Source organism: Felis catus, chromosome B3 (assembly GCF_018350175.1).
Source record: "Felis catus isolate Fca126 chromosome B3, F.catus_Fca126_mat1.0, whole genome shotgun sequence".
Taxonomy (NCBI): domain Eukaryota; kingdom Metazoa; phylum Chordata; class Mammalia; order Carnivora; family Felidae; genus Felis; species Felis catus.
In genome coordinates this window covers 148,116,352-148,168,130 of record NC_058373.1, presented here as the reverse complement: position 1 = coordinate 148,168,130, position 51,779 = coordinate 148,116,352, and the positions used below count along the sequence as shown (strand labels likewise).

At 41.6% G+C, this 51,779-nt stretch overlaps 1 pseudogene and 2 gene segments (V, D, J or C); all 3 read left to right on the top strand.

The window, feature by feature from the left end:
- Positions 1 to 15,148: 15,148 nt before the first annotated feature.
- On the top strand, positions 15,149 to 15,679 carry LOC123386226. The segment is given in 2 exon segments: positions 15,149 to 15,265; positions 15,351 to 15,679. Coding segments are annotated over 2 exon segments (360 nt in total).
- An 11,261-nt stretch (positions 15,680 to 26,940) lies between these two features.
- LOC123386275 lies at positions 26,941 to 27,675 on the top strand. The segment is given in 2 exon segments: positions 26,941 to 27,062; positions 27,164 to 27,675. Coding segments are annotated over 2 exon segments (558 nt in total).
- Positions 27,676 to 41,376: 13,701 nt separating this feature from the next.
- Positions 41,377 to 41,971, top strand: LOC123386304 (annotated as a pseudogene).
- Positions 41,972 to 51,779: the final 9,808 nt, after the last annotated feature.

Genomic DNA, 51,779 nt, shown 5'->3' with positions numbered 1-51,779 from the left:
CATTAATTAGATAAGCAAAGTGTGCTTACCTAGTGTGTCCCATAAGGAATGTTTCCTAATATACAAGACAAGGTGAAATGAGTGCCCCCTAAGATAGTACATGCTATAACTAGATAAGAGAAAACGAGTGCCCCATAAAGATTAACATTAACTACTAGGTGAGATATATGATTGCCCACTACATAAAAATTTACTGGGTAAGTGGGAATGTATCCCGAGATTTACATTAACTACATAAGGGAAACTGAGTTCCCCCTCGATTTGCATTAAATAGATATTCACAGTGAGCTCCCCTAAAATTTATTTCAACTAAATCAGTTGCAGTGCCCCCTAGATTTATATTAACTTGTTGCACTAGATCAATATTAACTAAATAAGTGAAATTTAGTGTTCCCACTAGACTTACGTTAACTACATAAGGGAACTGAGTGTCCCCTAGATTAAAATTAAATCGAAAAGCAAAGTGAGTGCCCCCTAGGGTCTATATTAACTAGTTACGGGTGATGAGTGCTCCCTAGATTATTCGTTAAACTAGATAAGGGAAGTTAGTGAGTGCTCCTTTAAAGGGGATACACATTAACCACACAAGCAAAGCATTGCCTGCTGTTTTCAGCAAAGCCAGAAAGCAGTGTTCTGCTTTGCGATGTGTTCCCTGTAATGTCCTACACCAGGACATACATATTTGATTTCCCACATGTCTGACTTACTTCACTTATGCTGATGCCCTCAGGATCCACCCATGTTGTCACAAAGGGCAAATTTTCTTTCTTTCTTATGGACAAATCATAGAATTCCACTATACATACAGGCTACACTTCTTCTTTACCCATTCTTCTGTCTGCGGACACATAGGGTGTTTTGGTTCTTGTAAATAATGCTACAATGCACAAGGATGGGGGGAATGAAGATATCATTTAAAGTCAGAGTTTTCACTTTCTTTGGAAAGTTGGACTTCCACAGACTCCAGTCCATGTGTGATCAACTAAGACTGTTTCCCAGAACCTCGGAGACCACAGACAAGAAAGGTGGAACAGGTTCAGGGGTCACTATAGATTCCATAGCCACACTCAGGTATGTTCACCTATGCATGTGTAGGGAAGACTCTTCAGGGGTCCATTGGCATATGGAGCTGGATCCCACAGGGCCCAAAAATGCACATTTGTTTGTGGATGGATGCCAAGTTTTGGATGGATGTGAGAGACAACACAGGGACATCTTAGGCTGCTAGGAGGCTGACATTAGCCCTCTACTACACTTCCAATTCTTTTGTGAGATGCAAAAGACAAAAGCATCAAGTGTGACTATAAATCAATGTTCATGGGTACACAATACATACAGATGTGACCTGTGACATCAGTAGAGTGGGGGAGTGGTGTGGGAGCTGTTAAAGTGTACTTGTCCATGGGATTGAATTTAAGTAGTTATCAGTTGACAATGGACTGTTATGGCTTTAGAGTCTTTTGTGTAAGGGCATGGTAAACCCAAAGGATCTATCTAAAGAATGTGCACAAAAGGAACAAAGAAGCAAATGAAAATGTGTCACTGCAAAATATCAACTAAGCACAAAGGAAGCCATTCATATGGGAAATGGAGTACAAAAGCTGTGAGATGTAGAAGGAAGGAAAACACAGATCTTATGTTATGTTCCAATCACAATGATGAAAAGTGTTCACCGTTCTTGTTCACCGTTTTGTTTTGTTTTGTTTTGTTTTGTTTTGTTTTACATCCCAAATTGCTCATGATCTATCCCCTGGCCATAATGTCTTTATTTTTCTTCAAAAATGCCACGATCTCTACTTAGCACCAGTGTCCTAACACCTGTTGTTATGACTGTTGTTTCTATGAGTGTACAGAATCACATGAAATTATTCCCACCAACACAGACACATGCACACTTGTATGAATGAAATCTTCTCTGTGCATAAACATCTTTAGGGTTAATATCACATATTGTATGATTTGCAGTCATGTCCATGCATAGTTAAATTATTACCAGCCAAATGTGTATAGGAATGTCTTCTAGGAATCCCTTATTTTTTGGCCCCAGATTTATTGAGATATAATTGACATATAACATTATGTACGTTTAAGGTGTACAATGTGATGCCTTGATACATGTATATAATGCGAAATGTTTACAAAGTTAAAGTTAGTATATTCTTCAGCTAATTATGGTAAGAACATAAAGCAACTTTCAATAAACAATATGTATCTTAATTATTGTCATCATAACTATACATTAGACCCCTGGAAGCTTTTTGTCTATCTTCTAACTGGAAGTTTGGACCACACTGAGCAATGCCCCCCCCCCCATTTTCTCTGCCCCTCAGTCCCTGGACCCCACCATTGCACACATCTGTTTTCTTCTTGTGAAATTGATGTGTCTAGACTCCACATGTAAGTGTTGATCATACAGAATGTGTCTTTCTCGGACTAATTTAACTTAGCATAATGTCTTCAAGCTTCATCCATGTAGTCACAAATGGAACGATTAACTTTTATAAGGATGAAACCTATCATCTATCTATCTATCTATCTATCTATCTATCTATCTATCTATCTACCTACCTACCTATCTATCTATCTCTGTATCCATCCATCTATCTATCTAATCTCACATCTTCTTTATCTATTAATCCCTTTGATGAGCAGTTAGGTCTTTTCAGTGTCTCAGCTATGGAGAATAATACTGCAATGAACATGGGGTGCACATATCTCTGATGTAGTGACTTCATCCCCCTATATATCACTCAGAAATGGGATCGCTGGGCACAACCATACTTTTGTTTCTAATTTTTTGAGAATTCTCCACACTGCTTTCAGTAGTAACCTCACCAGTTTACATTCCTAGGGACAGTGTACCAGTTTTGCTTATTTCCACATGCTCACAAGCATTTGTTATCTCTTGTCTGATGGTAACAGCCATAATAACAGGTGTGAAGTGTTATGGGATTGTGGCTTTGATTTGCATGTCTCTGGTGATGAGTGATGTTGAGCATCTTTTAATGCACTTGCTGGACGTTTGTACATGGACTTTGGAAACATGCCCTTTCAAGTCCTCTACTCCCCAATTTTTTTTAATTCGGTTGCTTGTTTTATAATATTCAGCAAAATAAGCTTTTTTTAAATTTTGGATATATGAACCTCATATCACACGTTTTACAATGTTTTTCCATCCCTGTAAAATGTCTTTTCCTTTGGTGAATGTTTCTTTTCCTAAGCAGAAGATTTTTAGTTTGATGTGTTCTCACTCACTGATTTTTGTCTTCATTGAATGTGCATTTGGAGTCATATCTAAAACATCATTTCCAAGGCCAAGGTCAAGGAGATTTTTGCCCATGTAGTTTTTTAGGTGTGTTATGGTATCCCTATCTGGGTTTTGTGTAAAAGGAAGGCGGGCATTTTAAAACTAGTGGGGACATTCACTCTTCCTCTCAAGTTGGGCACCAGCAGACAGCCCCTTTGTGTCTCCAGCTCAGGAGAGAAACCCACATGCATAGGAGGAGGCTGCCAGAAGCTGGGAAAGAATCACAATAAAGGATTAGAGGGAAAAAATACTGGGACTCACACATGGTCAGCAGTACTTTCTGTTCTCACCACTGGCATAAGAAAATACTAAAATACAACCTTGTACTTCACCAATCATGACACAGAATACTGGGAAATATTCCCTAAGTAAACTCAGAGGAAATTTCAAAGCAACAACCAAAAGGATCAAATGGCCTGCAAACTAATAGCCAACCAGAATAAGACATGTAAAATTACAAAGCAATGTTTTTTCAACACGTACACAGGTAAAATTGATGTCTACCTCCACATCCCAAGGAAGTAGGAAGCAGTGGTCTCCAAAATGAGGAAAAGTAGTCATCCACAGAAAGTGAACCAGCAGTGCCACAGGACATGGAAGTGGTAGAGAAGTTCAGGGTGTTAAAAATTGTATATTCTGTATTCAAGTAGCTACAGGAAAGATGGAATGTGTTGAATAGAGCCATGTCTCTGGGTCCAAGTCCCTACTATGTCTATATGAGCATGCTTGGACAGGGCCTGCCTGCCTCTGCCACATGTGCTCAAGCTAGACTGATGTGCAGGGTCACCCAATGCCACACACTGTGACTGTTACCTAACCCCACAGGTGGCCCCAAGGTGTAAGGTGCTGCCTGCCCAGCACAGCCCTCTGTTCTCACAGATGGTCTAGATCTGGCTTTGCTGAGGATCCTCCATTTATCCATTCTCACTGGCAGATGTCCCTGAGCAGAGGCATGAGGCTGGCAGAGGGCCAGGTCACCCTAAGTGCGTCCCTCTTGCTGTTTGCATTCTGGGCAGGGCCGGCTCCTGTCCAATGTTCTCAAGATCATCCCCCATGGTGCCACATCTCCTCTGAGGTGGTATTTCCCAAGAACGATCTAAACCACAGCAAGGGCGTTCAGATGACTCGCTGGCTGTCCGATAGCCTGAGTTTGGGGGGCAGAGACAAAACTTCATTTTTACTTTCAATTTCTATTAAAAATATTCCTATTTGGGGAGAGAGCGGAAGATGGAGGCTTAGGAGAACACCTTATCATGCTGATCGCTTAGATTCCACCCACATCTGCCTAAATAACCCAGAAAACTTCCAGAAGACTAGCAGAATGGACTCTCTGGAGCCAGCACACACAAGAAGCCTACGGAAGAGAGTAGGAAGGGCAGAGAGGCGGTGCATGCTATACGGACAGTCGGGAGGGAGCCAGGGTGGTGGAGGGGGAGACCGCCCCCGAAGGCACAGCCCCCAAAGTCTGGCTTGCAAAAGCGGAGGGGCCAAACTCTGTGAGTTCTGACAGCCAGCGGGGCTTAACATCTGGGATGCTAAAAGTCAACAGCTCTGCTCTCAGAGAGCGGGAAGAGTAAGAGGACACCTGGAGGCAGAGTTGATGAGTCCCGGAAGACAGAGCTCAGCTCGGCAGGAACAAAGGCAGTGGCCAGAGCCATCTCCCTCTCCCATCCCCCAGCCAAAATCCCAAAGGGAACCAGTTTCTGTCACCAAACTTGCTTGCATCACGCAAAAATCCAACACTGTGCTTCTGTGGATCCATCCTTCCGACGGGTCTGCCTCCCTCCTGGTGCTTCAGGGCCCCTACCACAGGGGACCACTGATGGCAAAGCGAGCTAAGCCTACCCATCCCGCCACTGTGAACCTTGTGGATCCACCCTGGTTGATATGCCAGATCCTATCGAAGCAGCACCCCAAGCCTGGAAGTGTGCAAGCAGCACAGACAGGGGCCACACCACTCCACAGTGAATCTTGCCCCTGGGAGAGGGTAAGATAAGGTACACACCAGTGTGACTGTGGCCCCAGCAGTGGGCTGGGGGCAGACATTGGGTCTGACTGCAGCCCCGCCCACCAACCCAAGTTACACCAGACAGCACAGGGGAAGTGCCATGCAGTTTGGAGCCACCACAGGGACTACCGAAAATGATGAAATGGAAGAACTCGCCTCAAAAGAAACTCCAGGAAGTAGCGACACCTAACGAATTGATCAAAAACAATTTAAGCACTATAACACAACAAGAATTTAGAATAATAGTCATAAAAGTAATCACTGGGCTTGAAAAAGGCACAGAAGAAAGCAGAGAATCTATTACTACAGAGATCAAGGGACTAAGAAATAGTCATGAGGAGGTAAAAATTACTATCAATGAGGTGCAAAATAAAATGGAGTTGGCCGTAGCACGGACTGAAGAGGCAGGGGAGAGAATTGGTGAATTAGAGGATAAAAATTATGGAAAAAGAAGAAGCTGAGAACAAGAGAGATAAAAAAAAATCCAGGAGTATGAGGGGAGAATTAGAGAACTAAGTGATGCAATCAAATGGAACAATATCTGTCCCATAGGAATTCCAGAAGAGGAAGAGAGAGAGAGAAGGGGCTGAAGGTGTACTTGAACAAATCATAGCTGAGAACTTCCCTGATCTGGGGAAGGAAAAAGGCATTGAAATCCAAGAGGCACAGAGAACTCCCTTCAGATGTAACTTGAATCGATCTTCTGCACGATATATCATAATGACACTGGCAAAATACAAGGATAAAAAGAAAATTCTGAAAGCAGCTAGAGATAAACATGCTCTAACTTACAAATTGAGATCCATAAGAGTAGTGGCAGACACATCTACTGAAACTTGGCAGGCCAGAGAGGAATGGCAGGAAATCTTCAATGTGAGGACCAGAAATGCAGCCAAGAATCCTTTATCCAGCAAGTCCGTCATTCAGGATAGGAAACATAAAGGTCTTCCCAAACAAACAAAAATGGAAGGAATTCATCACCACTAAACCAGCCCTACAAGAGATCCTAAGGGGGATTCTGTAAGTGAAATGTTGCAAGGACCACAAAGTACCAGAGACATCACTACAAGCATGAAACCTACAGATATCACAATGACTGTAAACCCATAACTTTCGATAAGACTGAATGTAAATGGACTAAGTGCTCCAACCAAAAGACATAGGGTATCAGAATGGATAAAAAAACAAGACCCATCTATTTGCTGTCTACAAGAGACTCATTTGAGACCTGAGGACACCTTCAGATTCAAATTGTGGGGATGGATAGCTATCATACTACTGGAAGTCAAAAGAAAGCTGGAGTAGCCGTACATATATCAGACAAACTAGACGTTAAATTAAAGGCTGTAACAAGAGGTGAAGAAGGGCATTATATAATCATTACAGGGTCTATCCATCAGGAAAAACTAACAATTATAAATGTCTATGCACCTAATATGATAGCACCCAAATATATAAAATCATTACAAACATAAGCAACCTTATTGACAAGAATGTGATCACTGCAGGGGACTTTAACACCCCACATACAACAATGGATAGATCATCTAGACACAGAATCAATAAAGAAACAAGGGCTCAGAATGATACATTGGATCAGATGGACTTAAGAGATATATTTAGAACTCTGCATCCCAAAGCAACAGAATATACTTTATTCTCGAGTGAACATGGAACATTCTCCAAGATAGATCACATACTGGGTCATAAAACAGCCCTTCATAAGTACAAAAGAAGTCAGATCATACCATGCACAGTTTCAGACCAAATGCTATGAAACTTGAAATCAACCACAGGAAAAAGTCTGGAACAGTTCCAAAAGCATGGAGGTTAAAGAACACCCTACTAAAGAATGAATGGGTCACCCACGAAATTAGAGAAGAAATTAAAAAATATATGGAAACAAATGAAAATGAAAATACAACACTCCAGGGGGGCCTAGGTGGCTCAGTCGGTTGAGATTCCAACTTCGGCTCAGGTCACAATTTCCCAGCTTGTGAGTCTGAGCCCCACGTCCGGGTCTGTGTTGACAGCTCAGAGTCTGGAGCCTGCTTTAGATTCTGTGCCTCCCTCTCTCTCTGCCCCCTAACCCACTCGCATTCTGCCTCTTTCTCTCTCAAAAATAAATAAACATTAACAAAAAAAAGAAAATACAACAATCCAAATGCTTTGGGATGCAGCAAAGGCAGTCCTGAGAGGAAAATACATTGTAATCCAAGCCCATCTCAGAAACAAGAAAAATCCCAAATACAAAATCTAACAGCACACCTAAAGGAAATAGAAGCAGAACAGCAAAGACACCCTAAATCCAGCAGAAGAAGAGAAATAATAAAAATCAGAGCAGAAATAAATAAAATAGAATCTAAAAAACTGAAGAGCAGATCAATGAAACCAAGAGTTGTTTTTTTGACAAAATAAACAAAATTGATGAACTCTAGCCAGGCTTCTCAAAAAGAAAAGGGAGATGACCCAAATAGATAAAATCATGAAGGAAAATGGAATTATTACAACCAAACCCTTAGAAATACAAGCAATTATCAGGGAATACTATGAAAAATTATATGCCAACAAACTGGACAACTTGGAAGAAATGGAAAAATTCCTAAGCACCCACACACGGCCAAAACTCAAACAGGAAGAAATAGAAAATTTGAACAGACCCATAACCAGCGAAGAAATTGAATCAGTCATTAAAAATCTCCCAACAAACAAGAGTCCAGGACAAGATGGCTTCCCTGGGGAATTCTACCAGATATTTAAAGCAGAGGTAATACCTCTAGTTCTCAAGCTGTTCCAAAAAATATAGAAAGGGAAGGAAAACTTCCAGACTCATTCTATGAAGAGAGCATTACTTTGATTTTTAACCAGACAAGACCCTACAACAAAGACAACTACAGCCCAATATCCCTGATGAATATGGATGCAAATATTCTCAATAAGATACTAACAAATCGAATTCAACAGCATATAAAAAGAATTATTCACCATGATCAACGGGTTCATTCCTGGGCTGCAGGCCTTGTTCAACATTCACAAATCAATCAGTGTGATACATCACATTGATAAAAGATAAGAACCATATGATCTTGTCAATTGATGCAGAGAAAGCATTTGACAAAATTCAGCATCCTTTCTTAATAAAAACCCTCAAGACACTAAGGATAGAAGGAACACACTTGAACATGATAAAAGCCATTTATGAAAAGCCCACAGCTAATATCATCCTCGATGGGGAAAAATTGAGATATTTGCACCTGAGATCAGGAATACGACAGGGATGTCCACTCTGACTGCTGTTGTTTAACATAGTGTTGGAAGTTCTAGCATCAGCAATCAGACAACAAAAGGAAATCAAAGGTATCAAAATTGTCAAAGATGAAGTCAGCTTTCACTTTTTGCAGATGACATGATACTACACATGGAAAACCCAATAGACTCCACCAAAAGTCTGATAGAACTGATACATGAAATCAGAAAAGTCGCAAGATACAAAAGCAATGTACAGAAATCACTTACATTCTTATACACTAAAAATGAAGCAACAGGAAGACCAATGAAGAAACTGATCCCATTCACAATTGCACCAAGATTCATAAAATACCTAAGAATAAACCTAACCAAAGATGTAAAAGATCTGTATGCTGAAAACTATAGAAAGCTTATGAAGGAAACTGAAGAAGATGCAAACAAATGAAGAAACATTCCATGCTCATGGATTGGAAGAAGAAATATTGTTAAAATGTCAATACTACCCAAATCAATCTACACAATCGAAATTGCAATCCCAATCAAAATTGCACCAGCATTCTTCTCGAAGCTAGAGCAAGCAATACTAAAACATGTATGGAACCACAAAAGACCCAGAATAGACAAATATTGAAGAAGAGGACCAAAGCGGGAGGCATCCCAATCCCAGACTTTAGCCTCTAGTACAACGCTGTCATCATCAAGACAGCATGGTATTGGCACAAAAACAGACACATAGACCAATGGAATAGAATAGAGACTCCAGAATTGGACCCACAAATGTACGGCCAACAAATCTTTGACAAAGCAGGAAAGAATATCCAATGGAAAAAAGATAGTCTCTTTAACAAATGGTGCTGGGAGAACTGGACAGCAACATGCAGAAGAATTAATCTAGACCGCTTTCTTACACAATTCACAAAAATATACTCAAAACGGATAAAGGACCTGAATGTGAGACAGGAAACCACCAAAACCCTAGAGGAGAGAGCAGGAAATAACCTCTCTGACTTTAGCCACAGCAAATTCTTACTTGACACATCTCCAGAGGCAAGGGAATTAAGAACAAAAATGAACTATTGGGACTTCATGAAGATAAAAAGCTGCACTGCAAAGGAAACAATCAGCCAAATTAAAAGGCAGCCAACAGAATGGGAAAAGATATTTGCAAATGACATATCAGACAAAGGGCTAGTATCCAAAATCTATAAAGAACTCATCAAACTCCACACCTGATAAACAAATAATAGAGTGACGAAATGGGCAGAAGACATGAATAGACACTTCTGTAAGAAGACATCCAATTGGCCAACAGGCACATGAGAAGATGCTCAACGTCGCACCTCATCAGGGAAATACAAATGAAAACTACACTGAGATACCACCTCACGCCAGTCAGAGTGGCTAAAATGAACAAATCAGGAGACTATACATGCTGGAGAGGATGTGAAGAAACGGGAGCCCTCTTGCACTGTTGGTGGGAATGCAAACTGGTGCAGCCATTCTCGAAAATAGTGTGGATGTTCCTAAAAAATTAAAAATAGGTCTACCCTATGACCCAGCAATAGCACTGCTAGGAATTTATCCAAAGGATACAGGAGTGCTGATGCATAGGGGCACTTGTACCCCAATGTTTATAGCAACACTTTGAACAATAGTCAAATTATGGAAAGAGTCTAAATGTCCATCAACTAATGAATGGATAAAGAAATTGTGGTATCTATTCAAAATGGAATACTACCTGGCATTGAGAAAGAATGAAATGTGGCCTTTTATAGCAACATGGATGGATCTGGAGAGTGTTGTGATGAGTGAAATTAGTCATATGGAGAAAGACAGATACCGTATGTTTTCACTCTTATTTGGATCCTGAGAAACTTGACAGAAGACCATGGGGAAGGGGAAGGAAAAAAAAGTTAGAGAGGGAGGGAGTCAAACCATCACAGACTCTTAAAAACTGAATAAACTGAGGGTTGATGGGGGGTGGGAGGGAGGGGAGGGTGGGTGATGGGTATTGAGGAGGGCACCTGTTGGGATGAGCATTGGGTGTTGTATAAAAACCTATTTGACAATAAATTTCATATTTACAAAATAATCTTATTTAATTGTCATTACTATTTTTTTTTTAATTTTATGTAAATTTTTTCAAATTCCATTTTATTTCCATCATTTTACTTTCGTCTACTACAGTATATTTTTTCATTTTTTTCAAATTATCAAATGATTTTTTTTTTTTTATCTTTATCTTTATTCTCTTTTTCATTTCTTTACTTTTTTCTAAAATACAGAACAAAAAACTCATATTTATTTTTAATTTTTATTAAAAATATTTTTCTTTAATCTTTTCTACTATATTCTTTACTTTTGTGTATATTATTTTCAATTTCTATTTTACTCCCATCTACCCAATTTACTCTACTTCAGTGTATTCATTTTTTCAAATTCTCAAATGACATACTTTGCCCCCTGTTTTTCCCCTAATCTGTCAAACCACTTTCAACACCCTAAAAAATCACACCTGGGATGTAGCATTAACTATTAGATTTGTGTGTGTGTATGTTTAATTTTTAATTTTAATATTTTTGAAATTTTATTGTTTTATTTCAATATTTCTACTTCATTAATTCCTTTTCTCTCTTCAAAATGACAAAACGGAGGAATTCACCCCCAAAAGAAAGACCATGAAGAAACGACAGCCAGGGATTTAACCAACACAGGTACAAGCAAGATGTCTGAACCAGAATTTAGAATCACAATAATAAGAATACTAGCTGGAGTCAAAAATAGATTAGAATCCCTTTCTGAAGAGATAAGAGAAGTAAAAAAAAAATAGCCAGAATGAAATTAAGAATGTTATACCTGAACTGCAATCACGGATGGATGCAGCTGTGGTAAGGATGGATGAGACAGAACAGAGAAGCAGCAATATAGAGGACAAACTTATAGAAAATAATGAAGCAGAAAAAAAGAGGGAGATTAAGGCAAAAGAGCATGATTTAAGAATTAGAGGAATCAGTGACTCATTAAAAAGGAACATCAGAATCATAGGGGTCCCAGAGGAGGAAGAAAGAGAAATAGGGGTAGAAGGGTTATGTGAGCCGATCATAGCAGAAAACTTTCCTAACCTGGGGAAAGACACAGACATCAAAATCCAGAAAGCACAGAGGACCCCCATTAGATTAAACAAAAACTGGCCAGCAACAAGGCATACCATAGTCAAATTCACAAAATACTCAGGCAAGGAGAGAATCATGAAAGCAGCAAGGAAAAAAAGTCCCTAACATACAAGGGAAGACAGATCAGGTTTGCAGCAGACCTATCCACAGAATCTTGGCAGGCCAGAAAGGAGTGGCGGAGTCTATTCAGTGTGCTGAATCAGAAAAGTATGCAGACAAGAATTCTTTATCCAAGAAGGCTGTCATTCAAAATAGAAGGAGAGATCAAAGTTTCCCAGACAAACAAAAATCAAAAGAGTTTTTGACCACTAAACCAGCCCTGCAAAAAATTTTAAGGGGGACTCTCTGAGGGGACAAAACATGAAAAAAAATATACATATATATACACACACATATGTATATGTATATGTATATGTATATGTATATGTATATGTATATGTATATGTATATGTATATCAAAAGCAAGAAAGATTAGAAAGGACCAGAGAACACCATCAGAAACTCCAGCTCTACAAGCATCATCATGGCAATAAACTCATATCTTTCAGTACCCACTCTAAACCTCAGTGGACTCAATGCCCCAATCAAAAGACATAGGGTAATGGAATGGGTAAGAAAACAAGATCCATCTATATGCTGTTCACAAGAGACCCACTTTAGACCTAAAGACACCTTCATATTGAACATAAGGGGATGGAGAACCATCTATCATGCGAATGATCAACAAAAGAAAGCCCGAGTAGCCATACTTATATCAGACAATCTAGACTTAAAAATACTGTATCAAGAGATGCAAAAGGGCATTATATCATGACCAAGGGGTCTATAGACGAAGAATATCCAATAATTGTAAACATTTATGCGCCAAATGGGAGAGCACACAAATATATAAATCAATTAATCACAAACATAAAGAAACTCACCGATAGTAATACCATAATATTAGGAGACTTCAACACCCCACTCACAGCAATGGACAGATCATCTCAACAAAAAATCGACAAGGAAAGAATGGCTTTGAATGACACACTGGACCAGATGGACTTAACAGATATATTCAGAATATTTCATCCTAAAGCATCAGAATATGCATTCTTCTCCAGTGCACATGGAACGTTCTCCAGAATAGACCATATACTGGGATACAAATCAGCCCTAAGTAAGTACAAAAAGATCGAGATCATACCATGCATATTTTCAGACCACAATGCCATGAATTCAAAATCAACCACAAGAAAAAATTCGAAAGGTAAAAAAATACTTGGAGACGAAAGAGGATCCTACTAAAGAATGAATGGGCTAACCAAGCATTTAAGAGGAAGTTAAAAAGTATATGGAAGTCAATTAAAATGATAACGACACAACCCAAAATTCTGGGATGCAGCAAAGGTGGTCATAAGATGAAAGTATATAGCATTCCAGGCCTTCCTAAAGAAGGAAGAAAGATCTCAGGTACACAACCTAACCTTACACATTAAGGAGCTGGAAAAAGAACAGCAAATAGAACCCAAAACCAGCAGAAGACAGGAAATAATAAAGATTACAAAAGAAATTAGTGCTATCGAAACCAAAATAAACAGTAGACCAAATCAATGAAACCGGAAGCAGGTTCTTTGAAAAAATGAACAAAATTGATAAACCGCTAGCCAGTTTGATCAAAAAGAAAAAGGAAAGGATGCAAATAACTAAAATCAAGAATTACAGAAGAAAGATCACAACCAACACAACAGAAATAAAAACAATAATAAGAGAGTATTATGAGAAATTATATGCCAATAAAATGGTCAATCTGGAAGAAATGGGAAAATTCCTAGAAACATATACACTACCAAACTGAAACAGGAAGAACTATAAAAATTTCAACAGACTGATAACCAGTAAGGAAATAGTATTAGTAATCAAAAATCTGTCAAAAACAAGAGTCCAGGGCCAGATGGCTTTCCAGGGGATTCTACCAAACATTTAAGGAAGAGTTAACACCTCTTCTCTTGAAGCTGTTCCAAAATATAGAAATGGAAGGAAAACTTCCAGACTCTTTCTCAAGCCAGAATTACCTTGATTCCAAAAGGAGACAGAGACCACACTAAAAAGGAGAACTATAGACCAATTTCCCTGATGAACATGGATGCAAAAATCCTCAACAAGATATTAGCCTACCAGATCCTACAATACATTAAAAAAAATATTTCACCACGACCAAGTAGGATTTATACCTGGGATGCAGGGCTGGTTCAATATCTGCAAAACAACGTGATTCATCACATCAATAAAAGAAAGGACAAGAACCATATGATCCTCTCCATAGATGCAGAGAAAGCATTCGACAAAATACGGCATCATTTCTTGATAAAAACCCTCAAGAAAGTAGGGATAGAAGGAGCATACCTCGAGATCATAAAAGCCATATATGAAAGACCCAATGCTAATATCATCCTCAATGGGGAAAAACTGAGAGCTTCAATGGGCTTAGTGTTACTACAATAATGAAGAACTAAGATTTCTCTGCCCAGCATTCTGGGGCCTAAATTCCTTTTTCTGGTGCTAAGGACAGTTTTCTCCTCCTGGTACAAAAAGGGTGTATTTCACATTGGAGATTTATATTCTGTTTAGGGAACAAATGATGGTCAGTGCATCTCTGCACTGGCTGTTTCTCAAGCATGTTTCATTCCAGCGGCATATTTGGGGTGGCATATTCTGCTCCCCTCCACCATGTAATGCTGGAGTAGAGACACTGGAATAAACGTCCTGTGAGTCTTGACAGGAACCTCCCTGCAGGGCCGGGCCTAGACTGCAGGGAGCTTTCAGTACTACCCAGCACCAGGCTGCTACACCAGGTGAGTAGGTGCACAAGGGGTGGGGAAGGCTTTCCTGTCAGAAGCCAGTGTTTCCTTTTCCAGACAGCAATCTAAAATATCAGTAGATGAGGGATGCTAAAGGGTGTTTAAATATCCTGTTCCATCAGAGCATTTAATGAACTCAGGCAGTGAGAAGACACTTGAAGACGCTGCTAGTCCAGGGCTTTTAGATATCTTCATCTAAGAGATGGAAGCCAGGATGCATTTATTACCCCATTGTGTGCAGCAGTTTGGAGACAAGCTTATCCAGGAATAAGACGTTCAGATATCAGAGCCAACAACAGCTTCAGGTGGTCTCTGCCTCATTCAACACTGGTCCACAATGGGGAGAATTTTCTGTAAGGTCTTATCACTCAGTGGCAGGAGCTCAGTCTGCACACAGTTCAGGAACCTGGCCAAGGACCCATGTCCTCAAACAAGGATTAGACTGGTGCTCTCTGAGTCGCAATGTACACGGTCTCTGGGACCATCTCCAGATGGTTCTGGTCCTGTGTATGAAATCCTCTGTCTCATAACTATGCAAATAGTCCTAAGAGCACTAGGTTAAGTACGGGTGTGTCTGTGCCCTGAGAGCATCACCGTACAACGCCATCCTCTACCGGAGACCCTGAGACACATCCCCTCACAATGGACTGGAGCTGGAGAATCCTCTACCTGGTGGCAGTGGCGACAGGTAAGGGTCACCCAAGTCCCTGAACACAGGAGAGGACCGGGACCAGTCAACATAGATTTCATCCACTCTTGTCCCCTCTCTACAGGTGTGCACTCCCAGGTTTTGCTGGTGCAGTCTGGGGCTGAAGTGAGGACGCCTGGGGCATCAGTGAAGATCTTCTGCAAAGCATCTGGATACGGCTTCACTGATTACTATATGCACTGGGTGCGACAGTCTCCTGCACAAGGGCTTGAGTGGATGGGAAGCATTGACCCTGAAGATGGTGCTACAAGCTACGCACAGAAGTTCCAGGGCAGACTCACTCTGACGGCAGACACATCCACAAACACAGCCTACATGGAGCTAAGCAGTCTGAGGTCTGCAGACACGGCCATGTATTACTGTGCAAGGACACAGTGAGGGGTTGTCAGTGTGAGCCCAGACACAAGCCGCCCCATAGAAGAAGATCAGGACCACCAGGGGGTGCACACTATGCACCATTCTGTTTGTGTTCCCAGAAGCAGGTGCAGGCAGGGGTTGCTGGAAGGTTTTGTGCCATGGCCTGGGGCTTCCTCTCCATACAGCAATTTTCCCCAGGAAGCCTCTCTGGACACATGATTCTGTGCTTACCTACTTGGGTCTGGTTTACAAAGTTTGTTTTACCAGGAAAACTATAATTACATGAACCAGAGATAGAGTCTCTTACAATTGCTTACCCTTGTACTAAATATCAATGGTTTACACGTATCCTGATGCACATCAACTGAACATTTACAGGAGTCCCAGGTGCGTTCACTTTGCATCTAGGACCACAGGATCCAATAGCTCCTCATTATCCTCACCCTGCTCTTGTCCCAGTCAAACACCATGACACCTCATTCATGTCACTTTGCTTCTCAGAACTTTATATGTGTTACAGTTTTCTTCAAATACTTGAAACTACAAGAGAAAAAGCATCTACATGTATTAGGATAATCCTGAGGAACAGAACACATTGGCTTACATGACTAAATAGACTGAGAAGTCCCATGATATACTATCACATGCTGGATACCCAGTAAAGTCAGTGGTGTAATTCTCATCTGATTCCAAACTAGTGTCAAGTCTGAGAATGTGGGGACCTGATGGTTTAACTTTCACTCCAAGGGCAAGAGGAAGCCAATGTTACAGCTCAAGCAGGCACACAAGAAGTAAAAATGAGAGAATTTGCTTCACTTTTATTTTTATTCTATTCATAACCTTAATGGATTGGGTGATGCCCACTTCCCAAGACACCAAAACGCAAGAACACAGTGCACACAGCACTCACCACAAACCCTTCCTGAAGTGCCAGTCTCCATACAGCATATGAACTCTTCTAAATGTAGCCATTACTCTCAGAAGCAGGAGACATAACAGGTTTTCTAAAACACAGAAGAAGACAGAGACCTAGACAATATGAGAATATGGCGGAATTCATCCCCAAAGAGAGAACAAGAAAGGATCATATCCAGGGATCTAATCAAAACAGATATAAGGAATATGCCTAAAACAGAACTTAAAACAACAATAGTAAGGATAATGGATGGGCTTGAGAACATCATAGAAGACATCAAGGATATGCATACCAGAGAGATTAAAGGCATAAAAACTGGTCAACGGTGAAATTTAAAAATGCTAAGAAAGAGACATGATGCTTACTGCACATAATATAGAGATAAAGGAAAAATCCTAAAAGCAGCAAGAGAATGAGAAAATAATAGGCAGGCAAGAATACTTTATCCAGAAAGTTTGTCATTGAGAAGAAGGAAAGATAAAGAGCTTCCCAGACAAACAAAATCTAAAGGTGTCTGTGACCCCTAACCCAACCCTGCAAGAAATACTAAAGGGGACTCTTTGAGTGCGAAAGAAAGACCAAAAGCAACAAACACTAGAAAGGAACAGAGAAAATCTCCAGAAAAAAATTACTTTACAGAAACATTGTGATAACACAATTACACTAATATCATATCTTTCAGTAATCACTGTGAATGTAAATGAACTAAAAAGTCCAGTCAAAAGACACAGGGTATCAGAATGGATTAAAAAAACAAGATCCATGTATATTCTGCCTTAAAAGACTCCTTTGAGACCTAGAGATACCTGTTGATTGAAAGTGAGGGGTTGCAGAACAATGTATCATGCTACTGGACATAAAAAGAAAGCTGTAGTACCATATTCATATCAGGCAACCTAGATTTAAAATACAAAGACGGTAAAAAGAGATGAAGAAGGGCATTATATCCTAAAGTGGTCTATCCAACAAGAAGCACTAACAACTGTAAATATTTATGACCACAAATTGGGGCACTGAAATATGTAAAGCAATTAATGACATAAAAAAAACTCATTGATAATAATACACTAGTAGTAGGGGACTTTCACACCCCACTTACAACAATGAAAAAGATCATGTGAGAAGAAAATCAAGAAGGAAAAAATGGCTTTCAATGACATACATGCAGATGGACTTAACAGATATATTCAAAACATTCCATCCTAAAGCAGCAGGATACATTCTTGTCGAGTGCACATGGAACATTCTCCAGAATAGATCACACACTGGGTCATAAATCAGCCCCTACAAGTACAAAAAGATTGAGACTATGGCATGCATAGTTTCAGATCAGAACACTATGAAACTTGGAGTCAACCACAGGGAAAAATTTGGAAACACCAGTAATAGTTGGAGTAAAAGACCATTGTACTGAAGAATAAAGGGGTTAACCAGGAAACTAAAGAAGAAATAAAAATACATGGAAGCAAATGAAAATGTTAGCGTTGACAGCCCAAATCCTGTGGGATGCAGCAAAAGCAGATTTAAGATGGAAGTATATAGCAGTACAGGCCTAACACAATAAAAATAAAATTTTAAACACACAACCACTTTACACCTAAAGAAGCTAGAAAAGGAAGAGCAAAGGAAGCCTAAAGTCAGACGAGGAGGGTAAACAATCATAGAGAACCTATAAATGGCATAGAAAGAAACAAAAACAGAACAGATCAACAAAACTTTTAGGTTGCTTTCTGAAAGAATGAATAAAATTGAAGTTCCTGGACCAGATTATTCAAACAGAAAAGAAAAAGGACACAAAGAGACAAAATCATGAATTTCATGGGACAGATCACAACCAACACCAGAAATACAATCAATTATAAGAGAATATTATGAAAAACTATATACCAACCAATTAGACCATCTTGAAGAAATGAATAAATTCCCAGAAACATGTAAACTACCATTTTTCAACAGGAAGAATTAGAAAAGGAGAATTACAGACCAATTGCCCAGGTGAACACGGATGCAAAAATTATCAACAACATACTTAGAAATTGAATCCAACAGTACATTAAAAGAATCATTTACCAGGATGAAGTCGGATTTATTCCTGGGGTGCAAGGATGGATCAATATTAACAATCAATCAAAGTTATACACCATATCAATAATAGGATAAGACCCAAATGATCCTTTCAATAAATGCAGGGAAGCATTTGATAAACTACACTATCTTTTCTTGATAAAAACCATCAAGCAAGTAAAGATAGATGGAAAATTCTTCAACAACATGAAGGCCATATACAAAACACGCACTGTTAACATCATCCTCAATGGGGAAACACTGAGTGCTCTCCACATATGGTCAGGAACATGACAGGGATATCCACTGTCACTACTTTTGTTCAACGTAGTACTAGAAGGCTTAGCCTCTGCAATCAAACAATGAAAAGAAATAAAACGCATAGACATTTGAAAGGAATAAGTCAAACTTTCACTCTTTGCAGACTACATGATACTCTATGTGGAAAATCCAAAAGGTTCCACCAAAAGACTTCTAGGACGGAGACAAAACTCAGAAAATTTGTAGGAATCAAAGACAACATCAAGTTATTGGCACTATATACATACACCAAAAATGAAGCAGAAAAGAGAGGCTTTAAGGAATCAGTCCCATTTACAACTGCACCAAAAATCATAACATACCTAGGAATAAACCTAACCAAAGATGTTAGAGATCTGTATGCTAAAAACTATAGAAAGCATATGAAGCAAATTACACAAGACACAAAGGAAGAGCATTCCATGGTCATGGATTTGGAACCAAATATTGTTAAAATATCAATACTACCCAAAGCAATCTACACATTCAATGTGATCCTTACCAAAATAACACCAACATTCTTCACAAAAAAGAACAAAGAATTTTAACATTTGTATAAAACCAGAAAACACCGAATAGGCAGAGTAATGTTGAAAGAGAAATCCAAAGCTGGAGGCATCACAATTCTAGAGTTCAAGTTGTAATATGAAGCTGTAATCATTGAGAAAGCATGGTACTGGCGCAAAAATAGACACATACATGAATGGGACAGAATAGAGAACCAGATTTGCTGAACAGTCTGTTCAGCAAATGGTGCTGGGAAAACTGGATAGTAACATGAGGAAGACTGAATCTGGAACACTTTCCTACAGCAAACACAAAAATATATTCAAAATGGATGAAAAACCTAAATGTAAGACCAAAAAGCATCAACATCTATAAGAGAAAACAGGCAGAAACCTCTTTGACCTCGATCTCGGCAACTTCTTAATATACATGCCTCTAGAGGCAAGGAAAACAAAAGCAAAAAAATGAACTATTGGGACCTCATCCAGATAAAAAGCTTCTGCACACTGAAGGAAACAATCAACAACACTAAGTGGCAACTGACAGAGGAGTGAAGATATTTGAAAATGACATACGTGGTAAGAGTTAGTATCCAAAATCTATAAGAACTTAACAAACACAGAAGAACAAATATCCAGTGAATGGTCAAAAGACATGAGCAGACACTTTTCCAAAGAAAACATCTGGATGGCTAAGAGACACATGAAAGATGCTCAACATCACTCATCATTGGGGAAAAACAATTCAAAATCATGATAAGATACCACCTCACACCTGTCAGAATGGCTAAAATGAACAATTCAGGAAACAACAGATTTGGCAAGGATGTGGAGACAGAGGAACCTTCCTATACTCTTGGTGGGAATGCAAAGTGGTGTGAACACACTGGAGAAGAGTTTAAAAAGTTAAAATAGAATTACCTTATGTCCCACCAATTTCTCTACAAAGTATTTACACAAAGGACACAGAAATTCCGATTCAAATAGCTAAACAGGTGATGGAGATTATGTAGGTCACTAGTTGTGATGCGCACTGGGTGTTAATGTATGTGATGAATCACTAAATTTTATTCCCAAAACTAAAACTACACTACATGTTAACTAACAAAGATGTAAATAAATAAAATCTTCAGACATTAAAAAACAGGGGAAAAAAAGGAAGGGGACAAATTTTGTTACAAATGGTCATAACCAATGGGATCTAGGGCAGTGAGTCTAACTACTTGCATTTACCCATTTTATCCCTAACTGGTAGTGGACATTAATTAACAAACATACTCATGATTCCCAATGTTGGTGCCACATTGGTGCCAAATGTTGGTGCGTTGGAATTCAAACCCCAGCTGCCCTTCCCAGCTCCTCTGTGACCACATCTCATGGGCAGTCTGTCTAGACAGCTGGCATCTATGTATTGCCTGTGTGTAGACGTCCTTTCTCCTGGACCAGGCTCATTCACCCAGGTCTGCTGGGTACTCAGAAAGCACAGACTAGTGTCAGCTGGCATTCCTTGTACTTCCCATTCCTCACTAGGGAACAAGTTCAGCCTTGAGGATGCATGTTTACCATGTGCTGTTCCACTGGTCTACACCACCTGACACCACCCATGTATTCCAGTACTTGCTTCTGAAGGGAATTTCCAAACAAATGACAATTTCACTAGTGATTTACACCAAAAAATAATTGGATCCAAGCGAGGGCACAATATTGGATTTTAGCTGCATGTTAAGGGGAACTTTGCTTTCATTCTTAGAAGACAGAGAAGAGGTTTACACCAGAGACAAGGTCACAAGGATGGATCCTCCCAGAACCAGCAGTGGACCATCGCCTTACTGAGAGAGGGTACATTTCACATAAAATAGAAGCTGTGAATGTATAACATCTGGAGGGAGTGACCTCAGAGGGTGGAGGGGCCACAGGGTGGCCAGAACATCTCTTTACCCTCAGGTGAGGGACCTCCGGAATCATGTCACTTGTCCACAATACAGTAAGCTTAGGGTGGCTATGGTTCTGTTCTTACATCCCAGAGCCCAGTTTGTACGGCTGCCCCCGACCTCCACTGGCTAGTGTCCAACATCCTCCAATCAAGGCTGCAGAAAACAGGACGCATGTCAGCCCCAGAGGTCCTCTCTCAATGGCAATGACTCCTTTATGTGTCTTTCCTTGTTGTTATCTGTCTTTTTTCATGTTTCTTTCCTTACCGTTTCTCTTCACCTCAGAGCATTTTGGGGATTCCATGCATATCCCCCTGGGTTCAGTTAGACACTCAGACCCAGAGGGAGACATGGATTTCATGCAAGAAAGTGTCTGTGCCTGGTGATGAGGAGTTTCATCCCACAATTCTCAAGGTATTCCCTCCCACAGATGTGCTGTCTTCAGGACCCACTCATCTTCGGTTCCGAGACAGACATTTGGTGACTGCCCATCTGTGTCCTGCACTCCATTCCCAGACTCATGCACATGGCAGTAATATCAATGTATCAAAATTAATCTCATGTGACAAGTCCCTTTGGCCACATAAGTTATTCTACACAGGTTCAAGAATGACATAGATGACCACAGTCCACACTGATGTCAGGGAAAGTTCACCTCCATCCCACATGACACTCACATTACCACACCCCCAAATCCTCCAACATGTCAAACCATTAAATGTTAAGTCAAGCCCAAAACGTACCTAAATTTCACTACCTCTAAAACCCAAATCTAACCATGTAGCTTGGGTAGGGTGAGACTGTGGTACCTTCCATCCTGGGGTGAAACTCTCTCCATCAGCCGACCTGCATTTATAGAAAACCATTCATGTTCTACTGAATGCTTCTGCATAGTAACCATAACATAACAGGTACTGACATTCCTATGCCAGAAGAAATACAGTGTAATTGAGAAGTGCATCACCAACAAGAAACAATTTGATTATCAATCTGGGGACACCCGTTAGGTTCAAAGACAGAATGCTCTGAATCTCAGACTCCAACTTGTCTCTGGGATTGACACTTCTTTTTTTCTTAAAGGTGGTACATGTCTGAAGCTGAGCACATTTATCCCAGTTTCATGAAAGTAGAATTTCTGAGCCCAAAAATCTTCTTTTGTTCTCTCGATTATCAAATGAAAAGTTCTTCTGACTCTTGCCAGCTGATAAGGATAATTATTCAAGATTGTTGCTCACCAATGATTAAAGGAAATATAACTGTATATTTATAGGCAAGAAGCAGAGTGAAGGGTTCAAAGATGGAAAATATGTAGGAGAAGACATCCTGTGAACAGAAGGGTCTGCAGTGCTCATGATGGAAGGGTCTCACCCTTGCATGTTGCATAAATGGGGAGGGGAATAAAGGAGTCACTGTATCTCTGCAGGGGTCTGTGAAACAACAGGAGCACGGGGACCACCGGGGGCAATCACAACCACCAGGGGGAACTCAGAGACCAGGGAGCTCATGATCCAGGACAAGAGATTGGTTGACGACTGGTCCCCTCTCAATGGCTTTCAGATCCAGGCTCTGCACACTTATTCTGACATGAACACAGCAAAGAGTTTGTAAAAGCTGTGGAATCACACAAGGGTCCTCCCTGTTTAAATAAACCATGATAATGGGAATACACAAATTTTCCCAGGGTCAGACACTGGGATAAATACATCTTTGATCATTCTCATATTAACAAGAGTTTAGAAGAATAATGATCTCCATTTCATAGATGAAGAAATATTTTTAATTAACATCATCCTTCCTGATCTCAGGTGTTTTGCCTTCAACATATTTTAATAAAATTCAACCATTTTAACATTACTGAGGCTTTCTTTTTTTAATGTTTATTTATTTTTAAGAGAGAGAGAGACAGACTACGAGTAGGCAAGGGGAAGAGAGAGAGAGGAGACACAGTATCAGAATATGAAGCAGTCTCCAGGCTCTCAGCTGTCAGCACAGAGCACGACACAAGGCTCAGACTCATAAACTGTGAGACCATGACCTGAGTCAAAATCGGACACTTAACCAACTGAGCCACCCAGGGGCTCCATATGGAGGGTTTCCATTGATGTCCACATAGAGTTCATGGGTAAATGACCCCTTGTGTTTGTAGAAAACCCCTGGCATCTCCATCAGCTCTGTGAGTCTCTGTCGAGGCTTCTCACTCTCTCCAATTTGTGACACAATAGACCTGGCTTCCATCCATCACTCTCCTGGGACTTCTAGAAGTTCAGGAACCTGCAAACCTCACTGGGATGTCCAGCCTTGTCCTGCATCGGTTCAGGAGGCAGGTGGGCCCCCTGATGGGGAGCACAGGTTCAGATACTGGGACTACTCTCACCTCATACGTGATCTTGGACACTCACACACTCTGTCTCTGCTGCAGTGTACCTGTCAACCTGTACAATGGTGGTATACTGATTCTTACGTCAAGTGTTTGGGTGCATATGTGAAAATAAGGACTATCATGGGTACTTATAATCACTGCAGCAAAATCACAAATTAATAAATCACAATGTTCTGAAAGATATTGTGACACCAAACACTGACCCATCCCTGACACCTGCCAAGGGTCACTGGCTTCTTGAGGATTCTATTGGAAATTTTACTATATTGTCAAAGGACATCTGTATGCTGATTAAACCCTCCATCCCTGAAACTGTAGCTGGGAGAAGAGCCCCAGCCCCTAAGTGTTCACATTCAGTGATCAGAACAGAACACAGACATCTCACCATGGATTTTGGGCTCACTTTGGTTTTCCTTGGTTCTATTTTAAACAGTAATTCATGATGAACAAGAAACACTGACTATGTTAGTGGATATGAGTGAAAGAAACAGTGGATGTGTGACATTTTCCTGACTTCTATCTGTAGATGTCTTGTGTGACGTACAGCTGATGGAGTCTGGGGGAGACCTGAGAAGCCTGGCAGGGGAGGGGGTCCCTGAGACACTCCTGTGCAGTCTCTGGATTCACCTTCAGTAGCTAATTGATGAGGTGGGTCTGCCAGACTCCAGGGAAGGGGCTGAAAGGGGGCCTACATATCTGTATGGTATAAGATAAGGACCAAATGTCCTTATTTTACTCACTGGAATTCAAAACCATTTGTGAAAGAGGCCATTTTTTCCCTAATTTTAATTCTATGAAATCTCATGGAGGATTTGCTGACTGCATGCAGACACATTTCACTCTGGTCTCTCTAATCTGCTCCACTGGTCTGTGTGTCTGACTCTGTGCCAGCAGCACACTGTTATAGACAATGTACCTCTGCAATATACTTAGAAAGGAGGATGTGTGCTGTCTCCAGGTTTGTTCTTCTTTCTCAGGATTGTTTTTTCACTTCTGTGTGCTTTGTGGTACCATATAAATAAGAATTTCCCAGATACATTCATTGGCATTTTTATTAACTCAACTAATATTAGAAATTATTAGAACGGATAAAAGGAATAAAAAGTGTAATAATACAAAAAATTAACAAATTGAAATGGATATCTGGAAAGCTAAATGCAATTGAAAAAGCATCTCTACTAGGAAAATAGGTAAAACTCAAACAGATACAATCAGAATTAAGGAGGGGACATAACTGATACCAAAGAAGTGAAAAACAATAACAGAAAATGCCTAGATAATTATAGACCCATTATTAGATAACAAAGGGCAACTAGGCAATTTCCAGAGACAAACAATCCACAAGACTGTACATGAAGAAATAGAAAATTAACAGAATGAAAACAAATAAAATTCAATCTATAATCTAATCATACACCGCCCCAAAAGAAAAAAGTCAGCTTAGTAATACAGGGCTTTATCTATGAATTATATCAAAATATTAAAGAGACTTAATGACAATACCTCTCAGACTCTTACCAAAAACTGAAAAGAAAGGAATATGCCCCAATTCATCTACAAGACGAACCTTACTATGCTGCAAAATCGAAAGACACCATAAGAAGAGGAACTAAAGGCCAATATCTCAGATGGACATACATGCAAAACTCCTAGCATAGTGAATGCAAGAGTACAATGAAAGGGTCATATGTGACAATGCAGTCACATCTATTGATCACCTATATCATCATCTATTGATACATATAAAACTAGACAAAATTCAACAAATTGTCATTAGTAAAAAATCTCAGCAACTGAGGGAAAGAAAGAAATAACCTCCACAAAATCGTGGCCATAGACGAAAAGCCCACACCTTACAGCATATTTAACAGTGAAAAACTGAAGCTTTTCCTGTCATGTTAGGAGCTGGGCAAGGATGCTCATTCCCTACATAGGTATTCCACATGGTAACACGAAGACCAGTAAAATATGGCACCCAATGTATGTCATCTTGTCACATTGCTTATTTAGAGGAAAGTCATTTGAGTAACAGCTAGTCTAAGGAAACTGTGACCCTCCTTTGTCCCCCTGAGAGCAGGAAATAAATCTCTCCTGGGAAACTTCTTCCCCTCTACCAGAATGGAAGAACCATCCTTAGCACCAGAAATGGGAACGTAGCACCAAGAAGGCTGTGCAAACAAGCCTGGTTAGTTCCTCACTAATTGACTTGCCCAAACCCAAATCTCTGTCTTGTTAACTCTTCGCAAATCCATTGTTTTTATTCTAAAACGCACAAGTGCTTTCTTCATTCTCTGGGTGTCATATTATTAGGAAGCTTGTCCACATGCAAAATGAAATTTATTCTCTTCTGTAGATCTGTCTTATGTCAATTGAATCCTTAGACCAGACAAAGAACACAGAAGCAAAGAAGGAAAAAGCTTTCTGCTCCTACAAGTTGCAGATGTACCCATAAAAATTAGGTAAGAAAATGAAATAAAGACATGTAAATCAGTAAGAAGAAAATTATTTGTTTGAGAATCACACGAACTTGCAAATAGTGAAACCTTAGAAACTCCACAAAAAAAGTATTAGAACTAATAAACTCACGAAAAGTTCAGGGTACAAATCAACATACAAAAATATGTTGTATTTCCATACACCAAAAACATAGTATATGAAAAAACTAACAAAAACACACAATTGAAAATGGCACAAAATGGAGCACCTGTGTGGCTCAATCCGTTAAGTGCCTACTGTTGATTTTGGCTCAGGTCATGATCTCATGATTCCTGAGTTTAATTCTAAGGCAGGGTCTGCAATGATTGTGCAGAGCCTGCTTGGGATTCTCTGTCCCCTTCTCTCTCTCTGATCTCTCTCTCCTTCTCTCTGTCACACGAAAATAAACACATATTAAAATTATATGGCACAAAATAAAGTATTTAGGATTAAATTTCACTAAAAAGTAAAATAGCATACCAAACATGACCTGCTGGGAGAAAGACATGTAAAATGGCAAACACAGATGAAAACATAACTGTGTTCACAGATTAGAATTATTTACACTGTCACAGTCCCTTCTGCAAGAAGTGATCTAGAAGTGCCTCTCAAACACTGGTTTTAAATTTGAAACAAATCTAAGTCTGTAGCCTGACATATTGTCAGAGGATATGCAAATAGGGCCCTCCCTGTCCTGATTAAACCAGTCCAGCTCCAACCCTGCAGCTGGGTAGGAGCCCCAGCCCCAGGAGTCCCAGGTGTTCCCATTCTGTGATCAGCACAGAACATAGACACCTCACCATGGAGTTTGTGCTGGGCTGGGTTCTCCTGGTTGCTCTTTTAAAAGGTAATTCATGGTGAACGAGAGACACTGAGTATGTGAGTGGACATGACTGAGAAAGAGTGGATGTGTGACAGATTCCTGACCAAGATGTCTTGTGTCTACAGGTGTCCAGTGTGACGTGCAGCTGGTGGAGTCTGGGGGAGACCTGGTGAAGCCTGGGGGGTCCCTGAGACTCACATGTGTGGCCTCTGGATTCACCTTCAGTATCTATTGGATGCACTGGGTTCGCCAGGCTCCAGGGAAGGGGCTGCAGTGGGTCGCAAATATTTATACTGATGGAAGTAGCACAAACTATGCAGACTCCGTGAAGGGCCGATTAACCATCTCCAGAGACAACTCCAAGAACACGCTGTATCTGCAGATGAACAACCTGAGGACCGAGGACACGGCCACATATTACTGTGCAAGAGACACGGTGAGAGGACTTCACTGGGCGCCCACACACAAACTTCCCTGCAGGAGGGGATCCCCACCTCCAGGGGGCGCACACTATGCACAATTCTGGTTTGTGTTCCAGGAGCAGGTGCAGATGGAGGTTACAGGCAGGTTTCCTGTCAGGGTCTGGGGCTTCGGTGGAGAAGGAGGGCAGAGTCCCATAGGGAGAATTGTGGTCTGAGAATCCCCTGGGAGACATGGGGAGAGACAGTTCCCTTCTCGGGGTGCCTTTTGTAAAGGGTGCATTTCCTCTCATGGGGCAGGAGAGCTGACAGTCACCATTGCACTGCCATGGTCATTAGCATAGGAGCCTCTGCTGAGAGCAGCTAACTGAATGCTGCCTTCATGTTCTTCCTCACCATGAACTCCAAGCCCCCAGTGTTCATGCAACTGCCCTCCTGGGATAAGCAGCTCCAGCCACAGCACAGTGAGACACTCTCACACAGGATCAGTGGGGTCCCAGTCATATTGAGTTCATATACTTTGGAGTTTTCAAACCTAGCTAGAGCTCCTGAGATAAAACATAAGAGCCCTGTGCCACCAGTGGGCCAATGGTTTGGACACAGACAGGGTGAAGGCAGGGTTCTGATGGAAGCCTGGGACCAACAGGTACAGATTGTTCTCTCTGTGGGAGGGCTTCCTGAACAGGGGAGGCTGGGAACTCCAACTCAAGGGACGAGACAGGGAGCTGATGCCAATATTTCCTCCCACCAATCAGCATGGACAGAATTCAGTGAGCAGCACAGAACCTCCCAGTAGAAGCTGAGCCACTGACACCAAGCTATACCCCCCCCTTGCCTTCCTCAGGTGCTTCCTTACTAGAGAAAGAGGGCCTGGAAACCAGATCAGCACTGCACCCCTCCCTCAAAAGACGACATATACCCCCAAAGGCACCATGTCTACTGACCATATAGTGAGGCATAGCTTCACCTCTAGGGGAAATAGGAATTAGCCTCTTTTACAGGCAGAACAAACTCACCTTGTTAAAACTCACAACACTGTGGACAATGTCTAAACACTCATCACTGTAGACAAGGAGAAACTCTGCAGAGGACTTAGCTGAGGGACAGAGCAGCCAATACACGACAGCACAGTGCACACAGAATATGCAACAAATGCTTCCTAAAGTGTCAAGCCCTCAACAGCAATTGAACACTTCTCAATAAAGACACTACTCTAGAAGCAGAAAACAAAACAGGATTTTCTAAAACACTTAAGAAAGCAGAGCCATAGACATACACCATGATGGAGGAATTCATCCCAAAAGAAAAAACGATAAAAGGTCATTGCCAGGGATATTATTAAAGCACATATAACTGATATGCCTCAAACAGAATTTCTAAAAACTCTCACAAGGAAATAGAATTTTTAAAAACTATCATAAGGATACTTTCTGTGCTCGAGGAAAGCATAGGAGACATGAAGGAAACCCTTACTGCAGATAGAAATGACCTAAAACCCAGTCATGCTGAAATTTTAATAGCTATAACCAAGATGTGAAACTGATTGTATATAATGACCTTAAGTCTTAAAGCAGATGAATGAGCAAGTGACATAGAAGATAAAATTATGGGGGAAATGAAGCAGAAAGGAAGAGGAAATTTAAAATATTGCATCACAAACATATACTTAGGGATCTCAGCAATTCCATAATGTGTAATAAAATTCTTTTCAAAGGAGTCCCAGAAGAAGGAGAGGGAGAAAACAAGGGAAGAAGAGTTATCTGAGTGAATTACCATGGGAAATTCCCAAAATGGGGAAGGAAACAGACATACACATCTAGGAGGTACAGAGAATGCCATTATTTTTAAAAAACAGGCCAACACTGAGACATATCAGAGAGAAATTGGCAAAATACACAGAAAAAGGAAAACCCTATAAGCACCAAGACAAAAGAGGTCACTAACTAAACAGGGAAGATAAAAGGAAAGATTATGGCAGATGTATCCACAGAAACCTTCAGGCAAGAAGGGAGTAACATGATATCCACAACATGCTCAGTTGAAAATTATGCAGCCAAGAATACTTTTTCCAGAAAGGGTCATTCGGATACAAGAATAGATAGAATTTCCCAGAAAAGCAAAAACGAAAGGAGTTCATGGCCTCTAAACAAGCGCCCTGCAAGAATTATTAAAGGGGACACTTTGAGTGGAAAAGGAAGACTAAAAGAAACAAAGACTAGAAATAAGCAGAGAAAATCTCCAGAAACAGGGACTTTAGAGATAACACAATGGCAAAAGTTTATATCTATCAATAATCACTGTGAATGTAAAAGGGAAAAATGGTCCAATCAAAAGACATAGGATATAAGAATGGATTAAAAAAATACAAGACCTTCTGTACACTACCTACAATAGACTCATTTTCAACCTAAAGCAACTTTAGATGGAAAGTGAGGGGAGGGAGAACAATTTATCAGGCTAATGGACATCAAAAGAAAGGTGTAGTACCAGACTCATATCACACTAACTAGATTTTAAACCAAAGTCTGTTACAAGAGATGAGGAAGTCAGTACATCATCATGAAGGGGTCTATCCAACAAGAAGATATAAAGCTTTAAATATTTATACACCAAAAGTGGAAGCACTGATATATACATAAATCAATTAATAAGAAACATCAAAAAACTTATTGATAATAATACAAGAATAATAATAGAGAACTTCAACACTCCACTTGCAGCAATGGACACACCACCTAAGCCAAAATTAATAAGGAAACAATGGCTTAGAAAGGCACACCAGACCAAATGGACTTAACAGATATATTCAGAACATTCCACCCTAAAGCAACAGAATACTCATTCTTTTTGACTGCACATGCAACATTCTCCACAACAGATCACATAGTATGTATAAATCAGCTCACTACAAGTTCAAAAAGACTGAGATCATACATGCACATTTTCATACCGAACACTATGAAACGTGAAGTCAATCACAAGAAAAACTTTGGCAACACCACTAATACATAAGGTTATAGAACATTGTGGTAAAGAATGAATGAGATTTTCAGGAAGTTAAAGAAGCAATAAAAAATACATAGATGCAAATTAAAATGAAAACATGCCAGTGCCCCATCTGGATGCAGCAAAAGTGGTTGGAAGAGGGAAATATATAGCAATACAGGCCAAACTCAAGAAAGAAGAAAAATCTCAAACACACAACCACTTCACAACTAAAGAAGCTAGAAAATGAACAGCAAATGAACCCTAAAGCCAGCAGAAGGTAAATAAAAAACATTAGAGCACACAAATGATAAAGAAACAAACAAAACATTAGACAGATCATTGAAAATATAAGTTGGTTTTTGGAATCACAAATAAAAATGATAAACCCAAGGCCAGAATTATGAAAAACAAAAGAGAAAGGACTAAGTCAATATAACCACAAATTTAAGACGAGAGATCACAACTAATAGCACAGAAATACAATCAGAAGAAAATATTTTGGAAATTTATATTCCAACAAACTGGTCAACCTGGAAGAACTGGATAAATTCCTACAGTAATGGAAACTACAGTAACTGAAATAGGAAGAAATAGAAAACCTGAACTGACTGATAATGAACAAAGCAATTGATCCATAATCAAAACTCTACTGAAACACAAAAGACCAGGGCCTGATGGCTTCACAGGTGAATTCTACCTGATATTTAAAGAAAAGTGTAAATAATCTATTTAAGTAGCATAGAATATTCTAGTCTTCCCAAACTGTTCCAAATAATAGAAATGGAAAGAAAACTTCCAAACTCATTCTATAAGAACAGTATGACCATGGTTCCAAATCAAACAAAACCCCACTAAAAAGGAGACTTAAAAGCCACTAGCCCTAATGAGCATGGATGCAACAATTATCAAGAAAATAATTGCAACTTGAATCCAAAAATACGTTGAAACTATCATTTACCACGATCAGGTGGGATTCATTCCTTGGTTGTGAGGGTGGTTCAATATTCACAAATGACTCAATGTCATACAACACATCGATGAGATAAAGGATAAAAACTATATGATCCTCTCAATAGATGTAAAAAAAAAAGCATTTGACAAAGTACAGCAATCTTTCTTAATAAAAACCCTCAACAAGGCATAGAGGAAACATACCTTAACATCATAAAGACCATATATGAAAACCCCACAGGTACTATCCACAGTAGGGAAAAAACCTTTTCCTCTACTGTCAGAAACACAAGAGGGATGCCCACTCCCATCATTCTACTTAACATAGCACTGGAAGTCTTATCCTCACAAACAGACAACAAAAAGCAATAAAGGCATTCAAATTGGCAAGAAAGAAGTCAAACGTTCACTCTTCACAATGACATGACACTCTATATAGAAAACCCAAGAATCCACCAAAATATTGCAAGCACTGATACACAAATTCAGCAAAGTAACAAGATACAAAATCAACATGCAAAAATCTATTGCATTTGTATATAGTAATAATGTAGAAACAGAAAGACAAATCCAAAAAAATTCCATCCCCTTTACAATTGCACCAAAAATAATAGGATAACTAAAGGGTTAAAAGATCTACACTCTGAAAAATACAAACGCGATGAAAGAACTGAGGATGACACAAAGAAATGGAAACACAGTCAACGTTCAGGATTGAAGGTGCAAGTATTGTTGACATGTCTATGCTACACAAAGAAACAGGAGACTTTATGATTGCCGACTTCATGCTATATTACAAACAGTAGTCATCAAGACAGTATGCTACAAGCACAAAAGAGACACACAGATCAATTGAACAGACTAGTAAGCCCAGATATGGACTCACACATGTATGGTCACCTCATCTTGGATGAAGTAGGAAAGACTATGTAATGGAAAAAAAAAAAAAAAGACAGTCTTCTCAATGAAGGGTGTTGGGAAAACTGGACCAGAACATGTGGAAGAATGAAACCGAGCCACTTTCTTACACCATACACAAAAATAAATTCAAAATGGGGGAAAGACCTAAATGTGAGACAGGAGACCATCAAATTCCTAGAGGAGAACTCAGGCAGCAACTTCTTTGACATTGGACATCACAACTTCTTACTGGACGTGTCTCAGAAGGCAAAGGAAACAATAGCAAACATTAACAACTGGGGCCTCATCAAAATAAAAAGCTTCTGCACAACTAAAGAAACAATCAACTACACTAAAAGGCAACCTACAGAATTGAAAAAGGTATTTGCAAATGATATATCTCATAAAGCCTTACTATCCAAAATCTATAGAGAACATGTCAAACTCAACACCCAAAATACAAAAAATCCAGTGAAGAAATGGGCAGCAGACATGACTAGACGCTTTTCCAAACAAAGCATCCAGATGGCTAATGAAAAATACTCATCATCACTCAACATCAGGGAAATACAAATCAAAACTGTAATGAGATAGGACCTCACAACTCTCAGAATGGCTAAAATTAACAACTCAGGAAACAACAGATATTGATGAGGATGAGGAGAAAAGGGAACCCTTTTATACTCTTGTTGGGAATGCAAAGAGGTGTGGCCATTCCAGAAAACAGTTTAAATACTTAAAACTGAAACTACCTTGTACTCCAGTAATTGCTCTACCAGGTATTCACCCAAAGGATACAAAAATTCTGACTTGAGGAGGTCCATGCACCCCAATGTTTATAGCAGCATTAACAATGAGAGCCAAAGTGAGGAGAGAGACCAAAAGTCCAATGAGTGATGAATGTGTTATATGTATAGATTAGAATATTATTCAGTCATAAAAAAGAATGAAATCTTGCCATGTGCAAAGATGTTGATGCAGTTAGAGGATATCATGCTAAGTGACATAAGGCAGTCAAAGAAAGACAAGCATGATATTATTTCTTTATATGGGGAATTTAAGAAACACAGCAGATGAACATAGGGGAAAGGGAAAAAAGAGCAAGAAAAAATATAAAAGACTCTAAGGTTAGAGAACGAATTGAGGGTTGCTGGAGGACAGGGGTGTAGGGGATGTGTTAATGGATGATGGGGATTAAGTAGGCCATGTGTTCTGATGCGTACTGGATGTGAATGTAGGTGATGAAACAGTGAATTCTACTACTGAAATTAATATCACACAGTATGTAATCTAATAAAAATTTAAACACAAACTTAAAAAGTTAGAAAAGTAGAAAAAAAGGAAGGGAGAAACATTGTCACAAATTGTCGTGAACATGGAATCTAAGGTAGTGAGTCTAACTTCTTGCATTTACTCATTTTATCCCTAACTGCTAGTGGACATTAATTAACATACTCATGACTTTTACAGTGGTTCCAGGTGGGCTGGAATTCAAACCACGGCTGCCCTTCCCAACTCCACTGTGCCGACACCCCATGGGCAGCTTGTCCAGACACCTGCACAAGAACCCAGGTTGAACCACAGCAGGGACCCTCATCTACAGAACTGGAAAGTGTGGAGAGATGACCATTCCTGCCAGGCTCCTGGTTTCCTCCCACCACTTTGCTGGCTCCGCTCCCTTATATTCCTTTCCCTTCTCTTTGAAAAGAAGCATGTTCCCTGTCTCTGGTGCATGAAAGTGAGGGGCTATGTGTGCTATAAATATTCAATATGACAGATCACTTACATGGGGACAAATAAAAACCCATATGGTGCAGCCTGACTCATGGGCTCCTATCACCCAAACTGGCAGAGTACAAATAAACCTAAATATGCACTTAGTGAAACACTGTACAGCACGTTACAAAAGCATTAGGAGATGAGAAGCCTGGAATAATTCCAAAAATGCTGTATGAGCTCCCCTTGGAAGGAAGAATAAATATTATACTCCCAAACATGCAAAACAAAAAATAATTTCAGGAAATGATAAAACAGTTTGAGTGTGTTCTATTCATGAAGTGTCTGACAATGACAATGCATAGAATGAATTGTCAGCGTTTCACATAGAATTGTGAAGGAAAACTCTTGAGTCACGAACTTCGTTGTGAACACAGAGCTCAATGGGTCCTGACACATAGAGAAATCCCCAAACCTGGAAAGGTTAACGTTTTTTTAGACCCCGGAGCACATCGATCAAATCTGATGAACAATCTGGCCAAAAAGACACACACAGCATCTCTTGTGAAACTTGAATTCAGTTTCAGCATGAGAACAGAATTTCCATATATTATGAAAAAACCATGCCATGAAAATGAGTTACTACACACTATAAACTTAAAAACAAAAAACAGAGACCAGAGACCAGTTAGTGAACAAGTCAGCATTGAGAGAAACCAGAAAAAAAAAAGATTTTAGTTATATTGTAAATCAAGAAATTAGTCGGGTGCCTGCGTGGCTCAGTCAGTTAAGCATCTGACTTCAGCTCAGTTCACGATATCACGGTTCATGGGTTTTGGCCCGGGGTCAGTTTCTATGCTTACAGCTTGGAGCCTAGAGCCTGCTTCAGATTGTGTCTCCCTCTCTCTGCCTCTCGCCCACTTGCACTCTCTTTCTCTCTCTAAGAATAAAAATTTAAAAAAAATTCTCAGTCACAAGCAATCAATCATTATGAAAACCAAAATTATACCTAAGAACCAAAGGCCCATAAAAAGAAATAGTATAAATGGGCTTTGTGAAAATCAAATAACTTTTTCTGAACACGTGACAATCAATAGCAGTAAGACAAGTTACAGAGGAAGAGACAATATTCACAAATTGCATAACCACCAAGGGACTTGCATCCTGAATATGCTAAGAACCCTCAACAGTCAATAGGAAGAAAGGAAACAACCCTCTATAAAACAAGCACAGCCTTGTGTAGTAAACATCCCATCCTAGAGGTTGTAGACACATTAGGTAAAGACAGGAAAAGACTCTTCACACCATACCTGTCAAGGAAATTCAAATCAAGAATGCAATAGATGCCCTATGCACTCATCCTGAGGGCTCAGGTATGGAGGGAACACTGGCAACACCATCCAGGTGAGCATCCAGGACTCGTGGGGCCTCAAACACTTCAGGTAGGAAAGAAAAACGAACACCAGCTCTGGAAAACCATTGGCTGTTGCTTATGAAATTATACATGGATGACTTAACATGTAACCTGGAAATACCACTCCTGAGCGACTGCTCCAGAGTGAAATCCCATGCTCAGAAAATAAATGGTGTGTGAATATTTATAGCATCTTAGTGTTAGAAGATAGGAATGAGGCAAAAGTCTTTCTAAATAAAAAGGAATAAACCAGGTATGAAACTTCCATCAATGGGATGCTTTGCCACAGAAATGTGACGCTATTGATCCAGAATTGAAACTAGGAGAACCTCAAAGACATGATATGAGGAAAGGGAAGTCGTCTCAAAGACTACAGAGGTGGTGTGGCCTGGGACAGTCACACAGCCAGCCCAGGGTGACAGTGTTTGGCTGGGTTTCTTTATCTCTTTCTGCCCAACACTCACATGATAAGTTCCTCTGCCTCATGTTGAATGCTGTCCTGCGCTCAACAATGCTCTCATGTTTCAACTCTCCACAGACTAAACCCTTCAACCTCAGTCTCCTCTGAATGGAGAGTTGTTCAGGCCATAATCTCACATGTGTCCTGACAGGAGCTGTTCGCTCCACTGTCCCTGGCTCTACCTGTCTCCTGCAGGTGAGGAGGAGTAGATTAGGAATCCTCCACTGAAACCATCTGTCTCCTGCACCTGACTCTCCCACAACATGAGGCCCAGAACTTCCTCACCCCCATCTGTAAATGAAGTCAGTTGTACCAGAACAGATATGCACCTTGGTTTAGTGGATTGCTCCAGCTCCCCCCTGCCCTGGGCAAAACTCTGCAGCTGCAGGTGGGGACAAATAAGGGCTCAGTTTAGGGGTGAGTGGCAGCTGCACTTCTTTGAGGCTTGCTTGTCCTGGTGGCATGAGACCCCTGCCATACAAGTCAGGTCTGGGGAGACCAGTCTCCCAGCATCCCTAGTGGACTGTGCCCAGGGCAGAGTTTCCATCCTAGGAGTGGGACTGCAAACAATGAGTGAGTCCCACATCTCAGTGGCACCTGCTGGGGCTTGGCCTCAACAGCAAATAGCTTAGGGTCACTGACATCCTGTCCCTCTGGGAAAGAGTCCTCTGAACAGGAGCTGGTCACCAGGAACCCTGGTATTGGTTGCAACAGTCTGGAGGGGAGGTTGCAGCCAGGCCCAGTGGCACATGCCTATAGTCCCAGCTCCTTGCACTGGAGTTTCCATTTGCTGAGCTGGGGTGGGGAAGGAAAGGCACACACCTTAGCTCAAAATTCTAGCTTTTCCGTCTGTCAGTATATTTTCTGCAATAAATGTTTCTTCATGGGCTATATGCCAACAAGGCCATTTGCAGACACTGTAAATACATCATTTGAGATTTTATTCGTATTCCACATAGTAAACATTCAATGTAGTATTACTTTCAGGTGTAAAATATAGTGATTCAACATTTCCATACAACACCCAGTGCTCATTTTGAGTGCGGCCCTGCAACCCCATCACCGTACTTCCCCAAACCTCCTCCCACCTTCCCTCTGGTAACCACAAGTTTGTTTTGTATAGGTAAGAATCTGTTTTGTTGGGTTTATATGTTCCATGGGTTAAGCCTAAGACTCTTGATTTGGGTTCATGTCTTGATTTCATGGATCCTGAGATCAAGCCCCATTTTGGTTTCTGCACTGACAGCAAAGAGACTGCTTGGCATTCTCCTTCCCACTTCCTCTGCTCCTCCCCCATTCTATCTCAACATAAATTTAAAAACATTGAAAAAAGTTTATTTCTTGGTGTAGCTCTTCTCTCTTCTTTTTCCCCTTTCCCCTTTGAAGTTTCTTAAATTCTACATATGAATGAAATCATATATTTGTCTTTCTCCAACTTGTTTCAGTTAGCATAATACTCTCTAACTCCATCCATATCATTACAAATAACAAATGTCATTCCTTTCAGGGCTGAGAAACATTCCAGTGTATGAGTATGAGTGTGTGTGTGTGTGTGTGTGTGTGTGTGTGTGTGTGTGTAGATATACCACATATACTTTATCCATTTATGAGTCAATGCTTACTTGGACTGTTTCCATAGCTGGGCTCTTTTTGATAGGGCTGCTATAAACATACAGTTGCAATCCCCTTTAAATTAGTATTTTTGTATCCTTTGGGTATATACCTAGCAGTTCAATTGATCAGTCATAAGGTAGTTATATTTTTAGCATTTTGAGGAATGCCCATGCTGTTTTCCAGACAAGCTGCACCAGTTTCCATTCCCACAAGCAGTGCAAAAGTGTTCCTCTTTCTCTGTATCCTCACAAACACCTGTTGTTCCTTGTGTAGTTGAGTTTAGTCATTCTGACAGGAGTGAGTTGATATTTCGTTGTAGTTTTGATTTATATTTCCCTGATGATGAGTGATGTTGAGCATCTTTTCATTGGCCATCTGTATGTTGCATTTTGGAAAGTCTATTCACGCCTTGGGCTCATTTTTTTAATAGGATTATTCAGTTTTGGAGCTGAATTTTATACTACATACAGAAAACCTGAAAAACTCCACCAAAGGAAAAAAAAAACACTAGAACTGATAAATAAACCATTAAAGCTGCAGCATACAAAATCAACATACAGAAATTTGTGCATTTCAATACAACAATAATGAAGCAGGAGAAAGAGAAATCAAGGAATTTATCCCATTTACAATTACACCAAAAACCATAAGATACGTAGAAATAACCCTCACTAAAGATTTACAAGAGCTTTACTCTGAAAAGCTTGGGACATTTATGGAAGAAACTGAAGAAGACACAAAGAAATGGAAAAATATTCCATGCACATGGATTAAAACAAAAAACATTGTTAAAATCTTGATACTACCCAAAGCAATCTAGACATTCAATGCAAATACTTCAATTCAAATATTCCTGTCAAATAATACAAGCATTCCTCACAGAGTTAAAACAAATAATTCTAAAATTATCATGGAACCACAAAAGACCTTGAACACCCAAAGCGATCCTAAAACGAAAAGAAATAGAGGCATCACAATTCTGGATTTCAAGCTATATTACAATGCTGTAGTCATCAAGACAGTATGCTCCTGGCACAAAAAGAGACACACAGATTAATGGAACAGAGCAGAAAACCCATAAATGGTCAACTAATCTTCAAGAAAACAGGAAACAGTATCAAATGCAAAAATGACAGTCCCTTCAACAAATGGTGTTGGGAAAACTGGACAGCAACAGGAAACTCTAATGGAACTGGACCACTTTCTTACAATATACACAAAAATAAATTCAAAATTGGATGAAAGTCCTAAATGTGAGACAGGAAACCATCAAAATCCTAGAGGAAAACACAGGCACCAAACTCTTTGAGCACGGTCAAACAACTTCTTCCTGGACATGTCCCAGATGCAAGGGAAACAAAAGCAAAAATGAACTATTGGGACCTCAAGATAAACAGCTTCTGTACAGCAAAGACACAATCAACAAAACTAAAAGGCAACTGACAAAATAGGAGAAGATATTTGCAAATGGCATATCAGATAAAGGCTTAGTATCCAAAATCTATAAAGAACTTCTCAAACTCGACACTGAAAAAAACAAATAATCTGGTGAAGAAATGGTCGGAAAACACGAATAGACATTTTTCAAAGAAGACTTCCAGATGGCGAAAAGACACGTGTAATGAGGCTCATTGTCACTCCTCGTCAGGGAACATAAATCAAAACCACAATGAGATAACACCTCACACCTGTCAGGATGGCTAAAATTAACATGGTCGGAATGCAAACTGGTGCAGCCATTCTGGAAAATAGTGTGGACATTCCTGAAAAAATTAAAAATAGAACTATCCTGTGATCGAGCAATTGTTTTACTAGGTATTTATCCAAAGTATACCAAAATGCTGATTCGGAGGAGCACATGGACCCCAATGTTTATAGCAGCCCTATAAACAATAAGCAAATTGTGGGAGAGCCCAAATATCCATCAGGAGATGAACGCATAAAGAAGAGGTGGTAAATATATACAATGGAATATTACTCAGCCATCAAAAGAACAAAATCTTGTCATTTACAACAATGTGGGTGGAACAACAACATATTAACCTAAGTGAAATAAGTCAGTAAGAAAAAGTCAAATATATGATTTCATTCATATGTGAAATAAAGGAAACACAACACAGGGGAAGGAAAAATAAGAGAAAAACAGAGGGAAGAAACAGAAAAAGAGTCTTAAATACAGAGAACAAACAGGGGAAGTGGGGAAGTTGGGCTAAAAGGGAGATAGGCACTAAGGAGGGCACTTGTTGAGATGAGAACTGGGTGTTATATGTACGTGATGAATCACTAAATTCTACACCTGAAATCAATACTACACTGTAGGTTAACACACATAATTTAAATTAAAAATATTACAAGAAAATTAAATACATACATATATGAACTCTTGGGAATACCTCAAAATAGCAAGCTTCTGCACAGTGAAGGAAACAATAAACAAAAATAAAGGCAACCTATGGAATGGAAGACGATATTTATAAATGGCATATCCCCAGGGTTAGGATCCAAAGTATGTACATTTCTTTTTAAATTATTTTCACTTATCAGTACAGAGTGTGTGTCCATGCATACTTTGTGTGAGAAGCAAAACTAGTGTATTGTGGTAAGATCTCACTGAAACTGAGATCCACCCTCTTCACTAAATTTTAACCATACAGTACAATATTGTTAACTACATATGTAATGTTGTGGAGAAGACCTCTAGAACTTAGTCGTCTTCCAAAGCAGAAAATCACACCCCTTGATATCTAACCCTCATTGCGCCTCGCTGCCAGCCCCTGAAAACTGCCACTCCACTCTGTGTTATTGTTACCAAAACCCAAATTCAGCTACCTGTTGCTGGAAAGGTCAACCTTCAAAGTTTTAGTTTTGGTAGGAAAGGAATTTGAGCTTTATGCACAAGGCCAGCCACTGGTGAGAATGCAGACTCCTGTCCAAAAGCCAACTCTGAGGTTTCTACCTGACGCAGGGGGTTTTAAAGGAGTAGAGTATATTTAATCAAACAAGAGAGGTGCATGGTTGATAACGTCTTTTGATCATGTGCAGATTCCACGGTGCAAGCTGCCAAAGTTACCTCAACTCCCTGGCATCTCCAGCTGAGGAGGGAACCACACATGCATGGGAGGAGACTGCCAGAGGCCAGGAAAGAACCCCAATAAGGGATTAGAGCGGAAAACCCCTGGGGCTCACACATGATCAGCAGTACTTTCTGTTCTCCCCAGCTGGCATAAAAAAAATACTAAAATACAACCTTGTACTTCACCAATCATGACATAGAATACTGGGAAGTTTCCTCAGTAAACTCAGAGGAAGCTTCAAACCAAAAACCAAAAGGATCAAATGGCTTGAAAACTAATATCTAACCAGAATGAGACATGAAAAACGACAAAGCTATTTTTTTAGTCGCCTATAAAGGTAAAATTGACAATGTCCACCTCCACATCCCAAGGAAGTAGGAAGCATTGGTCTCCATAATGAGGAAAAGCAGGCGTCCATAGAAAGTGACCCAGCAGTACCACAGGACATAGAATTGGTAGAGAAGTTCAGGGTGTTAAAATTTCATATCCCATATTCACTAGCTAGATTGAAGGTGGAATGTGTTGAATAGAGCCATGTCTCTGGGTCCGAGTCCTTACTATGTCCATGTGAGCACGCTTGAACTGGCTCACCTGCTTCTCCCACATCCACCCCAGCTGAACTGTTGTGCAGGGTCACACAATGCCACACCCTGGGACTGTTACCTAACCCCACAAGTGGATCCCAGGTGCAGGGTGCTGGCCACCTGGTAAAGCCCTCTGTTCTGTCAGATGGCCTAGACCTCACATTGCTGAGGTTCCTCCATTTATCCATTCTCACTGGCAGATGTCCCGGAGCAGGGGCATGAGGGTGGCAGAGGGCCAGGTCACCCTGAGGGCATCCCTCTTGCAGTTTGCACTCTGGGCAGTGCTGGCTCCTGTCCGGGGTTCTCAAGGTCATCCCTCATGGCTCTACATCTCCTTGAGGTGGTAATTACAAAGAAGGAGCTGCACAATGGCAAGGGCATTCAGATGACTGGTTGGCTGTCCTGTAGCCTGTGTTTTGGGGCCAAGAGACCCGTTTTCCACATGTGGCCAAAGAAACCCTTCAGGTCCAGACATCTGCTGCTGATCACTCAGAATGATCAGGGAGACTTGCAGATGGACTACCCCTCCATGCCTCCAGACTGTTACTACCTCAGCTACCTGGAGGAGATTCCTCTTTCCATGGTCTCCATGGACATGTGCTATCAGGGCCTTGAAGGTATCATGAAGTTGGATGACCTTGCCTATGAAATCAGACGCATCAGCGATTCCCAACATTTGAACACATTGTTTCTCAGAGAGTGGCAGACACCAATGCAATGGGATCTACTTATAACCTGGGATATAAGGAAGATAGGGACCCCTGTTCCTCAAGCAAATGCCAGTGCAGTCCTCAGGATCTCTAGTAAGTTGTAGTCATCCCATCACAGAATTTTGCTCTCAGACCGTAAACAATATACAGTGTGTTCAACCACGTGTCAACCACGTGTCAAAATGTGCCCAAATCTTAATAAGACTAGTTACCTTAATTGACTCATTGTTTCATGGGATTCATGTAAGTTACTATATTGGTTTCATGATAATTTATAATGAGAGATATCCAGCTAACATGGGCAAATATGTCTTGCATCAGAGTCCTTTTTTTTTTTTTTTTTGATACTGTGAGTCCAAGGGTTTCGAATTCTAAACCACATTCATCCTTAGTTGCGATTTGAGATGGATCCCATGAAGTTAATTTCAGTCCAGTTGTATGCAGTATATGCCATCCACAAAGCCCTATCATGATGGGTTATTTTGGCAGATATTATTTACTCTTGTCTGTCATAGCAACACATCAGATTGCAAAATATATTGGTTTGTGGGTTGACACTGATGAATATGCTTGCCAGAAAAGGTCCAACTGCATTAGGACCCAATTCCCTTGTATACCTGAAGCTTTCAGTAAGTGTTCCTTCATTCATACACAGTACATAATCAGTGGCAGATTAGGCAAGTGCCTCTTCAACATCTAAATGGTGCATTGAAATAAAAGCCTGACCCACAATCATTTTGGATACTACTTAGCTGACCCAGGCAAGCATTGTGACTGCAGCTCCTTAGAGCAGTGCTATAGCAATCTATGCTGTATGAGTGATTGTATTTTAACCCCTGGGGACAAATGTAATACAGGCAGATGCTATACAAACTGCACCGATTTCGATGCTGGGACACTTGGCAGGCCAATCCAAAATATATGTGATCTTCCAGAGTCCTGCCATGGGGTGTCCTTGTCGGGCCCTGATGACTTCCATATGCAAGATGGAACCCTGTGCACTGAAGAGGGCTGCTGCTATCATGGGAACTGCACTGACCGCACTATGCACTGTCAAGAAATCTTTGCAAAAATTCTGGAAAGGTGAAATTGTCTGGTATACCATAAATTAAAAAAGCAGCCGATATAGACACTGCAGAAGACCCCGGGGAATTCAACGCTGAACCCTGTTCCCACAAGGACGTGCCGTGTGGGAGGCTGCAGTGTAGGATTGTCACACATCTCCCTCAGCTGCAAGAGCATGTTGGATTCCATCCATCTGAGATCCAGGGTTCTGTTGTGTGGGGCTGGATTCACATCGTAGCACAGGAACAACCGAGATTGGTCATGTGAGTACTGGTACCCCCTATGCTTCTGGAAAGCTCTGTCAGGACACCTACTGCACTGGCAGTGGGGCTCAGCTGAATTATCATTGTATCCCGGAGAAATGCAGTCACAGAGGGTCGTGCGACAATAACAGGAACTATCATTGCCACATAAGTTGGGATCCTCCATGGTGCACTGGACAAGGCACTGGTGGGAGCACAGACAGTGGACGCCTCCAAGAAGAATGCGGCCAGTCAGGCAAACTCATGAATCCCTGTTATATCTCAGAGAGGTTTTTGGTCCCATTTAAGCCATAATAGCTGCATTCCTTGTGGTGTCGCCACAAATGTCAAATTATCAACCCCGAGAAAGTTAAGGGACTGATTGTTGCTGACGACAATCCATAATTAGCCTCCTGACTGCTGAACAACTATAGACAATCCAACTGGCACATGTGTGAAAATACAGTAATGAGGCTGCAGAGCTGACATCCACGTTTCGGGGGTCTGCAGGAGACACAGGGGTCCACAGGCATATCAGGCTCTGACACACATCTCTCATGGCTCACTGACCAGAACGCTGAAATAAAACTTAAAAACTGCATGCGTGTGGCCTCTACGTATATATCTAAGCTTCCAAGAGCCCAAACTGAGCCACAGATTATGTGCAGAGGACCTGAGTCAGCATCTGGGTCTTGAACTGAGGTATATGCTTCCAGAATTAAGAGACGTTCACACAAGCTCTTTCAGGGACAAATTCATGAGTTGTCTCCAAAACTGTGCAGTTGCACACTGAATATTTTCTTATTCTCCAGGTAATCTGTCTTCCCCCAGTCCCAATGTGGGTTCAGGATAATGGAGGGCTACCACCCACCCACACTGCCTGTTCCACACTGGGGTGTCTGTGGGCTGTGAGGGAAGGGGACTGGCATTAGGTTCCACATAGCACAAGCTGTGCCTCCCTGGAGACAAAATTTCCAAATGTGGGGACTGAGACCATGAGACTGAATGGAGCACCCAATGAAATGAATCAGAAAGGCAGGCACAAGTGCCTGTGGATGACTCTGGCATCCAGTTGGAGCCCGATGAATGTGAATCCCTGCTCTCTTTCTCTTGCCTACCTTTCAGTGAGTTTAACCGTAGATAAGGATCTGCCTAGGTTTCCCACTTCGGTTTTCTGAGAGCCTTCTCGAATAACCACACAGAGGTGAGCTGTGAAAAGTAAGGGACTTCAGCCCCAACCGTTCTCAAGTAATCAGGTACTTGCTACCCTGTTTTCTATGTCCTGATCACTGGGAATGTGGGAAGGAGGCCTGCCCTTCCCAAGGTCCTTGTGTACCCTTGCTTCTGGGCCCTATGAGTCATAAATTCTGTGCCTCCATTTCCTTTGCTGGGGGTGAAATGAAACCACACCTTGAGTCAGGAGGGCCCCATGCATCTCATGTATCCAAAGCCAGAGCTCAGATGCCTAGGGAGCCGCCTGTCCACCCCCTGAGCAATGGCTCTTGCCTATTCCTTCAGCAGGATACAGTCTACATGTTCTTAATTCTGTACAACAGCTGGGGTCCCCAAAACATTTGTCCCCGAGGTGGGATTGGGGGCCTAGGTGGTGCCCTCTAACAATGTGTTAGCACTGAGAATGGCTCACTCGTTCCTCACCCCCACATCTCAGCTGCTCTGGGAAGGAGCTGGAGCTTGCCGGTGGTCTGTAACTTTGCTTTGGGCTGATGCCAGGTGTTGCCAGAAACCCCCATTCTAAGTTATCAGTGCCGTAAAAGGTCAGACTCCCTGCAGAGACCAAAAATCAAGCACCATCCTGGGGTTCCAGAGGTGTGTATTTCCTACTCATCTTCAAGTGAGATATTAGTGGACACCAAGGACCGTTTCCCTAGATTAGTGTTGAAGAAGACGCCAGCTTCTGGGTCCACTGTTTTCATCCAGTACCCTGGGGTTGTGTTTGCTTAGCCATGCCTACCTAGTGACAGAGGCAACTCTACCAGGAGCATCATGTCATCCTGGGCGGAGGACAGGAACAAGGCACCCTCCCCCTACTGGCTGTATTCCTCACTGCTGCTGACAATGGCTCCCTATTTGAAGGTGTTGTGGGGGATACCTCAGTGTGGGAGGCCTCAGCACACGTGTCTGGGAAGAGCTAACTTCTATCCCAGGTCCTCCCTGTCAAGACCACTACACCAACATATCCACGGACCAGTGTGAAAGAGAGAAATGGTGACAGGCACTACACCATCATGAAAATGCAAGGTTTGCTGGAATCATTTGTCCAAAGGGAGGGAGACAATGACATTGATTGGCTCTAGTGGGTCTTCACAATTGGCTCCAAGCTGTTGCTTTAAGCACTTGACATACTACAGCTGTCTGGGTTGGTCCAAGTGCCCCAGATTCATAAATCACTGCAAAGCTCAAGGTATCAACGGCCTGTTTACTTAGAGACATCCTATGGAGCCTCCAGTCTTTTCACTGTATCAAAAGGCTATGACAATCACCCCAAGGCACATGGCAAGAGACACACACCAAGGAAAAAGGGGAAGGCTCTGAGGAAGAGGCTCCCTAGAGCCCCAGAGCCCAAAGAGGTAGGAAGAAAGAAGCTCTGATTCTCCGGACTTGGATTTTTATGGCACGACTGCACAGGCCCACTGGGAGAGGTCAAGCCCAGGTGATGCAATCCAACTCTAAGATAGAATGGGGACAATTCAATGCGTGTGGGATTTGGGTTTTGTTTTGTTTTGTTTTTGCCTTATGTCATGCGCCCATGAGCCCTTGTCCGTTTCCACTTGGAGGAGAGGCACTTGACAACAGAATCTAAGGAGTTCTTCTTGAAGGACCACTCTGATCTTAAGCCTTGTGCCAATACAATTCATGGAAATACCAGCTTTAGTGTAGCAGGCATTAGCATGCATGCCATAGTCAGATGTGAAAAGGAGAATTTTCAAGAAGTCCACGACTTCTTTGTTGCAAATGCTGATGGGATCACCACCTCCATAGATAGGAGCCCACAGGGGGGTCCCAGCAGTGCCCCATTCAAGGGGTGGAACTTCAACCCAGATCTCTTGCTCTAGAGATGAGGCCCACACTTCTCTTTATGCACAGCTCTGAAAAGAGGGTCCCTAGTGACTTAATCTCAGGACAGACAAAACACGAGTCAGAAACTTTGATCAGACTCTTTGGGATCTTCAAGAGAATGCTGTTTCTACCCTTCGGGTGGGTGCCATCACTTCTCTGGACATGACATCCCTGGTAGTGGGGATCTGGGATCCCAGTGGGTGGGGAGATGCCAAGGCCCCTGCCTAGGGACCTGGAGGTTTGTGGAGTATGTCCTTCCTCCTGGGACAACTGCCTGTACAATTCTGTAATTACCGTGTAGGACACAGACACAGACAACACTTTATTTCTCTCATTGACCCTGAAGCCAAGGTACAGTGCTTCCCAGAAACCCCTCCAAATATAAGTGTTGTGTCCTTTAGTTTACTAGGTATAAAGGGAGGGATAGTAGAAGGGTCTCAACATCCCTTTGATGTCACTATTGGAAGAATCTTTACTGAATCTCTTTTAGCAAAGGTGGCCCCTTTGACCCTGCATTGTCTTGTTAATGATGTGGATGCCCTCACATGCCATAAAGGCCAGTGGGAACAAACCCAGTGCCTGGTTTTCCTGGGGGGAGCTACATATCAGGAGTCTGTAGGACTGCAAATTGCACCCCCCCACATCCAATTAAGACAGTATACGTACATCAATATTGTGTGCAATAGAGGACTGAGTAATTGCACCCCATAGTTCAAGATTTAGTGAAGGAGCGGGCCATTAAACACACCATTTCTCCTTTCAGTCTGCCCACTTGACGGGCATTAAAGCCCCCTCCTAACAGGTGGCACTTTACAGTTGACTACTGAAATGTAAATGCCCAGCTGTCCATAAGATGGCTTAGATTCCCAAGACTGTCTAGGCAGTTGAGGGTATCTAAAGGGCCACAGGGGAGACTCTGTCATGACTGAGCTAGCCAGTATGTCCCATTCAGCATCGATGACCAAGGAGTCCCAGCCACAGTCTGCTCTCAACCTGTACATCTCTACCCTGCTACCATGGGAATTCCTAACAGTCCAAACAGTGCCAACATGTTAGGCTGACCAGCTCATGTAGAGCCTGTCATGAGTTCCCACTGGTCTGGGCAATTGAGGGTCACGGTCACTGGTCAATTATCATGCATTCCTGAAAGTTTGTGAGACATGGGAGGCCTGCATCCCTTCAGCAGCTATAAGGTGGGTTTTGTCACCTGACTGAGCTACTCCAGATTTTCGGTCTACTGTCATATGACTTGTGCATTTAGGCCGCCTTACCAGGAAGTGGCTGAGCTATGCCAGTTGATGCACAGGTAGTCTGAGTGCCAATGAAACATTTTGGGAACTGGAAAGTGTTTGTGCCATGGGGGTTATGCTGGAGTACCTAGTGACCATCTGGCACCAGATTGCCTTGCTATGTCACCATGAGAGAGAACCCAGAACCATGACTGTCTTCATACAAAGGGAAATAGTCTCTCCCAATACTTCACCTGAGCAAAGGACCATCCTGAAGCTTCCATTAAAGTTGTGGTCCCAATCAATGAGTGGAAGGAAAGGCAGAGTGACATTGTCGTGCTGGTTATGGATACCACACCCTTCCATTTGTCCATCCACATGGTGCGTTCACCTGCTTGCATTGGCAGGAAATAACACTACTTTGGGGGCTTACTTGCTATCCTGATGTCAAAACAATTGACAATCACACTGATTATTTACTGTAGACGGGACTTGGAAAACTGGTGTAAGGGTCTGTGTCTGACCTTCTGAGATAACTACACAGGTGAATGGGGCAGATGCAGTCTGAAGACAGACAGTTGTAGAGGTTCAGAGGGAGAGCAGGAAATGTAGTCAGTCTTTTAATAGTGGGGGAAAGGGTAGGCTCCATTTTAAAAAGTTTTTTTTTTTTTCCTGACAGGAAAGAGCCGGAAAATGCAACTAGGTGGAAATGCAGTTTTTTGATCCATGACCTACTATGTGATTCCATGTGCTTCCGGAGCCTGGGAATTGGCTCTGGGAATCCTTACCAATGGTAATCATTGGGATGGTCATCCACGGTCTTGACAATGGCAATATGGAACTATTTTGTGCAGCTTGCGTGAATCCAGAAGAATCTTTCCGTAATTCTGATGGCAGTGTAGTCGGTTAGGAGTTCGTCATAAGGTCCTTCTCAGTGAGGTGGCACTGGGTGCTCTCTGAAGACCTGATGACTGTCCCATATTCTGTAGAAAGGGTGGCAAGGCTAGTCAGTGGCAGAGGCCATGTTCTTATTGTCTGTGGATGATATGACCCAAGTGTACCTGTTAGTTCTTGGACATGGCTATGCATGGCATCAACTTGGTCATATAATTTATCATGAAGTTCACTCAATCAGTAAAGAAAGGGTTAAGGATTCCTTTATAAAATACTGTTGCAAAGGGGGTCAGTCCCTGCCTGCTATTTGGAGCATTCCAAATCTCTTTAAGGGCCAAGGACAATGATTCTGGATGTTCCAGGCCAGTTTCAAGGCAGATTTTTCCTGAGGAATTTTGTGTCTAGATTTTCATGTTCCATATCTGTTCCCCTAATCCACATATCCTCATCGTCCTCTTCTGTGATGATTAAGGATAATGTGGGGTATGAAATTCTAATTGTCACCCCCAGTCTTTGCAAGTACGTAGTTTGTCTATGTGCTGAAGTGAGTTCCTTGGTCTGGCTAAATCCATAATGGAATGGCAAATCCAGGAACCATTTCAGGCATTACATTCTTTACCACAGTCGTGGCACTGGCATGTCCAGTCAGACAGCATCAGTCCATCCACCAAATATGCAGCCATTAACCAAAGAGGAAGCCAATTTGTCAAATCCATCTGGAGAGCCCCAGTGGGTAGGGAGGGGCTAGAGGGACTCCCTGGGGCCTGCTGATATTATACAAAACTTGGGACAGATTTAAAAGTAGTGCCCTGGGAAATATTTAGTCAGGGGTTTAGTGAATGCCTGGGAAGAACCCACTGTCTCTCAGTTTCTTAATTATCCCATCTGATGGGGTTGGTGCAAGACCAAAGGAGAGAAGAAAGGGGCCTCAGGAGGCCCACTCAACCCCAATGTACACCCCATCTGATCATTATCTGTCCACCTGTCTTTTCCCATTGTGAGGAACTTACATGATAAACAATAGTCCAAGTCAGGGAAAAAGGCAGGCTTCTAAAGTGAAGGAAAGGACAGAGGCCTCTGATCTTGGCTGTGTATTTGACAGCCTTGTGCGCTCTGTCAGTCGCTGGAGAGACAGTGACAGTCTCCTCACAATTTGGGCTGAAGAGTGACTGTTAGCAATTTTAGCAGAAAGATCAGTTGCGTATAATGGGGCAGCAATTATAGGCCTGCTGGAAAAATGTCCTCTGTCCTCTGGTACTCATGAGGTTAGGACCTGTGGGATTTACAGACGGTGCCAACAGCCCTGAAGACTCCAGGGCATGTCTGGAATGCCTGTGAATAGTGGCAGTCATTCCCTTTGCAGATGTGCAAGCTTGGGAAAACCTGGGAGCGCAGTGGCTTAGACTGATTTTACAGCAGGCAGAGAGGACGCCTGGAGTACTTCCAGTAGGGACACTGGCCTGAGTGGTTCCTATGTTTCCCCACATACAGAAGCCATCACAAAATAGAAGTCAGGGTAGGGCGCCTGGGTGGTTCAGTTGGTTAAGCTATGGACCTCAGCTCAGGTCATGATCTCATAGTTTGTGAGTTCAAGCCCCACATCGGGCTCTGGACTGACAGCTTAGAGCCTGGAGCCTACTTCAGATTCTATGTCTCCCCCTCTCTCTACCCCTCCCCTGCTCACACCCTGTGTCTCTCTGTCTTTCAATAAGAAATAAATGTAAAAGAAATTAAAAAAAAAATAGAACTCAGGGTTGACCACCAGATGTCCCAGAAACCATTCCTGTAGCTGAGGGCAATCATGTGCAATGAAGTAGGGTCTCCCCTTTAAAATTTTATTAATGTTTATTTATTTTTGAGAGAAAGAGTGTGAGTTGGGAGGAGCATAGAATGAGAGGGACACAGAATCTGAAGTAGGCTCCAGGCTCTGAGCTGACAACACAGAGCCCGTTGCAGGGCTCAAACTCACAAACCACAAAATCATAACCTGAGCTGAAGTAGGATGCCCACCAACTGAACCACCCAGGTACCCCAGGTCTCCCTTTTTAGGGAGGGGAGTGGGATAGCCCGATTTAAACTGTTAACATGACACAAGATGATGGAAGGGTTGGTCAGTGGCCAGCTGGTAGGTAGGTGGTGGGCATGGAAATTACAAACTTGTCAGAGAGGAATACAGAGGTGAGTGGGGATTCTAATGTATCCAGACAGCAGTTATGGGGGTGCAAGCATGCAGTGGGGCCTGATGGCTCAAGGTCTAATTTTCATGGGAAGAAAGTTATAGGACATATCCGAGAGGCACAGGTTGTCACAGGATACCTGCAGCCACTCCATTTCCATGGAACGAGAGGTGAAACATGTTATTGATATTCAGACAGCTGAGAGTTCGGGGTGTGCACAGAGCTAATATTAACACTTTAGGTTAATGACTCTGAAAGCCACGAAAAGAAATCTGTGCCAGCATCAGGTAGGGGTGAGGGGCTCACAGAGACAGAGCAAAGGCAGTGAAGTTAGGGGTCCTTGGGAAGCAGTAGCCAGGTTTCCTTAGAAGCTTATGCAACTGCATTTTTGTACCGGTGAGAACGATGTGAAAAACTGACAAGACACTTTGTGGGGAGTTTTGAAGCACTGTGACATAGTCCTCGTTGGCAGTAGCTGTTTGCAACCGTGGACATTAAGAAGATAGGAGGGTGTATGGCCCTGTCTGGCTGGTGCTTTAAGAGGGTGGGGGAGTCTGCAAGGGCTCTCTGACTCCTTTGGTAATAGAGTGACAAGTCACGGACATACTAAACAAGAGTGCAGCCTTGGGTGAAGGCAAAGAATGTAAGTTGGCTTCAAGAACTTGGAGTAATATTGAGCCCAACTTAGTTGCCTCCCCCAAGCATACCTGAAAAGAGAACTTGTGAATCAGAGTGCAATGGCATTGACAAGAAAGTAGAGATATTCATTCCAGTAATGCGTCTTCATCACCAGGAATTGAGGCATGAGTGGCAGCCCGGTTAGGGACAAAAGATGGGGAGGGAGGGTAATAGATGACAAAAGACTTTATGGTTCCTACATTGTACAAACCAGTAGCTTTGCCTTCTGAATCAAATTCTGTTCTTTCGTTACTCACAAGATTGGGGTGTTACACGGTGAGGAGGTAAAGCAAGAACATCCTGCGGTAACAGAGTCTATCACAGGGTCAGGTCCTCCTGCAGCAAGACAGGGCATCTGGCTACTGATGGGTGGAGGCAGCTCCTTTCTCAGGCCCCCTGAGCACAGGCTCTGCACTGGGGGCAATCCATCCTCTTGTGCATGTGAGGCCCAGACACTAGTGGGCACATCTTTAAGACTCATCCTCTGAGGAGCACTTTGAATGGAGGTGGGTCTCCATTAGGGAAAGGGGGAAGCTTGAGGTGTGGTC